Raw genomic sequence first — 60,948 nt, forward strand, 5'->3', positions numbered from 1 at the left:
TCTGTATTGAGGATGTCGATAAAATAATCAGCAGCGTGCACTACTCCGGGGGAAGGGTCTGCTTCATGCAGCCAGGAAAACACTTAACAGCTTCTGAAACCAGATTTACTCCTATCGAGAACTCAAGATTTCCTGTATGAACGGAAAGGGTCAGCCTCTTTCACTACACAAGCTTGTTGAACCAGGTCCAGCCCCGTAACCACCCGGGCCCGGCAACTATCCCTGCCCCGCAGGAATGGCCCGGAACGCCTTGGCACTCCCTCCCAGTCTCTCCGGCTAAGACAGCCCCAGCCCGGGCGACACGCGCCCCCAGGACTGCCTTCGGCCCCCAGCCCCGGCAGCAGCCCCCGAGGTCTGGCCCCGGCTCGGGCGCCCCGACGCCTATAAGGTGCAGGAAAACCAATCTGAGTCATGGTGCGGTCAGTCTGGGCTGCGCGCCGCCGGGGCCCGCGCCTCCTGTCCCCGCGCGCGCCCGACAGCCGCTTTTCAATCGCTTTTGCCACAACTTTCTATTGCCTCTCCCTCCGCCCCCGCCGCCTCCTGGGCGCTGCCACCTGCCGGGTGGCGCCCTCCTCTCCGCCGCCCCGGCCCAGCCCCGCCATGACCCCGGCCGCCTTACCCAGGGGGTCGTGGCGGAGCAGGGCGTGCGTGTAGTCGTTCACCGACCGCGGGAAGGGGTACAGGGGGCCCCCGAAGCCGCCAGGTCCGTAGGCGGCGGCCAGTGCGGCGGCGGAGTGGTGCGAGAAGGCGGGGTGGATCGGCGTGGGCTCGTACACCGGGGTCCGGTAGGAGGACACGAGGCTGGTGAAGGAGGAGTTGGGGGACGGCAGCGTGGGCGTAGGAGTGGGCGCGGCGGGCCCACGGCCCAGGATGTCCTCGATGTAGAACGGCGTCGGGTGCGCGGGCTGCAGCATCGGCGTGGGCGCGTAAAGCGGCACCCCTACGGCGCCCGCCGCCGGCGGCCCGGGATGAGGGTACTGCATGGTTCCGCCGAGCTCCGGCCCCTCGGAGAGCTGCCGGCCCGTTCCGCGGCGCTACATTTATTCGCGCTCCGCGCTCCCGGCGATAGGCTCTGCCGACCGCGGGGTGGGGCCGCGCTCTCTGGCCCCTTCCTGCCGCCTGGTCCTGCGGCCAATCGCGCGGAGCCCAGGGAGCCGCCTCCCGCCCCCGCCCTTGGCCCGCCCCCGCCGGCCGAGCTCCCCGCCCCCGGGACTTGAACGCTCCCAGCCTCCGAGGACCTTGCGCCCCTCTGCCCAGCCGCCGCCGACCCTCGATGCTCCAGGTACCCTGGCCCAGGACGCCCTCGAAGGAAGCCCAGGGCCGCGTCCGTCGGGCGAAGCACAAGGAAAGCAGCGGCTTGGAAGGCGGACTCAAGCGGCCCTAGCCCCAAAGGGGAGGCATCTCCGCCGAAACTCGGGGGCTTTGGTCCGGGCCCGAGTCCGGGCCCGGGGTGGCGGGAGTAGAGGCCACTGGCAGGGTCGCGCCTTCGCAGGCTTGAGAGCCCCCTCCCTGGTTGGTGCGCTCCCTGGAGTAACGGTGGCACTGGCTGTTGGCACCGAGCGTCTCTGGAGCTGGTAGCGGGAGAAAATGCCCTGGGTTCTTGGGGCAGCTCCAAGGAGGGAGATCTACGGCCCTTGCCTGCGTCCCATTGTGGTAAGGACGATTATTCCTAAGGTGCTCCGGACTCTTGGCCTCTCCGGCCCGTTTCATTTGTGAGGCCCAGGACTCAGCCACTTCCTTGGGGACGCTGGCAGAAGTCCCTTCGTGTAGAAATCGAGGGAAGGCAGGGGTTCTACGGCGTCAGGCAGAAGCTGTGCAATCATCTCCAACCCATTGGGGGCTGCTCCATGTCCCCTAGGTTCAGATCCTAGGGGATCGCAGCTGCGTACAGCCCCGCTTTCCCGTTTTGCACGTGTTTTCTATTGAAGCCGTGAAGCTACCCCGTGTGGCCTCGGCTCTGTGCAGCTCCACTCGCCTTCGGGGCAAGGGGGCATTTTCTTGATTGACGCCCTCCTGCGGTCGTCACACCTCGCGGTGAGCGGTTTCTGCCAAGGTCCCCCATTAATCGTGGAAATGAAAAGACTTCGCGGCTTTTTCTATTGTGAGTTTTTATGTATATCTTGGAATTATTTCTCCAATTGCAGCAGGGCCGCAGTAGGAAGAAGAGTGGGCTGGAAGCCGAATGGCCTGAGTTCAAGTTTCAGTTTGCACTTTTTTGTTCAGCAACTACTGTGTGCCAGCAGTGAGTAAGACAGATGTAGTTCTTTGTCTTCGCTGTGGCAGGAAACAAATTTTAATAGGTGACTTATGTATGTGCTAGGAAGGAGAAGTACGTGATGACCTGAAACCTTATAACAAAGGAACAGACATCACCTTGTCGGGGGAGAAGGCTGTGTTAAGGAAGGGAAAGTTCCCCAAGGAAGTGATATTTGAAAAATGAGTAGGTGTCAGTTGAGCCTAGAGAGGGACGAGCATATCAAGTCCATGGAAGAACATGTGAGTGTTGTAAACTTTTCAAGTCACCCTCCCTGAACTTTCCTCATCTAAAACATTTAGGACTTAGCCTAAAAATTTCTGATCTTTTGGGGTTGAGATCATAGGCATCGTTCAGAATCCATTGAGAGACAAAGAGCTACAGGCACAAACCCAGCAAGTGTAATATGCTATCATTCGAGTTAAAACCCTGGGAGAGGGTAAGAACAGTTATCTGTGCCTTTGCTCTATTATATAAACTATCTCTGGAAGGATGCACAAAGAACTAATAACAGATGGAGTTGGAGGGAGAATGTACTGTACACTTTGTGACTGGAGAATTGAACCGTGTGGATGTGTGACCTATTCATAGTATAAGTAGGTCCTTGAAGGAGTGACTGATTCTAGGTCTGGGACAGGAAAAGTACAAGGTGAGCTCAAGGCATCTTGTGCCAGCAACCACAGACAGAAAACAGGAACCAACTTGAAAGGTCTTCCATTGGCCAAATTTGGAGTATATAAGCATCAAAACACATATAGATTATAAGAGGTGATAGTATCATTATCCACAGAGAAACTCAGAGAAAGGGATGATAGATGGAAGAATGCTAGCTAACAAATGTAGAAAGATTGATAAAATCAGAAAATGCAATCATTCATTCAAGAATCATTGGAACTAAAATCATCAAGTGAAATATTGTTGAGGATGAGGATTTTCATAAGGTCTCATAGTATCACCCCAATTGATTGGATTCTGGGATTTTTTTTAAAGCTATAAAAGACATTTGGGGAGATAGTAGAGAAGAATTGAATATGAATTGTATGTTAGATGACATTAAATGAATGTTCATTGTTTTAGGTGTGATATTGGTATTGTGGGTGAGATGTCTCCTTATTCTGGGAGGTACAAGCTAGGGTATTTGGGTGTGAAGGGTCATGAAATCTGCAGCTTACTTTCAAATCGTTATGTATACATACAGACATATATGTATATACACATATGTATATGTAAAGAGCAAGATAAATCAAATTAGAAAATTATTCACTGGTGAATTTAAGTGAAGAGTACATAGATGTTCAGAAGCTGGTTTCAGCTTCTCTGTAGGTTTGAAAAGTTTTAGTATAAAAACTCAAAAATAAGTATGAATTTGTATGTTAAAAAATAAAAATACTGTCTCCGTTTTTTTAAATCGTAAAAAATTATTTGAATTATTTTTTAAGCCTGCCTACAAGTTCAGGTAATGCATTGCTCCTGGAAACCATCTGTGGAGGGCTATTTGCTAATGATTGGTCTCTCTGGAGTCTGGTCTGATGTTGTGCCCCCTCCACTGGTCATAATTCTCCTCAGGTGGCCTGATGGCAGGTGCTGGGAGACTGTGAAAGTGAAATGTGCTCTTCTTTGTGCCGAGGACAGAGAAGGGATTTGGAGACAAAGAAAGGACAGTTGTTATTACCTGAAGCTCAAAGGTGACTTTAGAAGTTATGTTTGGTCTTCAAAGATTGCGATCTCAGTAAACTAAGCAGATAACTGTGGTTATTGTTTTTTCACAAAATTGTTTTTTCTTCCTCATCTTTGCTTTTCTCCTTTTTCCTGCCCCATCCACCTAGAGAGTAATTGAGATGATTACGCCAATTTGTTTAATGCCCTTATAGTAAATCACTAGCCGGCCATCATTCTCACGTCTTCATAAATGGTATGGGTTTATAGCTTATCCTATGCGTGACTCAGCCACCAGCCAAAAAGATCTAAATCTACAAACTTTCCAAAACTAAATATTAAAATGCTAGGAAAATAATCACTAATGTGGGAAAAGGAAGCCTCATTCCTTTCTTTGATTTAGCCCCAGACCCTGTGAGGTGGATGGAGATCTTAAAAGGCATTGGTACAACATTCCAACTCAGCTACATAATCCTCACCAGCAAATTGAAGCACTTAATTCTGTTAAGCTATATAACACCACCTCTTCTAAATTCAATCGTCAGATCCATGTTCATTTTGCTATAGTTAAAAAAAAAATTACAACCACATTTGTGAGTGTCCACATTTATTGAACTACATAATTTTTAATATCACTTGTGTAGGTTTTATAGTTTGTTTTATTGTTTTAAAAGTCACTTGGGGCTCTAAAAGAACTAGATTTTTCCAAAGTTGTCCTTATAATTTTTTTTTTTCACACAGTCAGAACTAATAAAACAAAACTGTTGTAGCTATTTAATTCAAAATCTCTTGGAGTTTCAATATTTCTTCTCTGCTGGATACTAAAACCAATAAAGCTACATGAGATTTTAATTATATTCTGAATTAAACAAGACTCTCTCTAAAAACTTGGCACCATTTATTTTAGTCACTGCTATTGTGCAAGACACCAAACTTTGTAAGAAGAGAAGGTGATTCTTACCTCTAATTATCAGTAGGAATTTAGGTAAAATTTTTCAACTTATTTTCACTAATTAATTGTACATAGAGGTAAAACTTCAAATTACCTATATAGCTTGAGGGCATCAATGGATTTTTACTATATAACAATTGAATTCTGTTTTGCTTACACTAAAAGTTTTATCTTCAGTTGTTAGAATGACTAAATCATTTATTAAAATCACATGTCAAATCATTGTATTATATTTTATTTAAAATTTGACAAAAATCTAATTAATTAGTATGTTAGTGCTTTGCTATCTTAGAAAAATGCTAAGACAATCAAATAGAAATGTCTTATCCATGTCATGAATCTAATCAGAGCTCTGGAATACATGGGCAATAGTCAGCATGACGTTGCTTCAGTAATGCTCCCATATTATGTACTGTAATGTACTTTACATAACACAGTAATGTGGGCAAATTTTACTGACCATGGAGCTTTGCTGTGGAACTTTATGATATTTATTTGCTCAGTTAAAAAGGTGATAAAGTACTCTATAACAAAAAGACAGAGAACCCGATTTTTTAATTGGAGAATAGATCTGAATAGACATTTCTCCAAAGAAGATATATAAATGGTCAGTAAGCACGTGAAAAAAGTTCAAAATCATTAGTCATCAGGGAAGTGCAAATCAAAACCACAATTAAATACCACTTTGTACCTGCTAGGATAGCAATAATAATTTTTTTAAAAACAGAAAATAACAAATGTTGCTAAGGATGTGTAGTGTTAGAACCCTTGTACATTGCTGGTAGCAATGTAAAATAAAGCAGCTGCTTTGGAAAACAATCTAGCAGTTCCTGAAGAGTTTAAACACAGAGTAACCATATGGCCCAGTAATTCCACTCCTAGGTATGTATATATGTGTATATATGAAATGAAAACATTCGTCCATACAAAAACTTGTGTACGAATGTTCATAGTGGAATTATTCATGATAACCAAAAAGTGGAAACAACCCAAATGTCCATCCATTGATGAATGAATAAATAAAATGTACATCCAAGCAATGGATATGTACATCCAAGCATATTATTTGGTAATAAAAAGGAATGAGGTACTGACACATACTACAACATAGATGAACTTAAACATTTTGCTAAGTGAAAGAAGCCAGATACATAAATATAGATAGACAGATATAGATATAGATAGATAGATGAATATATCTCACATCTTCTTTATCCAATCATCTGTCTATGGACATTTAGGCTGTTTTCATGTCTTGGCTATTGTAAATAGTGCTGTTATGAACACACGGGTGCATGTGTCTTTTTGAATTACAGTTTTCTCCAGATGTATGCCCAGGGGTGGGATTGCTGGATCATATGGTAAGTCTTAGTTTTAGTATTTTTAAGGAATCTCTATACTGTCCTCCATAGTGGCTGCACCAAACTACATTCCTACCAACAATGTCACAGAGTTCCTTTTTCTCCATACCCTCTCCAGCATGTATTATTTGTAGACTTTCTAATGATGGCCATTATGACTGGTGTGAGGTGATATCTCATTGTAGTTTTGATTTGCATTTCTTTAACAACTCAGTGATATTGAGCATCTTTTCATGTGCCTGTTGGCCATCTGGATATGTTCTTTGGAGAAATGTCTATCTGCCCATTTTTTTTTCTGCCCATTTTTTGATTGAGATTTTTCTTTATATTAAGCTGTATGAGCTTTTTGTATATTTTGGAAATTAATCTCTTGTTGGCCTCGTCATTTGCAAATATTTTCTCCCATTCCATAGGTTATCTTTTTGTTTTGTTTATGGTTTCCTTGGCTGTGTGAAAAGTTTTAAGTTTAATTAGATCCCATTTGTTTATTTTTGCTTTTATTTCCATTATTCTATGAGACGGATCCAAAAAAATATTGCTGTGATTTATGTCAGAGTGTTCTGCCTGGGTTTTCTTTTAGGAGTATCCAGTCTTACATGTAGGTCTTTAATTCATTTTGAGTTTATTTTTGTATACAGTGTTAGAGAATGTTCTAACTTCAGTCTTTTACAGGTAGCTTCCAGTTTTCCCAGCACCATTTATTGAAGAGACTGTCTTTTCTCCACTGTATATTCTTGCCTCTTTTGTTGTAGATTAATTGGCCATAAGTACATGGGTTTATTTCTAGACTTTCTGTCCTGTTTCATTGATCTACCTGTCTGTTTTTGTGCCAGTACCATACTGTTTTGATTACTGTAGCTTTGTAGTATAGTCTGAATTTAGGGAACATGATTCCTCTAGCTCCATTTTTCTTTCTCAAGATTGTTTTGACTCTTCAGTGGTCCTGATTTTTTTAATTTTTGTGATATCATCTGAGATAGTGTGGACACAAAAGTCCCCTATTCTTAACTCTAAGAAGCACTCTAAAGATTCTATTCTGAGAAAGGGAAAAGGCAACAAATGTTATGGTGCCCAGACCACAAAGAAGTCACAGGTCTTGTTCAGCAGGATGGGCTTGGGTCATAGAGAAAGCTTCAGTTCAGGGAGGTGTAGGGGAAACATTTTGGAAATCCTAAATGTGAGGATCAATGAGAACTGGGGATGATCACCTCCTAGAAAAATGAGGGCTTCATGGTAAAGACACGGTGAGCTAGCCTATAGGATCTCAGTCTCTTCCTTAGCAATGACGTCATCTCAGATAAAGCATAATCTGGCTGCCCAAGGACATATTTTTCCCCCAGCTGTGAAACGGGCCTGAAATACTGAATTATGTAAGATAACTCATCAAAGAAATCTGAGACTATTAGGAGTAGTGGGAAGTACTGATCATGCCAAAGTTTGACCTAAAAGGAATTTCCTACCTGAAGTCATAGGTCCCAAGAAACTAATAAAATTGGTTGCTTAGAAGAGAACTACATGGTGGTGCAGACGTAGGGGTGGGAGTAAGAATGAGATGGGAAGTGGCTTTATGCTGTATACCTTTTGTACTTTTTGAATCTGAACACGGTTCCTGAAACAGTGTCTGGCGTGTAGTAGGTGCTCAATAGACATTTTCAAAAGGGTAAATGAATGGAGTCAAACAAATGTGATTTTGAATTCTAGTTCCACCATTTTCACTGTGAGCTTTGGTTAGTTTCTTACCTTTTTGAGCTCCAGTTTCCTCAAAAGTGGCATGTGGATTGTAATAATGTCTCTCTCTATAATACCGTTATGAGGATTAAATGAGTTATTGCATGTAAATCGCTGGCATACAGTAAGCACTCAATAAATGGTAGTTGTGATGATGATGGCAGTGACAATGTTGGTGACAGTGATGATTATGACAACTACAACAATGATGATAGAAGAGAAGTAGACCAAAGGGCTCTCCTAATTCTTTTATGATGATAGAGCATTGCTCTAGTAAATATTGCTTGAAATGAATGCACATCATCTGGATTTGGGGAATCTTTGATTACAGGGAGGTTTTTCAATTAGAAATGTACTTGAGGATTTAATCTCAGACATGATTCTTTCTTTTTTTTTTTTCTTTTAATTGAGGTATAGTCAGTTTACAATGTCGTGTCATATTCTGGTGAACAGCTTCAGTCATACATGAATATACATATATTCATTTTCATATTCTTTTTCACTGTAAGCTACTACAAGATGTTGAATATATTTCCCTGTGCTATACAGTATAAACTTGTTTATGCAGACATAATTCTTGAACAAGATCTTTCTGTGATTCCAGAAAGCCTTGTTATTGGTTAAGCAATGGTAACATGTGCAAGTGCTATTTTTGAATAAGAAGCCTACACCTACCACTTTACTTCCTGGGTATGCACCCATTCCTGGCTGATCTGGGATATTAAAGTGAAAAACAGGAAGTCTCCACAAAAGAAAAAAAATGGAGAGCAAAGTTATTTTCTTAAATCTAAATGTATAAGAAAGTGTACATTGTCCCTTTTGGTCAGTCACATAAGTACATACAAATATACAGTATATGCAAAATTATTAACCAGTTAGCACCATGTTTAAAATAAATTTGATTTCTACCACCTTTTAGTTTTAAAGTTATAATAATTGCACTTGGTTATTTCAAACTCCATGTATTAAAAGTGTTTCAATTATATTTTAATTATCTAATATTTTATTTTAGATAGGTCATAGATACTTTTTCATACAAAGGATAGGAAATAGGCCCATTATTTGTCTTTATAGAAACTTCAAGAAAAGATTATTAGGTTTATCAATTCTTGGTCTATTCCCCTTGATAAAAAAAAAATCAGAGTGATTCTAAAAGGATAGCTTGATTGTGTTACTGCTATTCTGATTCTGAGTTACCCAGCCAACTAAGTGATCTGTAATTCAGTGAGAAAGTAACAACAGCCATTTAAAGTAAACTTTTTAATAGAATATCTACAAAAGGTTTTGTACCAGTTTCTCTTCCTTTTCTTCCTCTTTGGGAGAAAAAGTATCAAGTGAGATCTGCTACTGATGCTTCTGTTAAAACAAAAACACTTGCTTTAGCAGGTAGTTTGCCAACCAAGGTACAGCAGCAAGGTTTTTCAATTTCCTTCAAAACAAAAGTTTTTGAATATGGAGATTAGGTTAAACCTAACAAGATATCAGATAAAATTCTTATTACTTAGGTCTTTTCAAGTACATATTGAGGAAGTATCTTTGAAGGCATGGGAGGTGTCCATAAAGATGAGAAAGACTTGCCTGGCAAGGGGTTGGAAGAAAATAATAAGTAAACATATAATAATTTTGTTTAAGAAGAGTGAAATAGGAACAAAACAGGCACACATTTGAAAAGGAAATTTCTCTTGAAATCAATTCTGCTATGTGTCTAACAAGTTAGAAAATGTTGATGGGGAACTACACTGATTCTGTTCGTGACCAGGGAGTAGAAAGCCGAAGAGCATCGTTTCCACTCTAACAACAAAAAACTAGACAAACTGTACCATCATAACTTTTCTTGAGCCAAGCAAAGAGCTACCATCTCAGGACAGCCAAGTACTCTGTGGAAATAGAACCCCTTCCACTGAGATTCAAGGATGAGCAGTAGCTGACCTGTGGCTGAGCCCGGGAGGAAGGCACACCAGATACCATGCAAGCAGGTAAGAAGACTTCAGCTAAAATGTTTAACAAATTGCCAAAGGCTTAATGGGAGCTAACATGAAAGTATAGACCCTACAGGAGCTGTAGACACAATGGGACTCCATTCCTACTAGGAGGCTCTTCTCCACAGACTTTACCAGGTGCTCAAGAAAAACTGAAGCCCAGGCAGGAGACCAGAGAAAGCCTCCATTCGTGTTGCATGTTTGGAAAGGGAGAGGCCCCCACTACAAAAAAAGGCATGAAGCTCTGCCTGGACCCTTCTTATTTACAGACCAAAGCCACAGGGAGAAGGGCAGCAATACTTATGGCTTCCAGGGAACAGGTGAAGACAACTGTGGTTGAGATGAAGATTAAAAAAATTAACAAAAACCCTCTACTCCTAGGGGAGGGGCAGGAAACGCTCTCCTGCAAAGAACCTGCCAAAGTTACAGGCGGGCTTTGGCTACCCCAGGGAGGGACAGGATCACTGAGAAAGCCCAACTACCCCAAGACCCAAGACACAGGGCCTCCTTAGGACTAAAGCTGGATCTGGACAGCAGAAAACCATCTCCAATCCCCACCTCCAGGCCAGATATCCCCAAGAATCAGGGAACAGCAGCCTTCTCATGGCGAAAGAGCCAAAGTGTGCTCTGAGACCCTTCTGCGGGCTCAGGCACACAGGGAAGGCCGAAATCTGAGACTGCGTAGGGGCACTGAGAAAAGCCCTCTAGCAACTCCCCCCACTCTAACCCAAGTACTGAAAACTAAAGTTAAAGAGAAAAACTTTAAGGCAGCCAGAGACACATTAAATGCAGAGGAACAGAAATAAGAATTACATTCCAGGCTTCTTACTAGAAACTGTGTAAACCAGGAGACAATGGGGTGACATTTTTTAAAGTACTGAAAGAAAAAGTGTCAACCCAGAATTCTACCCCCAATGAAATATCTTTCAGAAATGAAGACTAAAGATTTTTTTAGAAAACAAAAGTGACAGAATTCATTACCAGCCATCCTGTATTATAAGAAATATTAAAGGAAGTTCTTCAAGCAAGAGGAATATATCAGAGAATGTGGTATCGTACACAAAGAAATAGATCCACAAAAATAGATGAAGATCTGCAGAAATGGTTGAAATGAAAATAAATAGAAAAATATGTTTTCTCTAATTTTTAATCTCTCCAAAAGATCATTGTCTTTCAAAATGAAATATAGTAGCAATGTATTGTGGTTTTATTGCTTATATAAAGTAAAATGAAAAACCACAGAAAAGATGAGAGAGAGTAATTAGAGTATGCTGTTCTTAGGTTCTTAGATTATGTATGAATCAGTATAATTTTTTTGAAGGAAGACTAAAATTAATTCAGTACATATATTGTAAGCCTTTAGGCAGAAACTAAACAAAAATTTTAATGGAAATAAAATGGATTCATGAAAACCTTCAATTAATTCTAAAGTAGGCAGGAAAAGAAAAAAGAAACAAAGAGCAGAGGGAACAAATAGAAAACAGCTAGCAAGATTATGTTTAAGACAAATAATCACATTAAATATAAATTAAATAAGCAAATTAAAAGACAGATTGTCAGATTAGATAAAGCGAGATTATAATCTTAAAAAAAAACTCGGTTCAAATAGAAAAGAGAGTTAAAAGGAAAAGAACGGAAAAAGATATATAGGCATACCTCTTTTTATTTCACTTCACAGATACTGCATTTTTTTACAGATTGAAGGTTTGTGCTAAGTCTTGCATCAGACAAATCTACTGGCACCATTTTTCCAACTGTATGTCCTCACTTTGTGTCCCTGTGTCACATTTTGGTAATTCTCTCAAACAGCAACCACCACCCTGATCAGTCAGCAGCCATCAACATGGAGGTCCACCAGCAAGAAGACTAGGACTTTCTGAAGGCTCAGGTAATGGTTAGTGATTTTAGCAATAAAGTATTTTTAAATTAAGGTAGGACTTTTTTTTTTTATGCTATTACATACTTAATTGACTACAGTCTGTAGTGTAAGCTTAACTTTTGTATGCACTGGGAAACCAAAAATTCTGTGTGATTTGCTTTACTATGATCCTCACTTTGTTGTGGTGTCTGGAACTGAATCCACATTTTCTTCAGGGTATGCCTATGCCATGCAAACGCTAATAAAGAAAAAGCTGCAGTTGAAAATCAACTATACCTCAATTTTAAAATCAGTTAATTAATTAAATTTTAAAAAGGAAATTAAGAAAAAAGAGAAAGCTGGAGTATCTACATTAATACAAAAGTTGACATTAGAATAAGGAATATCCCCAAGTATAAAGAGGAACAACAGTGATAAAGGGTTCAATTCATCAAGAAGTGTAACAATTCTAAATAGGTATGTACTTCATGGCCCAGGTGCTAGAAATGAAAAGAACTGAAAGGAGAAATAAACAAATTCACAGTTGTAGTTAGAGACTTCAACATTTTAATTAATAGAAAAACTAGACAGAAAAATCAGTAAGGTTATAGAACACCTGAAAACCCTATCAACCAACTTGGCCTAATTGACATTTATAGGAAAATGCATCCAATGATAGAACGTATTCTTTTCAAGTTTAATATTTTACTTAGACTTTACTTATCAAAGTCTAATATTAATTAGATCCTTACTACCTCCCAGATAATCAAAGAATCTTTGAACCCTTTAACTCCTCTTACCCTTCTTCCATCTTATATGCTATCCTTAAGAGTTTTCATTTCATACATATTTTAGACCATACAAAACATTGTTATTGTTTTATAGCGCTTATTTACCTTTATATATTTGCATTTATATTTCCTGTTGCTCTCTATCTTTCCTACATCCCTGAGATGCTATTTGGTATCATTTTCTTTCCAAATTTTTTAAAATAAAAGTATAGTTGATATGTAATGTTCTGTTAATTTCTGGTATACAGCATAGTGATTCAGTTATACATATATATACTCTTTTTCATTATAGATTATTACAAGATATTGAACATAGTTCCCTGTGCTATACAGTAGGACCTTGTTATTCATCTATTTTGTATGTAGTAGTTTGTATGTGCTAATCCCAAATTCCTAGTTTATCCCTCACCCCCGCCCCCACTTTCCCCTTTGGTACCATAAGTTTATTTTCTGTATCTGTGAGTCTGTTTCTGTTTTGTAAATAAATTCTTTTGTATCATATTTTATATTCCACACATAAGTGATATCATAAATATTGTCTTTCTGTCTGACTTATTTCACTTAGTTGCTACAAATGGCATTGTTTCATTATTTTTTATGGCTTAGTAGTATTCCAGTGGATATGTGTAAACCACATCTTCCTTATCCTGTCATCCATCAATGGACATTTAGTTTGCTTCTGTATCTTGACTATTGTATATAGTGCTCCGATGAAGACTAGGGTACATGTATTGTATCATTTTCTTTTTGTTTAAAGAATAGCCTTTAGTATTTCCTTCAGTGCCAGTTTGGTGATGACAAAATCAATTTTCATTTCTTAGACGCATAACATGCCTTTAACGCACCATCATTTCCAAAAAATATTTTCATTAGGTCTAGAGTTCTGTAATGGCAATCAGTTAATTTGTTTCTGCTATTTAATTATCTCTATTGTTTTTTCACTTCTCTAATTTATTTATTCCCACTCTGTTATGTCCTTCCTTCTATTTGCTTTGTGTTTAGTTTGTACTTCTCTTTTAACTGCCTTAAGGTGGAAGAGCAAGTTAAGATCTTTTTTCCTTTTTCATGTAGGTATGTACCCATATAAATTTCCTTCTAAGCATCACTTCTCTGCATCCCATATGCTTTCTTGGGGAGGCGGTAATTAGGTTTATTTATTTATTTATCTATTTATTTATAATTTATTATTATTATTATTATTATTATTATTATTATTATTATTATTATTATTATTATTATTATTATTATTATTATTATTAGGAGGTACTGGGGATTGAACCCAGGACTTCATGTATACTAAGCACACACTCTACCACTGAGCTATACCTACCCACCCTGCATCCCATATGTTTTGGTACATTCTGTATTTGTTTTCATTCACCTCAAAAGTATTTTCTAACTTCTCTTGTGATTTTTCCATTGACCCACTGGTTATTTAGGAGTGTATTGTCTCATTTCTTCACATTTGTGAATTTCTCAAATGTCCTTCTATTATTGATTTTTAATTTTATTCCATTGTGTTTGGAGGTCATACTTTGTATGACTTCAAATTTATTGAATTTAACCCTATGTCCTATGACTGTAGGTTTCAAGGGAACAGCCGGACAGGTCAAATAATGACAGTTCTCTGAGAACAGTGTTTTCAGGGAGCTCCATACCTGTTCTACCCCAGCGAGTGACTACTAGCCTACTGGTTTTCACTATGTGGGACTGTTGGTTTTCAAGGCTAATGTGGAGATGGGGAGAGTGATGAGAACAGGTCAAGTTAAAACACCACAAAGCTCACCATTCTTACCAAAACACATCCTTTTTCTTTGGTAAGTTTTCCTTGGGTTGTTACAAGCGTTTGGTTCATTACCAGAATTCTGAAAAAATTGATCTTGACACATTTTCTTAGGATTCTCATTGCTTTTATGGAGGAATAGGTTTTTGGAAGACCTTACTCCACTGTTCCCGTCGACTTTATCTCATTCAGTGCTTTGAAGCTATCATTCCATTGTCTGTTTCCATTCTTTCTATTGCAAAGTCAGCTGTCAGCATAATCATTGTTCCTATGAAAGTAATGTCTTTTTCCTTTGGTTACTTATAAGGTTTTTTTTCTTTATTGTTTGCTCTTAGCAGTTTGACTATGGTGTACCTAGGTGTGACTTTGTATTTATCCCGCTCAGGATTTATGGGGCTTCAGTCCCATTCTCTCTTCTTCCTTGTTAGGTGCTAATTACATGCATGTTAGATCTCTTCACAATATTCTTCAGAATTTTCTATTTCTTTCATGTTTCTCATCCTTTTGTCTTGCCTTGCTTCAGTGTAACTATTTTCTTCTAACTTATCATCCACTTTTTAAAACTTTTTAACTACATCTGTTAAGAACCTAAACACATTTTCTAGAACTGAAAAATATAATAAATTATGAATTATTATATTTCTTATTCTATAATTTCCAATTTTCACCCAAAATATTCCATTTTGTCTTTAAATTCTTTAAATGTTTAATTTTAAAAGATCATGTTTGGCAACTCCACTAGCTGTAATTTCTGTAATTATTTTTGTTCTCTTTTCTCTTAGTTTTTGGTCTGTCTCCTTGTATACTAGGTTTTTTTTTTTTTAAAGGAGTGTAAACAGCTGTGTTTTATGGGCATACTATATGCATGATACATTTTTAAATTGTCATGTTCATTTAAGAACATTTTTCTATCTGCTGATCAATTCTACTTACAATATTGATGCCTTTGTGATTCAATTAGTTTTTCTTTAATATATGATAGGACTCCCTTTATATTTGAATGGCTTATATTTTAAGTCAAAATCACATAACATAAAATGAATCATTTTAAAACTTATTATGGTGATCATTTCACTATATATGTGAATGCCAAATCATTATGTTGTACACTTAAATGAATGTTATATGCCATTTATACCTGAAAATTTTTAATTTAAAATAAATCATTTTAAAGTGCATGAATATACAAAGCACTTAGTATATTCACAATGTTGTACAACCACCATATCTGTCCAGTTCTAACACATTTCTAACATCCCAAAAGAAAACCCCACATTCATTAAGCAATCACTCCCTTTCCCACCGACTAAAAACAGTTTTGGCAACCATCAATCTGTTTGTATGAATTTATTTATTCTGAATATTTCATATAAATGGAAACATACAATATATGAACTTGGGCATCTGACTTCTTTCACTTAGCGTTGTATTTTCAAGGCTTACCCACATAGTGGCATATATCAGTATTTCATTCTTTTTTATGGCTAATAATCCATTGTATGCATATAACACATTTTGTTTATTCATTCATATGTTGCTGGGTACTTCGGTTGTTAATATTGTTTGGCTCTTTTGATAGTGCTAACATGAACATTTGTGTATCAATTTTTCTGTGGATAAATGTTTTCTTTTCTCTTGTGTAGATGCCTAGGAGTGGAATTGCTGAATCATATGTTAATTGTACATTTAACTTCTTTAAGAACCACCAAACTTTCTTTTCCTGTGTTCTTGAGAATTTATCTTTCCTTTTTTTATTAATTTTATTTTTTATTGAAACACAGTTGATTTACAGTGTTAGTTTCAGGTGTACAGCAAAGTGATTCAGTTATACATATATAGACATACACATATATATTATAGATTCTTTTCCATTATAGCTTATTACAAGAAGTTGAATATAATTTCATGTGCTATACAGTAGGTCCTTGTTGTTTATCTGTCTTATATATAGTAGTGTGTTTCTGTTAACCCCAAACTCCTAATTTATCCCTCCCCACCTTTCCTCTTTGGTAAGGATAGTTTGCTTTCTATGTCAGAATCTATTTCTGGTTTGTAAATAAAATGTGTATCTTTTTTAAATATCATATAGAAGTGATATCATATGACATTTGTCTCTCTATCTGATTTATTTCACTTAATATGTTCATCTCTAGGTCCATCCATGTTGCTGCAAATGGCATTATTTCACTCTTTTTTATGGCTAAGTAGTATTCCATTGTATACCACATCTTCTTTTTTCATCTATTGATGGACATTTAAGTCATTTCCATGTCTTGGCTACTGTGGATAGTGCTATGAACATTGGGATGCATGTCTCTTTTTGAATTATCGTTTCATCTGGATATATGCCAAGGAGTGGGATTTCTGGATCATATGGTAAGTCTATTTTTAGTTTTTTAAGGAACCTCCATATTGTCCTCCATAGTGGCTGCACCAATTTACATTCCCACCAACAGTGTAGGAGAGGAACCACCACTCTTTTTAAACAGTGGCTGAACCATTTTACTTTCCCAGCAGCATTACATGAGATTTCCCATTGAACATCTTTACCAACACTTGTTATTTTCTGTTTCTATCACAGCTGTGCTGTGAATGTGAAGTGATATCTCACTGTGGTTTTGATTTGCATTTTCCTGAAGACTACTCTCTTGCTTTCAAGATTCTGTCTTCAGCTTTGACAATTTGACTGTAATGTGTCTTGTTGTGGATCTCTGAATTTGTCCTGATTTGTTGAGCATCTTGGATGTGTAGGTTTAAGTGTTTTAACAAATTTGATTAGTTTTCAGCCATTATTTTTTAAGTATTCTTTCTGTCCCTTTCTTTCTCTCCTGAACCTCTGATGCTCCTTTTTTGCAAATGTTGGTATGCTTCATTGTGCTCCACAGGTTTCTTAAGCTCTATTTTTCCTTCGTTCTTTTTCTTTTTGCTTCTCCAGTTGGACAATTTGAATTGACCTAGCTTCAAGTTCACTGGCTTTCTACTGCCTACTCATATCTACTATTGAATGCCTCTAATGAATTTTTTTCCAATTTCAGTTGTTTTACTTTTCAGTTCCAGATTTGTATGGTTCCTTTTTAGTTTTTTCATGGATAATTTACTATTTGTTAAGACATTTTTCTACTAATTTTCATTTAGCTCTGTGAGCATGTATGAGGCACCTGATTTAAAATCCAAAGTTTGTGCTTCCTCAGGGATGGTTTGTTACTTTCTTCTGTGAATGAGTCCTACTTTATTTGCATAATTCCTAGCTTTTTTGAAAACTGAACATTTTGAATATTATAATATGGTAACTCTGGAAACCAGATTCTTCATACCTCAAGGTTTTTGTTCCTTGCTGTGGGTTGTAGCAGTTTGTTTAGTGACTTTTCTAAACTATTTTTGGTAAAGTCTCAATCCTTTGACTTACAGTCTCTGTAGACTTTTTCTTTTCCTTGTGTTCAGCGACAGTGTTGACAGATTTCCTTGAATGGCAGTGACCAAAAAATAAATATATATAAAACAAGAATTAAGAGAAAAAAAAATCTTCCCAATCTTTGTAGACTGGCTGTGTTGTGACACCCCTTCAGTGCTTAACTAGGCCATTTTAAACCTGCTTAGCCTTAACTTCCTGCTCGTGCTGAGCCTAGAGTTCAGCCAGCAGTGAAAGTTTAGGTCTTCTCAGGTCTTTGACAACTTGGCTTAAACATGAGTGGCTTTTTCAGTTCCCCAGTATACACTGTAGTTGTTTTGTTTATTTAATGGAGGTACTGGGGATAGAACTCAGAACCTCATGCACGCTAAGCATGCGCTCTACCACTGAGCTATTCCCACCCTTCAGTGTTGTTTTTGAATAGCCTAATTTCCCTAGGAAATTCTTTTGTTCCTCTCACGCTGTAGGCACTCCTTTATTTACCTCAGCTGTAATCTTTCGCCAGTGTTGGTAGCAGGATGTTCATTTACAATATTTTAAAGAAATGCCTATCATTTTTTCACCCTGGGATCTGGGTTAGATGAATAAAGGAAAGGACTGCCATGCTTCAGTCCTTCAGGTCGGCCCAGACAGGTTACAACAAATGACTTTTTGAGATTAAGATCTTCTCTGCTCCCAGGGAACAAAGCTCCACTCTGAGAACCATGGGCTGCTGCCCATCTTCAATACCACCACAGAGCTGGCAAGGAGAATGGAGCCCAGAAAGCTTTCCTAGTTTTTACATTGCCTTGTTCTTGATTCAACATTTGCTTGAATCTGTAAACCTCTGTTTTCCTAAGTTCTGACAAAATTGTTTTGTCAGAGGAGGAGGAATGAGTCCTTGAAGCTACCTACTCTATTTTTGCTGAAGGTTATTTTTTGAGTGCATGACATTGTGTATGAAAATTTGTAGAAGTAATTTATGGCTCTGGATGTTAAAATTCGCCAGAGATTTATTTTTGCTTCTGTCAGGCAGTTCGACTAGATGCATTAGCATTCCTAGGTAACTTTAAGACAGGGAATGAGATGCCTTAAAGCTGGACTTCAGGCCCTGTGAGGGACAATCTGTTCCTCGTTTATCTCACTCTAAGCTCTAGCCCCTTGGAGTGCACCCAAAAGCCTGGAATTGCTTACCAAGGCCCTCTTCCTTGGTGGTACCTGTGTAAAAGTTTATTTTAGGAATTTTAATACAACTCGCTTAACTCTGTAAACATATCCACTGCCAAATAAGAAATAATGGGACAAGCAAGTTAATATAAGAAACCAAATTTATTAATCATGGATTTACTGACGGTGGTTTATTTTATTAGATATTATCCATAGCTTATGTTGATATCAGATTTTGCAGAGAAATTATATGATTATTCTTATTAAGATAATGAATACTTCTGCAAGGCAAATTTAGTTCCTCAAAGTAGCACATTTGCTAATTCTCCAACAGGGTTTGATTTTACTTAGATATCAAACTCTGAATTTGTATACTCAACTTGATGTGGGCACAAAACTTATTCTTTGCATATATTCCTTTTAAGTGCTTTGGTTCTTCATGCTGAAACATCCCAATTTCCAGAAATCTGGCTGCCAGATCAAAATTGTCAGGGCACTTCTAAGGGTTAAGATGTCAATAGAGAAAAATATATACACACATATTTTATTATATACAAAGAACAACAAAAAGTTTCATCAGGTAAACAAAAGAATAAAAATTATAGTCATAATTAACAGCTTCAGAAAGCTCTTAAATCACTGTGACCTTCTGTACAAGATACAGGCCTCAAAATGGGGCCACATAGCCATTAATCACAGCTCTAGGTGGTTCTCCCATAATAGCAATCTATATTCTGGAGAAGATGGCTTTTTGTGAACTCTCTGGGCACTAATGTGTGAGGCCTCATAAAGGAATGAAATGCTTTTACATCTAGGGGGAAACAAATTAAAAATATTGAGGGAAGGGATACTTCTACATTTATGTTTATTGTTGACAGTGATTTTAGAGATAACCACAGAAAAGTGTTAAAGATTTCTAGGTAAAATTCTGGCTATCTCATAATAATAATGGATCCCATTTTGTAGCTCTACAAATGGTTTGGTGACAAATAAAAAGGGAGAAAGTGAGAGAAGGCAGAATGAAAAAGTCTAGGGAAGGAGGCAAGCGAATATAAACATAATTCAATCATAGCAAGAAAAGAAAGAATATGGTCCTTCCCAAGACCAAGCATTGGTGACATTTACCTTTGTAAGTTCAAGTGTAAAAAGAACAGTGCAGATTCTATGTATCTGCTATTTAGTAATACACAAGAAAAGTACTTTCCATTTGTTATAAAAGCGCTATTTTATATCAAAAGCTAGAAATATATATTTACTCAATGCAAATTCTAAATGAAACTCAATATACAGTGAACTACAGGAATGACAGAAAAATGGGTAGACATTAAATGCAACTAAATTTACAGTACTGCCTTGATATTTTCTACTCGTTTTTAATCTATACACAAGGCTCAAGTTCTGGAGTTACAGGTTTTATTTTTCATTTTTCTTAAAAAATAAAATTACCAATCCTCGAGTGAACTAAAAATTGTTCTGGGCTCGTAGAGGTAATCTGCTCTTCGTAACAGATTGCTCTGTAGTATCTTCCACTTTAGACCTCTCCAATGGATTAATGCCTCTGTTTTCTTTGTCTTTTCCATGTGATTTTTTATGCTGTGGATTTAAGGGGAGAAATTAAGTCAATATAAAGTAACATTTGATACATATTAACCATATTCTATTTTCAAAGTTCTCTGAGTTATAGGCAAGAAACTAGGTGTGGAAAACTTCAGAAAATGCTCAGCACAAATTTGAGCCAATGATTTGTTTGGCAAGGAGAAATCAATGCCTTCTTCATTTTATTCATTTACCAAGTGAGGTAAAAGAAATATTAATTTTCTGTATGATTTTTCAAGGAATAATTACAGATTTTATTGTGGAGCGATGGTTTGCAACAGGGAGCAATTCTGCCGCACAGGGGACATTTGGTAATGTCTGGGGACATTTTTGGTTGTTAAAACTAGGCGGTGCTACTGGCTTCTAGTAGGTAGAAGCCAGGGATGTTGCTAAACATCATATAATACACAGGACAGTCCAGGATAACAAAGGATTATCCAGTTCAAAATGTCAGTAGTGCTGCTGTTGAGAAATCTTGCTCTAGGGAAAAAAATGTTTACCATCATACAAAAAAATGGCAACTCCATTTTAAGCAGAGAATCTGATAAAAATAGGGTACCTCAAGATACTTTTTGTTTAAACTATATTTTATCTTTTAAAAAAAATCTTATTTCATATTTCTAATTTGGGAATATTTCATTGGAATCCTAGTACTTGCCCTTAGAGAGCTTTAAGTGACTGATGACATTCATTGTAGACCCATTTATCAATTCTGAAACAAATTACAAACCAACTTCAGAGTTTTTAACCCAGTTTCCCCATATCAGACTGCTATCAGAGAAAAAAATTTCTGGACTTCAGCTAAAGGTCTGAACTCCATCCCAAGTCTTTCCTGGTACGCTAGGGACTTCCTTGCTGGAGCTGAACCACTAAGCCTGGCCTTCAAAATGCTATATGCTGTAATAATGAAAGGACTTCCAGCAGGGATTAAGTAGTCAGTAAGGTTCTCCTCTCCTAACTTTCTCCCTTTTCTTAACTTTCTCCCTTTTCTTAACTTTACAAGACAGAAAAGAGGGTCAAAAAATAGAAGGAAATACACTTAGAGTTTTCTAATAGTAAAGAATAAAGCATAAGGTAGGAAGACTTTGGGGATAAAATTGCCCTGATGCAGATAGAGAGGAATTTAATAGAATCTGACTTAGAAATTTTAACAACTTAAATCAGGGATGGAGAATATTTAGATCTTGGTGGAAAGACCTGCTGGTCTATTAAAGACAGGTACAGTTGTGCATGTGCATATCAGAAGCAGCACTTCAACTATAAAATACAGATATCAATTGTCCTATGTAAGGAAATCCTTACTTCACAGACTGTCTAGGCTCATGTCTTCAAATTCGAGGGAAAAGTGTTAGGCAGTTTATAGTGCCATTCTCCAAGAAGCAGTAGGAAAGGTCACAGGATTTAAACACACAAGATCAAGGCAGGTGAGGAGTTCAGGCAATATGGGGAAATAGTTAACAGGAGAAAAGCCTCAGGCAGGAGAAAGCAGTCATTTAACCTGAGAGGCCTTTGGTCTCTCAATCTTTCAAACTTCTTGGCCTTCAAAGTCTGATTATGGGCAGAGATAGGCTCTAGGACTTCCATGTCAAAGGTGGAGGGAAGAGAGAAATGACTGCATTCAGTATCATCTGAGTATGTTGGAGGCAGAAAAGGGATAACTGTAACAGTTGAAGATTACCAGCTGAGGGTGGGATTAAGTCAAATTTTGCCTTTATTTATCCTACAGAAAACCCTTAATCAATTACCATATTTGTGTAAATAATTAAAGTCAGAAAAGTTAACAAGCCATCCCAGAGGAATGACTAAAATATTTTTTCTGTCCCAGCCACTAAGAGTAATGCCTTTATACTGAATATTAAATAGCCGACTGACATCAGATGTGGAAGGGTTATCTGATAAGATGTAATCAGGTACCTGGAAAAATGGAACCCCACCACTTGATGAACAATCCATACTAGTATCTACAGATGGCTCTTGACTTAGAGGTTCTTCAATAGTGTCCGCCAGAACCGCCTTTTCTTCATCTAAGTCCTAAAATAAGAAGTTGGATGAGTCATTAAGTCCTGGGGCTTAAAAATCTTCACAAAAGTAAAGGCAGTTTTCTTCTTTGAAAATAACACAGTGTCTATTACACAAAAGTTAAACTTCAACAAAATTAGTACAAAGTGTACAAAATAATAAAAATAATTCCTATTATGTTTTCATACAGAGAAGTACCTATAATAAAATGTTAAATGTGGTACTCTCAGAATAAAGAGATTACAGTTTCTTTCTTATTTTCTTCTTTGTTACTTTCCAATTTCCCAACTTTTCTATAATTACCATAGTTAAGGGCACAGCTTGTGGTGCTTGTCTGGGTTCTAATTCCAGCTCCATTCCTGTGACTTGGGACAAAGTAATTCTTAGTTTCCTCACCTGTAAAATGGGGACAGTACTAGGATCCACCATTGAGGGTTACTGAGAGAATTAACTGAGTAACTATTTTTGTAAAGTGCACATAATAAGCACAACATAAACACTGTCTATTATAATTATGTATTAGTCTAAAAATAAAAAATGGCCCAATTAAAAGAAACAGGCTTAATGGTTAGACAGGTATCCTTAATGAAAGACAGGGTAGGACTGAAGGGCAAAGAATAAAATCCTTCATATGAAGTCAATGACATCAAGAGTTGATGAGAGGGTTCTATAAGTATGATGCTTAAAATGAATTTTACCTGACTGGTCTCTTCTTTGTTGTTTTCTGAACAGTTTAGCATCATTAACAGCTCAGGCTGTTTCCTTTTCAACTGATCAAAGAGCTGTTCACGTGGCTGGGTTCTCACCAGTGTTGATGGGTACAAATAATTTTTCCTCTGTGGTGTCGTACCTTTAGTGGGCATAACATAAGTAGGAAAAATTGAAGTGTGGGATATGAATAAGATATTTTTTTAATGGTAGAATGTATAGTTCAAAATGAGTCTGTTGTACAGAACCATTGCCATATATGAGAATCAGTCTTATTATCTGTCAGGCATATATTGTATTTCCTACCTTGACAACTGATCTTAAATAGATCCAATTATTTTCAAAATTTGACCTATGCCAAAACATGAAATTTTCCATTCCTTTTTTTTTTTTAACATTTTTTATTGAAAAATTTTCCATTCCTGAGCATGTATATAAGATGTATTATAGGCTCTAAAAGGATTCAGAGTGCTATGAGAAATGACAGCATTATTGGAGTCAGAGCATGACCAGTTTGATAGGGATAATCATTTCCCAGCACTACCAGTTTGATAGGGATAATCATTTCACTAAAAATTTGGTGGCAGCTAAATATTAACCAGCTACATTTCTTTATAATAACTCATGCTCTCATAAATTACACAGGCACTTGCCTTTCCACTTAACGGTTATGTTCCTAATTTCATTGAAAAGTGGACAATAAATATCAGGCCTCTTAGGGAAAAAATAAACTAACATCCTTCCTTTAGGATCATCTCCTTTTATAATTACTTTAAAAAAGAAAGTTTTAAGGTATAATCGACATACCACAAAATTCACTCAGTGATTTTTAGTAAATTTACAGGGCATGCAACCACTACCACAGTCCAATGAATAACTCAGTTACTCATCCTGTATTAAGTAGTCTGTTATACCTTCTTTCAGGAAGGCTTTCCTGAATCATCATAGCCTACACTGATCTTTGCTATCTCTGACCTCCCAAAATGGTGATTCCTAAATGCCAATCTAACAGCCCATGACAAAACAAGAGATACACACAAGAAAATGCATAATGTGGTGAGCTTTGCTAGATTTATTTAATCACTTTTCTCCACTATTTTTGGTATTAAAATGTCCTTTTATAAATAGTGCTAGATAGATGTTTGGTTGGTTTTCTTTTATTTGTTTTTAAAATGTTCTCTCTTAACAAAACCAATTCCCTGAATGTTTGTAAGATTTTACTGAATTATGATGCTTAAGTTTCTAGGAGTATATGTCATCTATATCATGATATCTAATGCTTGATTGAAGCTATTTACCATTCCAATTTTTCCATATTTGAGCTGATTACAGTAAGAATGGTAAATTCCTATTGGGCAATGGCAGGGCCTAGTTTTTCTGAACATTGGGCGCTGTATATGGTTGAATTCAACTTCAAAAATTTTAACAATTCCATTTCCCTTTTAAAGTACCTGTTGGGATATCCAGTTTCAGATCCTCTTGTAGAAAGCAATTAAGCTTAGTCAAACCAATTCTTACGGTTTTATTAAGTTCTTGACTTTGTGTCATTAATTCTTCTTCATCAGTAGCTATCTGACCAAGAAAAATATTATGCTGGTTCTCATTAGCTGCTTTATGTCCACTTAATTTTTCAGTAATCTCCGAACATGAAGTCTCACAACCTTGGTTTACAACCTGTAAATGATACAAATGAGCTTTCATTATTAAAATCAAAGTTGCTGGTGTTTTATTCAATATATTAACTTCTCCTTACCTTGAAATTTTCCATAATAAAAGCTTAAAAAAACACATGCAAAAGTAGAGATAATAGTATAATTAACCCCTTTATATTCACTACCCAGCCTCAACATTTATTAATACACAGGGTATAGATCAAACAGATTGGCCACTTACTCCTGTTCTCCACCAGGTTTATTTTAAAGCAAATCCTATATCATTTCATCGATTTACTTCAGCATACATCTCTAAGAGTTAAGAACTTTATAAGACCACTCTCACATCTAAAAAAATTTAACACTGATTTCTTTATACCAAATGTCTTAGTCAATGTTCAGATTTCAACAACTGCCTCAAATATTTTTTATACTTGTTTTATTTGAAACAGAATTTATCATTAGATTTGGTTGATATGTCTTAAGTGACTATATAATTTATCATCCAAATGTAGATACTTCTCAGAGTAAAAAAGGACCATTCTTAACAATAATTATCCCAGTGCAATAGAAATAAACAAGGCCTATCCCAGGCAACCCAGGATTTAAGGCCCTCTAGTCTTACCTCTCTTTTGATAGAGGTTATCCTTCCTCATACTTTTCTCCTTGAAAAAAAATTTCATTGAAGAAACTAGGTCTTTGCTCTAGTGACTATCTCTAATTCCTGGACTTGGTCGAGTGCATCTCTAAGCTGTAGTTTCACATGTTCATCTGTCCTCTGTATTTTCCACAAATTAGATCTACAGGTTTCTACAAGTTAGATCTAAAGGTTTGCTCTAAATCAGTTTTTAGCTTCTTGGCACTGACTTCAGGTGGTACTGAAACACATAATGCCTGGTTGGTCTCTCACGTTAAGATTAATCGGTATGTTTGAGTGAGGTCACCCTATTAGTTATAAAAATCTGCCAGCTTTTGATCAAATGGTGTAAGCAGTCTTAAGTGTCCACAGGGGTTATTATTTCACTAAGGGTTGCAAAATGTTGATATTCTAATTCTATCATTTCTTCTGCATTTTATTAGCTGGGATTCCTTTTGAAATACCTTTCTTCATCTATTACCTGCTAAACCAAGATAGAATTCTTTCAGGAAAGGAGATGGATGCTCAATTGTTTTCCCCTTATTTACCACTTCTTAGAATAATTCATTTCTTCCCTAGCATGATCGAAAGGAGACCTATGAAATTTTAATGAATTCATTGGTTTTAATATATTTGATATATTTTAATCTGTTGTAGCAATTATTCTTTTTGATGCTCAAATTGTACCATCTGTAAACAGTGGAGTGTCATCAGGTTGGCTCCTAAGTCTTTTTGACACAACTCACTAATTTTTAACAGCTTCCTTACTTTCTGGTATGACAAGACCTCTAGGCTCATTTGATACATTTTTTCTGCTTCAAACTTGAAATCAGCTGTTTCTCCATTAGAATTAGTTCCTTCTAATGAAAAAAGCTTATATAGCTTAAAGTACTTAAGTTCTTTTACCTAATTCCTGAGAATACAAGTAAAATCTTTTCACTGCACAGAAGAAAAACCAAGCCACAAAGGGTTCATGCAAGTGTCAAGTTCAAGCAAACCCACAAACCTATTAAGTATCTTCTAAGCAACCAGAGTAATATCCTAAATACTTAAAGTAGCAACAGGTTTGAATTGAATCAGCAATTACAGGAGAAAAGCAAAAAGCATATATAAATGAAAGATATTATATAGCAAAAGTCACGGTGCCCCTAACTGAAGGAACTAACAAGTCAAAAATCAAAGATGGCTATAGGAAAGACAAATGTTAAATAATTTCGACATCTAGGCAACAGAGACATGAAACAAGATCGTGTATAAGCATACCAACCATTATACTTAAAAACTTAAGTCATTCATTATATTTTAAAATATGTGTTTTGAAACCAATTCTTAGCCAAGAATATTTAATTTTCTGATTATCACTATTTTCCCTAAAGTAGGTTCCATAACAAAGTTATTACCTTCAATAAATTCTGAAGTTCCTCTTCCCTTTTATTTATGCAAGATATCCACTGTTCAGAAAAACAAAGTGTGCTTGTGTTCAGAGCCTCACACCTCTGTTCAGTCTCTTGAGATACTGTATCAAAGCGGCTACTAAGTTTATCACAGTGTTTCTCAGACTCTTCAACCAATTTTGTACCTTCCTGGTTAAAACATCTAAGTTTCTCTGACAAGTCATCAAAATCAGCACAAAATTTTTCACTGTGAGAAGTTGTTTTGCTGATTATATCTTTAGATTTCCTATAGGAGAAGAGAATAACACTGTTAAAATGGAAAACTAGAGTTCAAAGGATATATAACCTGCCCGAGATCACACAGCTCAAAAAACAGCATATTCAAACCTAAGCAGTCTAGCTCCAGAGCCCATGTTCTTAACTGTCTTTTCACAGCAGACTGATAGCACATCTGCCACTAAATGACCTTTGAAAATATTTCTTTTCTTATAAAACTTTTTCCAGCCCTTCTCCAGATATGACACTTTGTACCTCATAGAATATTAACTATACACTTAATAAAATGAGCTCTCTACATGTTTTACTCCTCCCACTAGATTATGTTACTTAAGGACATCTCCCACAGCTTCTACTCAAGTCCCTAAACTGTCCATAGGCATTCTATTCTTAAGCAGTTTTGCCTTGTCTATGATATAAAATAAATCATAAAATTATATTGAGGTATGACAAACTATACATACGGCAATGTAGTACAATGTAACACAACCCCGATAAAAAATCAGTGTCAGAACATACATTTAAAATTAATTGACGGCTTCATTCTCTCAGTAAGGTTCCCTAGAACAGCATTCAAAGTCATCTCACAAGACCACAGAGTTAAACTTTGGGGAATGCAGGTTACCCTCTATTACCACTAGATGGTACACCTTGTGAGTAAATCAAGTGAGGAGGCAAATGTGTTGAATACCAAAGTTCAACTACAGATTAAGCGGAAATAATTGAAAAAGGAAAAGAATTTTAAATGGTAAGCTTGGAGGCTATCAACACAAATCTATCCTCTCAAGGAATCACAACCTAGCAGGAAGATGAAATTTATTCATAAGAGACTACAATCTACAGCAAATGCCAAAGGCAGTGGGACTCAAACTGCAGTATACATAAACCTCACCTAGATTACTGGGGCTTGCTCCTGGCTGATTCTTTTACAGGGACCCTAGACCACACTTTGAGAAACATTGGTGTACATAATAAATGTCAGGAGGATAAGAAAAATGACTTGCATAATGACTTCCATAGGTCTTAAAGAAAGTATATCATAGTTCCCTTCCCATTTCAGTCCTACTCTAGTATTCCTTTTCAAAGACACGGAAGAAGTCAGAAATCCTTATGTCTAGACACTAGGGATAAAAAGTAGGGAAATGCTTTCTAGATTCAGAATCTAGAAAGAAGAGTTCAGAATGGAACATGATATAATAAAAAGGACCAACAACAGTACTGAAAAACAGATGACAAGTAGGTACTAGGATAGGTAATAGCCGGAATTCTAGAGCGGCATCATTTAATAGAAGTATGTGAGCCACAGATGTAATTTTAACATTTCTAGCAGCTGTATTAAAAAAAAAAAAATATATATATATATATATGTATTTATATATATATATATAAAACCGAGTAACAGTGTGCTGGGTCAATATAGCATATGCAGATGTAAAATACATGAAAACAATGCATAAGAGATAGGAAGGAAGAATTGAGAATATACTTTTATAAAGTCCTTTCATTATACATGAAACAGCAAATTATTTGAAGGTAGATTAAAATTATTTAAAAATATATATTATTAACCCTAGAAAAACCACTTTAAATAGTAATTTTAAAGTATAAGTCAATGAGATAGATAAAATGAAAACAAAAATGCTCAACTTAAATTAGGAAAGGAAAAAGGAAACAAAGCACAAATAATGCAACAAACAGAAAACAACAAAATGGTAGATTTTAATCTAACTATATCAATACTTTAAATGAGAATGGTCTAAACACACCAAATAAAAGCCATACATTGTTAAATTTGATTGAAAAGCAAGATCCAATTATATGTTGTCTACAAGAAATCTACTTTAAATATAAAAAGCCAAATTTGAAAGGATGGAGAAAGATATATATGCAAATAGTCATCAAAGGAAAACTGAAGTATTTGTGTTAACTTCAGACAAAGTAGACTTCAGAACAAGGAAGATTATCAAGGATAAAAAGGGATATTACATAATGGTAAAAGGGTCAGTTCTCTAAGATATATCAACCCTAAATGTGTATGCATCTAACAACAGAGCATCACATGTATAAGGCAAAAACTGGCAGAACTGAGAAGAGAAATAGACAAATCTAGAATACAGTTGGGAGATTTCAACACCGCTCTATTGGTAATTGATAGAACAGGTAGGCAGAAACTCAGTGAGGATATAGGTGACCCAAATAGCAGTATCAATCAACTTGACCTAGCTGACATGCTTAGAACACTTCATTTGTCAAAAGCAGAACACAGATTCTTCTCATATGGGTAGCATATGAATGATGCATGCCAGAATAAAACTGCTAGGGCTCTGAAAATTAAACTGTTACTGGAACCACAGCCCCCAAAATGGTTCAGAACCTGCCCACTTAAAAAAAGACTTAAATAGGATGCTTAATCTCCTAACATAATAAACAAATTGTTCAAGATACAATTGAAAAGCACTCTGGAAAATCACAACTTGATTGAGGAAAGATAACAAGTGCCAACACTGAGATAATTCAAATGTTGGAATAATTTGGCAAGGATTTTAAAGCAGCTAGCCATCATAAAATTGTTCCAATGAGCAATTAAAACACATCTAGAGAAAAAAAGATCTTAACAAAGAAATAGAAGAGATTTTAAAAAGAAGCAAATAAAAAATTACAAAGCTGAAAAAAGCAGTAACTGAAATAAAACACCTCACTGAATGGGTTCAAGAGTAGGTTAGAGATCACAAAGGAAGGGTCAGTGAACATGAAGACATTATAGAATTCACTCAATCTTAACAACAACAAAGAGAAAACAGACTATACATCTGTAGCCTCAGAGACCTATGGTACCATAATAAAAGATCGAACATTTGTGTCATCAAACTCCTAGAAATAGAGAATTTTTTTCTGAGAAACATTCAAAGAAATAATGGATGAAACTCTCCAAGCTTGGTTAAAGGCATAAGTCTATAGATTCAAGAAGCTGAGCAAACCCAAATAGAATTAACTCAAAGAAATACAGAGAAGACACAATATAATCAAACTTATAAAAACTAAGGAGGCTATAAAGTGATATTAAACACCAATGCAGGGATCAGCAAACTTTTTCTTAAAAACCCAAAGAGCAATTATTTTAGGCTTAGAGGCTATACAGACTTCGATGTAATCTCTGCAGTGCAAAGGGATTCAAAGATAGCCAAAGGCAACATTTAAACAAACAGGCAGACTGAGTAAACAAATATGGCTCTGTCCAATAAAATTATTTGCAACAGCAGGCATCTAGCCTGCTAGTCATAGTTTGCCAAACCCTGCTCTACGTAGTAAGGATATGTCTCATCATGATTATGGGTTAGAAATTGTGAAATTATTTAATGCATATTCTAAGATTGAACAAGTAAATATATTGTGGACGAGAGCCAGGTTTCTCACTGTCTGAAAAGGGAGCACAAATATGAAATAGAAATTTATGTGCATGTATATATACACATTCACACATCTATCTCTAGCTGTGTCCATCTAGGGAGCCTTAGAAAAAAATGACACCCCAATAACAATGAGAACATCTAGTGTCCAGATCTTGGTTTCTGTCAATATGAGTTCAGAGCTGGGGCTGAGAAAGTACAAGATACCTGGAATATCTTGCTATATCAGAAAATTAAAAAATGCTCAAAAAGGACAGGTCATATCAAAAGGACACAGGAGACAACTTGAAGAGGCTCTCACTAGTTAAAACTGGGATAATTTGAGTATCAAAATAAGTAATAGTGGATTATAACCCAGAGGATAAAAGAATCCATGAGTACATGCTAACATAAATAAATGAACAAGAATAAGTGGCAGGACTTCCTCTCAGTAGAATGCCAAATAACAAATATAGAAGGAATCATGGAGTTAGAAAAAAGATTATCTGACAACCAGTATCATAATTGTTTCAGACATGCATATCAATAGATTCTAAGAGGAACAGGATACTTACATAGTTTCAAAGTATCTCCCCATAAGTTCTTCATTAATTTGCAAAGGAAAAGATTAACTTTACAGTGGAGAAATCTGGATGACAATACTATATATAACCAAATTACCAAAGTTAAACCTCTTGATATCTAAGATGCACTGAGGACACACCATTTTTGTGGTATTCTTGACAACTGCAACTAGTCCTGAAAGCCAACCCCAATTGAAGTACTATATAAATATTCTACTCTTGGAAAAAGAAAAGGCCAGGAATGAAAATGACTAAGGAAACTACTCCAGATTAAAGGAGACTCAAGAAACATGACAATTAAGTGCAATGTGTGATCCTGAATTAAATCCTGGACCAGGAAGAAAATCTTTTTCTTTTCCTATAAGGAACATTAGTGAGACAACTGGTAAAATTTGAATTAGGTCTGTATATTAGATAATAATAATTACCAATATTAAGTTTTTTGATTTAAAATAATTGTCCTATGGTTATAAAAGAGTATCCTACATTTTTAAGAAATATATAAAATGAAGTATTTGGGGGTAAATGGGCATTATAAAGACTATTCAAAAAAGATTATATATATATATATATATATAAAATATTAGCGATAAAAGAGGAGAGAGGAATGAGAATGATAAAGCAAATATAATAAAATCTTAAATGAGAAAAGGTGTTGACAGTATTTGTACTATTTAAAGCTTTTTATTCAGAAATAATTTCAGGCAGAGAAAAGTTAAAGAGAATTTAAAACAGCTTACTGCTCTGTATTTTCTTGAACACCACTAAGTGGTTTCTGGATGTTCTCACACTTTTCCTCCAAAGCACAAAATCTCTCCTCCCAAAGATTGATTAACTGGCAAAGTTCCTGTAAGAAAGGTGTGGGGAGTGGAAGAGACTGAAATTATGACACAAACTTTTTATTCTATACTTACATGAAGTATTTCCCCATAGGTGAGAATTATACAAATTCCTGACAATAGATCTTTATCTCTCTCTCACAGAGGAAAATAGTGGAAGTGATATTAAAAGAATAGTATTCTAAGCATTTTTTTAAAAAAGTAAATAATTAGCAAACTCTGCTGTTTTACCTATGAATAACAAATTACTTTCAGTATACCTCAAAACTAACCAGATACACCAAGATGTCACATTGTGTTTGAGAACCACTTTGAGAGATATACATAGCTCCTTCTGAACTGATAACACCAGAAGGGAAAAAGTAATGCTCATAATCTTAATGGGTCAAACAGTCCAAAAACATTATCAGTCACTAGAGCTGAAACATTTTACAGAACACAGTTGGATCATATTAATAAAATGTAAATAGTTTTGCCTTTTCTCAAACTTGTCATCTTCAAAAATAGTATCTCAGAGGCACACAACATGCTAGGGCCTTACAAAAGGAAGCAGCTTCACTAAAGACCAAGGAAGAGCTGAAAATGCACTCAGCAGTCATATTAACTATTCAGTCCATTAGTTGGCCAAGATCTCTGAATAACACATCAGCTGACAACACACATGTAACACTCAGATTATGAATCAAGTGTGTCAGTATTTTTACTAGTCTCGAAGTAGAGGGAAATGTAGGTATTCTCAGATTTATCTACATGTAAACAGGTGTTCAGAGTTTTACATAATTGGTTTGTCAGTGCTAGCCTCAAGTTCTAGAAAAATCTAAGAAGTAGCTCAGTTAGCTTGCTTCCTTAAGCCTGGGAAGTCAAACCACTCATGCTAAAATACTTTTCATATCATAAGTGTTTTATTTTCAAACAGCTACTTACCAATTTTAAACATTTCAAAACAGCTGATTTATAAAAAGGTGATCTACCTTAGAATATATACCTAAAAACATCTAGACAGGTTTAAGGTAGACACTCTAGGAAGAGGTATGAGAAACTGCTGCAATTTCAAATTGCAAAAATATGTTCTAGAAACACGGAAAAGCCCTCAAAAATGCACGTCTTTCAGGCAATATAATCATCACCACTGCTATAAGATGACCTAAATAGTAAAATGTTCGTGAGGCCTCAGTTTTCTCATTAGAAAACTGAGCTAGTAATAGAACCTGTATCTATATCGGTGGGAGGAATAAACATATGGTGAGTTGCTCAATAAATGTTAACTATTATTTGTATTAATTCCTGATATTAACCTTTTGTCTGAAAAGTTTCATGCTTATCAATTAGAGAAACAATCTTATTTTCAAGTTGCTTTAATTCTTACCTAAAAATCTTGGATGTGTTTCTCTTCTCATTTCAGGTGACATGGATATGAATTCCCTTTTCCTCATTTCCAAAATAATCCCTTACTGGTCACTATATCACGTTAACAGTTTTACTGACCAAAGAGTTCTATCATATAGTAATAGTCTCATTTAATAGAACTTTTAGACATTCATTACCAAGGCTTATAGATAATGACTTCCCTGGTTAAGAGGTTTGATTTTGGTTTAAAGCCTCATATACTGAGGAAGAGTTTATATAGAGAAGTCATGAATTATATTTATCAATAAAAATTAAGAATTATATTAATATATTACAATTTAAATGCCTGATATCAATGAGACATACAGTAAAAGAAAGCAGGACATAGTTTATGAAAGAGAATAACTATCCATGCTACCCCAAAAAAAAAAATCAATTTGTCAGGTTATAATGTAGATACATGTTCATTTTAAAGGCTATGACCATTTTCTTCTAACCGTACTCCCAACAGTATGTTTTTGCAGCTTTATGTTTCATCTTCAAGTGAGGAAAGGACTCTTGTCTAATTGTGCTTTAGCATAGGGTTCTACATGTAGTAAATCATCAACTATTAACTGATCAAGAAAAGTACTTTCAATTATTTTACATTAATTATTGTTATAAGCAAAAGTGGCTATGGTATTTTCAGGTTTCTAAATTAGTTAGACAGCATTCCGTTTAGGTAACAAGGATTATCAAGTTAAAGATCTTAAAACTTTTTACACTCCCCAAATCACCTAAATAAGATACCTGTGAGTGGATTTTCTTTATCGTCTTCAGGTCTTCAGTTAAGTTCTCACATTGCTTCTGTGATTCGGTCAAGGAAGAAACTGTATTTTCTTGTAGTTCATGTAGATCGTTACACAGTGTACTGAGAAAGTCATCCATTTCCTTTTTCTGATCTTCTATCTTTAAAGAAAAAACTTAATTTCTAAGTTTATTTATTTATTTGTTATTTTTATTTTTTGAATACATACAAAATAGAAAAGAGAGAAAATAGTATGCAGAGAAAAGTCCCTTTCTCCAGCCCCTAGAACTCCAGTCCCACTTCTGCCTCCAAGACACGATGGCTACCATTTTTAAACACTTCCAGAGATATTTTATTATCCATATTTAGGCACGCATATATGGGTATGCATTTATATGTATATCTTCCTCACCGACCATACGATAGCCTATGTATGCTACTGTATAAACTTAAGTATCTATCTTGAAGGTCATTCTCTCTCATTTCTCTCAGCCATGATTCTGCTGACCACATCAGTGTAGAGAGCATCTTCTCTCTTCCCTCCTCCAGATTCCTTCTTACAACCCATGCATTCTGCACATAAACATATCTCCAGGTATGGCCACAGAGAGAGTTTCTTTCTTAAATGACAATTTGAGAGAATAAGATTATTTGTTACCTTATTAGCCACTATCAATGAAGTCTTGAAAATACGCTTTAGTTGATTATTGATTTCCAGGATAGATACCACAGTGGGGGATAAAACTGTTTCCAGTGAACTGAGAAGGTCAGTCTTAAGTACATTCTGGTTTTAAAAATAAACAAAGAAGAATTTAAAAAGAATATTTTCACCTCCATAAATCTGACTGGTTAAATGATAATATCTTAAATACTCTGTTATCTAAGCACATGTATATTAACATCCTAAGTGTCCATTCTCTGTTCCTTATAACCTACAGACCCTAGTACTAGAGTTTATATTCATCATAAATCACTTAATCCTGCATATAGTAATTAAGAGAATGTTCACTTCATGTACAGTAGATGCTTAACAGTCTAATGCAGCAGAAGTCAGAAGAATTCAGAAGAGGGGGAAATGACAGTCATTTGATAAGATTTCAGCATTGCAAACAAAGGAGGGGAAAAAAAAAACACAAGTACATTCTAACAAAATAAATTTCAAACAAGTTTAGGTTATAAAGTCAAAAAGGCTAAGACCAAATAGGCTTCAAAAGTAGGCTTTGGGCTGGAGATATTTAAATTTGTCAAGGTTCTTATTCTTGTCAAGGTATATAGAAAAGTTGAGAATGTACTGTTGTTTGGGAATTTTTATAAAAAGGAAAAAAAAAATTCTGATCTAAACTCCTTTTACTAGGGCAAGGATGAGGAACTTTAACAGAAATAATTAGTAAACACATAAAAGGCTACCAGTATTCTTTTGAAAGAAGAGCTATCATACTAATTTCAACTCATTCTGTGGGAGCAGCAATCATCACTTTGGACTTAAGCAATGCTTACAGCTTGGTAGGAAAACATCAATGAATACAGACTATCATTTAGTGAATAAATCCATTTCCAAAAAGTTAGTACCAACAGAGTATCTTTTAACTTTATCAAATATGTGTGATTGAAGAAATATACAAAATAATGTCATACAAGCACTAAAATTAGGCAAAGTATCAGCTAACATTTATAGTATTTACTTGGAAAATATTTGGTAAATATTATTAAAGTTAAAAAAGAGCCTGCATAAAGAAGGAAACAAAGTGATATGGCCAAGAACTTCCTAGACAAATCATACAAATTATTACAAAATAAAGAGTATATACAAATCAAGTGTGGAGAAGGTAATTAATATGTAATTATGTAATTATGTAATTACATGACTGGCTTTTATAGAACTGTGAAAAAGATCCTTACAGTTAAAGGCCAGATGGGCTCGATCACAGATATCTGACCCCAAAAGTTTCTATTATTGTTTCCAAAATTTTCTAAGTTATTTTTCTTGCACATTTTTCTGTATTGCTGTAGTTTTAAAATTGACCATCTAACATCCCATTCTGGTTGGGTCAGTGTGACAATTCTAGGATCCTTGAGGAAAGGATGACAGACAAATTTCTGAGCCAACTAACAAGTCATAGGTCCCTTAAATTCATCTGAAGCTAAACCCACCCTTTCTAGTTATTAAAAGGCTTACTAACTCCTACACTTAATGTTACAATGTGTAAGTGAAAAAAGTTTCAAAGGTTGGTTATATGCATTTGGAAATCAATCATTCTGGGCGAAAAAAACAGTGAAGAGATTTGTCTTTATAAACCTCCTCTTAAAGTGGCATGTTTATCATTGTGACTAGTAAAGCTTAAGATGAAAGAACACCAGTTAACATTGTTTTGAAGACTTATCAAATGTAACCCTTCAAAAATACTTTAAGAGATTTACTAACAATCAATGTCTGAAGTGCAGTTTTACTTTCTGTTGCTAATGATTGTTCTTTTAATATCATATTAGAAATCTGAGAAACAAGTGTAGACACATTTTCTGGAATGGATGTGAGAGATCCGAGTGCTGTTGTAGTAATAGTGTCTAATGCAGAGACACTGGAAGACAGCAGGTTACCTATACCAAAAAAAAAGAAAAAGAAAAAAAAAAAGAAAAAAGATGTAAACTTGGACATAAATATATTTAAATACAGTTAGAACCACTTCAAAGAAGTTGGCAAAATTATATCCTTGTTGTGTAAATTTGTAATAACAAATAAATTTAAAATAATTGGCTCACTACATAAGCAAGGAATAACTTTAAATATAAATTATATATGTTCCATAATGTTCAGTAAACATTTGGTATATCTGTAGGTGTATCAGACCCAAAGCTGTAACTCACAGTAAACAAGAATTAGAATACTCTAAAAATTAATCTCTAACTAAAAGTAATACACAGTATAACTGTCGATAAAAGAGGTTATGGAAGAAAAGAAAAACTAGAAATCATTAAACAAAATTTGTAGTGGTTAGCTTAGACTGACTAGACTCTAGGTGATTTTCAAAAATTCTTACATTTCTGCATCTTCCAAATTTTCTATAGTGAGGACAATACTTTTATAGTAAACAAATTGATACTTAAGTATTTTCCAAAATGAAGGTAACAATAATGGTTATAGTTAAAAATAATACCCATATATTCTGACAATACAGCAAACATTCAAAAGATCCATACTCAAAAGAAAAAAAAAAATGGAGAATGTTTATACACAAAACATTTCAATAAGGAAACCCAAGAAATGTTAACTGTAATATCTATGGAAAAGGATATACCGTCAGGGATAAAAGGGGCTTTTTCTTCTAAAGTTTATACATTTAGTTATTGTTTAATAAACATAACATTTTACAGAAAAAAAAGACTGAGATTTGTTTTAATTCAAAGGCAGCAGAAGCATTTAATCCCTAGTTTGATCAGCTGGTGCATGCATTAGAGGGGACTAGTGACTACCACCTGAGTTTTTAATGATAAAATTTAATTATCAGTTTTAAAATTAGTCTCACACTAAACACACAAAGACTAGAATTAGAAATTATTGTACTTACCAAACAAAGTCTCGTGAACTTCGAGCATGGCCTTTTGTTTTGAGCTGCCATCCTTAATTAATTCTTCCATATTATTAAACAGACTATTCAGGTTTTTGCCAAAAATATCCTGAGCTTCTGCATTATGCTGATCAACTGCCTTCTTACGATCCAGTTTAGAATGGAGACCAGATACATCTCTTGTAGTTTCTTCAACTGTGGTAAGCAACTATATTTGATTTTTGAAAATAAATTTTTATAAGACAGGTATGACAAAAGCAATCTAATGAAAATATCTGTGCTTTGTTAGGATTTCTCCTGATAAGAACTAGTAAATTTTGTATCAGAAGAAATTTTAACGTTGATGCTAATTTATACAGGAATGTTTATTTCCCCTCCCCATGTCATCTAGACAAGGAAAATTGATTTTGCCAATCTATTATAGTAATTGTGCTTCCTCATAAATTTTTTCTATATTATGTGCTACTAATTCCTCAAAAGTACACCTAATAGAAAATTAAATACTTTCATACACCAGAAACTAATACATTGTAAATCAACTATATTTCAATATTTTTAAACGGTAAAAAAAAAATTAAATACGTTTAACATCTTACATCATTAGAAGTTACTAAATTCTTGATTACTGATTAGTTTCAACTATGACCACAGGTAAAGCATTACACCACCATTATTTTGAACACTCACAAAGTGTATTAAAATCATGTTCTACTTTCAAAACTCAAAGGAATAGTTTTTTCTTAAGTTAGCATCTCCAGTGAGGAAAATTCAGACATAATAGTAAAATAATGTTTCTTAAATGGACAGAAAATATCATTTCGGGTGAATAAATAGAATTTCACAATTAATGCTTAAGGTAAGAAAGTTACTTTTACCCATTCTTTAATTTCTTTAATGTGAGTACAAATTAAAACAAAAGACAAACCCTGCTGGCAGCATCATGAAGTTTCTCCTCAGTACTTTCCAAAGCTGATGTGATATATTCTTCTTTAACAAGCTGTAATTTAGTTTCTTGTAAATGTTTTTGAGTGGTTGCAAGTTCCTCTGTCTTATTTTGCAGGTCAGATTTGCACTGGTCAAGTTCATTTTTATTATCCATAAATAATTCTGTTACCTAAATATAATACATTAAACATTTTTAAAATAATTATAAAATGCTGAACCGGCTATTGAGACAACTAGCTATTTCATAATATAATATTAGAAGAACTAACAAATTTTTTTCATATAAAAGTTGTAACAAGTTACCAGGTAGGTTAGAACATTTCATATGGCATCTGGTTTCTTCCTGTAAATTCATTAAAAAACAAATAACACATCTAGTGGAGTGGTGTTAATTCTTCAGATTCCTTCCAACACTGCCAGGGTGAGGGTGGCATGGAAGGGTCCGATCTACAAACCTTAGTTATTTAACATCTGGTTTCTCCCAAGATCTGCATTTCCTCATCTGATAAACATGGTAGTGAACATGTCTCAGCATTCACTATTAGCTTTAACATTAAATTGTACAATTCAGTTAATTTCTTAAAATGTTGCATTAATATAAATGTCAAAATAAATAGCATCTTCATTATCATTGATGACAGTAAAAAAATCATGATACAACTTATTTTTAGTTTCAAAGTCAGCAAGAAAAGTCAGGTCCTCCACATTCTGAAGCTGTCTTTTAATATTTGCTTTTTACATGACATTCAATATTGTTTTGAATGCTTACCCTACTTAGCTCCTCCTCAACGGCAGCAATTTTTTCCATCAATTCTACAATTTGTTCTTCTTGAACAGTTAGTTTTCCACTCATGGCTCTAAAATAAAGTATAATAGGAGTTTAGCAGTTGGTATTTTTTCCTAATTCCTATAAAATTTATTCTAACACAACTGAGGCATTACATATCATCTCTACCATTTATCACTATCATGATAATGATGGCTAAGTGTCAATAACAATAGATAAAATGCAAAAAATCAAATGTATTCTTTGTCCTTGGTTTATAAATGGGCTGTTTTTCTTGTTTTCCCCATTTTGAAACTGAGAACCCCTATCTATGAGGTGAAAAAAATGTGTGTTTATAAAATTTGAGAAGCTACAACGCTGACAGACTATAACCCACATAAAGCAGAAGTGAGGGATACAACTAGGTGTCTGTAATCAGGAATATGAAGTATAAACAAGACACTCAGCATCCAGGAGAGCTTGTAATGTGAAGTCATCTGGTGTCAAAAGAAGAGGGGGTGAGATAAGGGGCTAAAATCTGGAAAACTGAATTGAAGTATGTACACAGAGCAATTACACCTCCTGCCCCCTGCACACATACCTCAAGACAGACAGCAGCATACATACATCAAACCACCATAAAAGTTCCTTAGCCTTAGCACTACTGACATTCTGGACCAGAGAATTCTTGTCTACTTTAATGAGTGTCTCTGATTTCTTGAGCATTAACAAGTTTTGGAAGTAAGTGCTGTCCTTTGCATTCTTCTAGTTCCTTCATACTAACCATTTTCTATTCCACACTGTGCTTAAATGACAAAGATCCTTTTAAGAAGGCAGATTTCCTCAAATTATTAGCTAGAGATTTTACTGATTAAAAGAAAAGATAAAAGAACTGAGGTATAAGGGGAAAGTTAATTCTGTCTTTTGATTAACAATATTAGCTCTTTATTGGGAGTAGCTCTTTAAAGTAGAATAGGATGTTTAAATGCTTTTCCTATATTGACTGTACAAGAGAAATGTAATATTGTTATTCAATAAATGATACAGTTTTGATAAATATTTTAATTGCAGTATAACTGACTTACAATATTATATTAGTTTTAGGTATACAACATAGTGAGTTAATATTTTCACTAAAAAATGATCACCACAATAAGTCTAGTTACCATCTGTCACCATACAAAGTTATACAATATTGGCTGTATTCCCTATGCTGTACATTACATCCCCAAACTTATCTTATAACTGGAAGTTTCTACCTCTTAATCTCTTTCACCTGTCGCCCATTCCCCTCACCACTCTCCTCACTGGGAAGCACCAATCTGTTCTCTGTATCTATGAGTGTGTTTCTGTTTTGTTATGTTTGTTCACTTACGTTGTTTAGATTCCACATATGAGTGAAATCTACAGTATTTGTTTTTCTGTAATTTCGCTTAGCATAATACCCTCTAGATCCATCCATGTTGTCACAAATGGCAAGATTTCATTCTTTTTCATGGCTGTGTAGTAATTCATTATTTATATCACATCTTCCTTATCCATTCATCTGTCGATGGACAGTTAGGTTGATTCCATATCTTGGCTATCATAAGTAGTGAGACAATGAACATACACGAACATATAGCTTTTCAAATTTATGTTTTATTGTGCTTTGCAGATATTTCTTTTACAGATTGAAGGTTTGTGGCAACCCTGCATTGAGCAAGTCTACTGATGTCATTTTTGCAACAGCATTATTTTTTAATTAAGGTGTGTACATTTGTTTTAGACATAATGCTATTGCTCACTTAACAGACTACAGTATAGAATGTACATAACTTTTATATGCACTGGGAAATAAAAAATTCATGTGATTCACTTTATTGTGAGATTTGCTTTATTGAGGTGGTCTGGAACAAAATACATAACCTCTCCAAGGTATGCCTTTGTCCTCTTGGACTGACCCCTTTATCATTATATAATGCCCTTGTTTGCCCCTTGTTACAGACTTTGTTTTAAAGTCTGTTGTCTGATATGAGTACTGCTACCCCAGCTCTTTTTTCATTTCCACTTGCAGGGAATATCTTTTCCATTCCTGCACTTTTAGTCTCTGTGTGTCTTTAGATCAAGTGAATCTCTGTAGGAAGCATATAGACAGGCATTGTTTTTCAATCCATTCAGCCACCCTATGTCTTTTGACTGGAGCATTCAGTCCATTTACACTTAAAGTGATTATTGATAGATACGTACTTCCTGCCATTTTGGTAACTTTTCTGGTTGTTTCTGTAGTTCTTCTCTGCTCCTTTCTTCTCCTCTTTGGTCTCTTCCCTTATAGTTTGATGACTTTCTTTAGTGTTATGTTTGGGTTCCTTTTTCTTTTTTGGTATATCTATTAAGTTTTTGGTTTGTGGTTACCATAAGGCTCATATATATCAACCTGGATATAGAACAGTCTATTTTAAGCTTATAGTGACCTAAGTTTGAATGCATTCAAATAAAGCACTACATTTTTACTCCTCTCCCCCCACATTTTATGTTTTTGAGGTCATATTTTACATCTTTAATTTTGTGTATCCCTTAACGACCTACTGTGGTAATAGTTGACTTTACTACTTTGTCTTTTAACCTTCACACTAGCTCTTTAAATGGCTGCTCCACTGCCTTTGGTATATATTTGCTTTTACCAATGAGATTTTTTTTCTTTCATGTATTTTCTTATCACTAGTTATGGCCTTTTCTTTTCAATTTAAAGACCCTTTAACATTTCTTGTAAGGTCAGTTTCGTGGTAATGAACCCCTTTAGATTTTGCTTGTCTCAGAAGCTCTTTCCTTCAATTTTGAATGATAACTATGCTGGTTAGGGTATTCTTGATTATACATTTTTCTCTTTCATCACTTTAAATATATCAGGGCACTCCCTTCTGATCTGCAAATTTTCTGCTGAAAAAATCAGGTGATAGTCTTATAAGGGTTCCCCTGTATGTGACTAGTTGCTTTTCTCTTGCTGCTTTTATAATTCTCTCTTTAATTTTTGCCATCTTAATTATAATGTGTCTTGGTGTGGACCTCTCTGGGTTTATCTTGAGACTCTGTGGTTCCTGGATCTGGATACATTTCCTTCTCCAGGTTAGAAAAGTTTTCAGCCATAATTTTTTCAAATAAGGATTCTGCCCCTTTCTTTCCCTTCTTCTTTTGAGACCCCTATAATGTGAATATTTGGATTAACCTCATTTTTAAAAGTTTCTTCTTTTAGCTGTTCTGATTGGGTGATTTCCATTATCTTATCTTCCAGATCATTGATCCATTTCCCTGTGTCATCTCATTTGTCACTGACTCCCTCTAGTTTATTTTTCATTTCAGCGATTACATTCTTCAGCTCTGATTGGTTCTTTATATTTTCTAACTCTATGTTGAAGTTCTCACTGTGTTCCTCCATTCTTTTCCTAAGTTTGGTAAGCATCTTTACTGGGCATTACTTTGAACTTTGTCAGGTAAACTAGTTATATCCATTTCATTAGAGATTTTTCCTGGGGTTTTATATTCTTTCATTTGGAACATATTCCTCTGTCTCCTCATTTTGTTTCACTTCTGTGTGAAAAAGCTACCTCTCCCAGTCTTCAAGGCTTGGATGGCGTTGTATAGGCACATTCCCTGTGTTGATGGCATGTACTGGGTAGCTTTGGCAGGCCAGCTGGAGCTGGAATGGGTACAGGCCAGAGGGAATGATGCAGTTTTGATAAAGTTTTAAAAGTTCTGTTAAACTTGGGGTAAATAAAGCATTATTCTGTTTAAATGTTGGCTCCAGCTTTTGTGATCCTGCTCTGACCTACAGTGTAATTTCAAGCTTTTTCAGGAAGAACTTTGTTTCAGATCATGCCTCATATCCAGTCTTTAAAATGATGGGATAGACAAATTAAAGTTACTTCTTAATCTAAACTATAAAGAGATGACCAGAAGATAAGAAAATTAGACAATCATTCCAGTGTCCAATGTTTGACTATTAACAGCAGAAGATACTATATTAGCAAATCAAGGGACAAAACCACTTGTAGATATTTATTGGTTGCCTACTAAGCACCCATCTCCAGCATCCAGATTTCCTTTGGGGAATGAATATGCCCTGACTGTACAGCATGGCTGTATGGTGGGGTTTGGGGGAGGTGGGAGAGGGCCTAAATCCATCCCCAGATCCAGAGACTAAATCTGACTGGCTTAAGACAGTTAGGGAAATTAAATTCCTTTACCAGTTATTGGTTCATACATGGACAAAACTGAGGCCTAAAGTAATCAATAAGTGATGTTCCCCTGGCCAGTTTTGATGGTTGATGGACAAGAAGCCTCTCATCCACATGAGATATGAACGAGAGCAGGTAGCTGTTCTGTTGCTGACCATCTTCCTAGATGAACAGCAAGCCCTAGACAAAAGCCACCATTCAGAACAGGAGTTGGAAGAGACAGAAACAGGATCCTTGAGTTATTGGATTAAATATCCTTAAAGCTCATTCTATCCCCTTGCTGTTTTAAGACAGTTTAAGTTGGGCTTTCTAGCATTCTGATACCAAACTTAAAATATAAAAAAGTGTTTACTGAATAAGAATTAAAGTATAAAAATACAAATATGATAGAATTAGGGACACTGTAAAGTGAACAGTGGAACGCCAGTGTGTATGGTAAAGTATATCTGAAAACTAGAGAAACAGAAAAAAGAAAAACATTAAAAAATAAAAAGTTTAAGAATTGAGTGCAAATTTACGAAAGATTTTTGTAGAAGTGTTTTTGCCAACTAGGTATGGGCTGTGAAAGAACCAAACAAAACTAAAGTCACAGAGAGGGAGGATATAGCTAAGTGGTAGAGGACATGCTTAGCATGCACGAGGTCCTGAGTTCAATCCCCAGCACCTCCTCTAAAAATAAATAAATAAATAAACCTAATTATCTCCCCCTCCCCATAACAAAACCCAAAAAACAAAAACCTAACATCACATAAGAAGAATAAATGGAGAATTATTGTTTAATACCCTGTGATACACAATATAAATTTGAGCATTTGTTAATATATGAACAACAATCAGGATATAGCACATTATGATAATTGAAAATAAATGGGAAAAATGAGTTTATTAAATGATTTATGTAAAATTAGAATGATCATATAAGTGTAATATCTAAGATTATACTAAAATGATCTTGGCTATTATCAGTTAGCTGTAAATAACTTTTATCATTATTAATTTAAAAAATGCCCTGTGAAAGTCACCCTCCTTAATACCTTGAAGGATAAATGCAATCAGGAATTGTCAAATTATAATCCTTAGCATCCCACTTCCCTTCTGCGTCTGTTATTATTGTTGTTGATTCTACATAAAGCCTTACTAGAAGCTTTCCTTGGAGCAAACTATTCCAGGATTAAAAAGTGAACAGATTAGTGGCTGTCAGGGGTTAGGGATCATTGGGGAAGAAGAGTGAATATGACTAGAGAGGGTAGCAAGAGGAAGATCTTTGTAATGACAGGATGGTTCTGTATCTTAACTGCAGAACTACAAAGAATCTATAAAAGAGATAAAATGCCTTAGAATTATACACATACATTGTACCAATGTCAATTTGATACTGTACAAAAAGTTACTTAAAAGGTAAACAATGTGGGAAACTGGGCGAAAAATACATAGGACCTTGGTACTCCTCTTGCAACTCACATGATTGTATCATTATTTAAAAATAAAAAATTATATTAAAAAATTTAACTGTTTGAATAACTACTTAACGTCAAAACAAAAAGAAGCATCTATAGAAGGCATTTCAAATAGCCTATTATCAGAAAGTGCTTATTCTTGGAAATTAATTTCCACAGCCAAGGGCTTACCGAAAATTTTCTTCAGAAATGTACACTCCATTTTTCTCACGGGCTGCAGCAAGATCTCGTTTCAGACGCTCTATCTCTTCTGTATATTCCTATACAAGAATGTTGTAGGTGTCAATTTAGCACTTAACTTTTTTTTTTTCCATTCAGTTTGGGGAGGATGTATAATAAATAAGACAAAGTTGGCCCTTATGTTTTTTAAAGCATAAAAAATTGTGATAAAAAGTCATAACCACACTTTTCATTCGCTATTTATCTGTTTAGAACAAAGTCTCTCAACAACTTTCAAAGCCCCTTTAAATATACTCATTATAAAACTATGGGTTTCTGAAGAAAAAACACAACCTCCAATCAACATATTAGCATTAGAAAAAACATTTTAACACATAGGATATTTAGTCTAAATCATCAGATGAAAAGCCTTACCATAGGCAATTTAATAAACCATTTTGACAACTCTTTATTTCAGTTCCTTATTTTCACATTTGTCAAAAAAGATTACATTACTGCACAAAAATTCACAGTTACCTTAATCAGAGCTTTTTTGGTGAGTTTCTGGTTAACTTCAGGCTTATTGAGTATGTTCTTTGCTCTATGAGCGTATTCCAAGGTACTCAGAGTCTCCTGTGATTAAAAGAAAAGGCCAATTACTAAGGACATTACAGGAATAATGTAATTCTGTAACCTAAAATGTACTCTACAATAACTTATAAGTAAAAATTTATGGTTATGTCTAATCTAAAAACCTACCCACTAATACTACTATATCCAATCTTTAAAAAGGAAGATTGTTCAAAACATTCTTCTTTTCTTACTCTTCAATACTCAGGGTCTTTAACTTTATGATAATTTGGTCTAATAAATTTTTACTTTAGTCTTAAAACTCAACGAATTTCATCAACTGATGAATAAACAAACTGTCCTATACCCATACAATGGAATATCATTTATTCACAAAGAGGAATGAAGTTTTTTGATAACTGCCATAACATGAACACTGAAAACATTATGCTAAGTGAAAGAAGCCAGTCACAAAAGAACACTTAATGTATGATTCCATTTATATGAAATGTCCAGAATAGGCAAATCTATAGATTAAAAAAAAAGTAGATTAGTAGTGACCTAGGGCTGGGAGTAGGGGCAGATGGGGGTGATTGCTAACAGGGTTTCCTCTTGGAGTGATAAAAATGTTTAGATTTTGATGACAGTTGTACAGCTATAGTAAAATCACTGAATTATACACTTAAATGGGTGAACTTTATGGTATGTGAATTATATCTCAATAAAGATATTTTTAAAAATGAAAGGAGAGTTACAGACCTTATAAAAGCTTTCCTAATTCCATTTAAAGCAGATAATCCAATAAAATAAGAGTAGACTTTACCATCTTTGTTGCTTCTCTGGGTTTTCCTACCTATATCCACACCTCTGACCCCATCTTCAGGGCTCTCTAAGCAGCCTCTGTAACACTAGCATTCACTTAACCCATTTCTAAGTTTTCAATTAAACCATCCACTGCTAATGACCACAGCGATTTTCTTTGAAGACTATGTGGAAAAAGCTATTAAGTAACTAGCTCTTTAAGATCAAAAACTGCCAGAAAGGAGAAAAATAGTGGTGTCCTTCTCTGTGTGTCAATACGCAATGTCCAGATCCTTTTTACTGTAGAAGAGAATGAATGAAGCCAACTGATGAACTTTTAAAACATGATAGTTATATAAGAATTATAGCTACTATATTTGAGATGCCTTTCAAAGAGCTTACCTCAAGATTGAGAGATGCAGGAGAAATTGTTGCAATTATAGATGTTCTTGTACGTCCCCCAAGAGAGTCCTGCAGGATTCTAGTTAGTTTAGATTCTCGATAAGGAACATGAGGTGTTCTTTCTACAAGAGCGGTAATAACCCTTCCCAAGGTCAACAGGGATTGATTGATATTTCCAGCTTCCCGAGCCCTCTTGTCAACTGCTCCAGAACGGCCAATGTTTTCGCTTCCTGCAAGATCAACCTTGAATTTTAAAAATAAAAATAAGTTCTCAGTCTATCGGATATGGACTAGAAGACTTCCATTCCCATATTATACATAATATATTAAATAGCTAGTAAGGTAATTTTTCTATAATTAACAACCCCTACAGAGCTAATAACCCTGTGACTACAAAAATACTGTCCAGAAGTGCAAACTTTCAAGCTGCTCTATGAGGTGATAAAGAATTAAACTGCGGAACAGAACTGCCATGTGACTTAGCAATCCTATTTCTGTGTATGTATTCAAAGGAAATGAAAGCACGATCTCAAAAAGCTATCTACACTCCCATGTTCACTGCATTCATTATTCACAATAGCCAAGATATGAAAACAGCCTAAGTGCATGTTGATGAATGAATAGATAAAGAAGATACACACACACATTGAAATATTATTTGGCCATGAGACAGGATATCCTGACATCTGCCACATCATGGATGGACCTAGAGGACATTATGCTAAGTGAAATAAGCCAGACAGAGAAAAACAAACAGTATGATCTCACTTATATGTGGAATGGTGGGGAAGGGTGGGAGGAATTGTAAAGGAGAAAGAAAGTCCAACTCAGAGAAACAAAGTAGAATGATGGTTACCAGGAGCAGGGAGGCTGGGGAGATAAGACACTGGTCAAAGGTTATAAGCCTTCAGTTTTAAGATAAGTAAATTCTGGGATCTGATATATACTATGGTGACTATAGTTATTAATATTATACTGAAATTTGCTGAAAAAGTAGATCTTAAGTATTCTCACCAAAAAAAGTACATATGTGGAGTGATGGATATGCTAATTTACCTGATTGTGATAATCATTTCATAAAGTGTACACATATCAAATCATCACATTGTATATTTTAAATATATAAGTTTATTTGTGAATTATACCTCAATAAAGCTGGAGGAAAAAAAAGAAAGAGTGAAACAGTGGTATTAAGGTAGGTGCTCACCAAGTTCAACTTTCCAATTTTAACAAGCTCCTCTCCATCAATTGTAGTTTCTTTCATATGTATCGTAACAGAGAAAACCGAGTGGGAACGACTAGAAAACAAGATCAAGTTGCTCAGTCATTAAAATGCAAAACATTATTTGCATTCTATAAAATACTGAAAACAGCAAAGAAAGATCTAAATCCACCAGGGTAGAGAAAGATAGTTATCAGAGGATAGCCGTAAGATTTTGGAAGACAACATATAGATAGAAAAATGCTAGGTTTTTGCTTTCTTGTAACTGCTGCCTGCAAAGGAGACCCCAATAAGAAGCTACCTGAAAACAGACTAAAAGCCTTAGGAATTAGAATCCTCAGGCATCTCTGAAAGCTGGATGTGGGATGGGGTTTGGACAGCTGCCCTACTAGTGTGTCAGAGGGGAAAGCTTGCAATTGATCTTCCTATTTATACAAGAACCACTTGAAATATGTCTTTACCATAAATTCAGACAGCATCAGGCAAGCCATCAGATTACTCTCCCTCAATGTTAGCTGTTCTAAAAGCACACTGCTCTGCTTTCAGAACACCATCAGAAATAAGTAGTCCCTTCCTCTGAACAGCGGAAATTGTAAACAGCGGTATTTTTAGAAACACTACAAGATAATCACTACTATACTATAAACTTTTAGAAAATCTATCTTTTGCTGTATACTGACATTCAGCTTGCATCTAAGAGATACAAAAAGTATACAGACAACAAAAGACATCATTCCAATCAAAAAAAAGGCATTATTCCTTTCTGTATCAATGACATTTGGTGAACATCATTATGTTTGTTAATGTCATTGATGGTTGGTAGGGAATACAGTAATTTTTAATTTCCTCATTTGTACTTTCCACATTACTTAGAAATTTTCACATTAAGTATTGTTTTTACAAAATTATTCAAATTATTTTATATTACAGAAAAGAGGAAGGACACAAGGAAGAATATAAACTATAGATCTGAATTATAATATGCATATTATGTATTCCTACCACTATTTGCCCATGCCTTATTCAAGATTATGGAATTAATGCAATTAAGCATAAAAGTCAACTCTGATTTTGGAAAACTGAATTACATTCTCCTTTTCTTTATCACATACATTCATAAGAAGAGATATTTACTCCAGTCTACCTACAAAAAAAAGGAATCCTAAGTTATACAAATTTACAGAATAGGAATTTTATATAGTTCAGAAAAAAATATTTAAAGAAATTTTATCTAGTCTTAAGTTCATTCTTCTGAATTCTAAGTAAAGGTACAAACCAATCATTTAATAAAATGGAAATTTCATTCTATGATTTGTTTATAACTTAATTTTTAATAAAGTGGAAAGCTATTACAGGAAAATTTAATTATAAAATCACCCATAATTCCATGATCTTAATGACATGCATATTTCTATAGAGTTGCAATTATAATTGTTATAGCATATTGTAGAAGTGTCCAATTATAAGAGCAAAGAAATGAGATCTAGCCCTAAAAATCATTTTGTAGCTCAGAGAAAATGATATTCAGATAAGTTCAACTATTTACCTGAAGTAACATATTTAGTTAACTGCAGAACTGGAACTAAACACAAATATCTAACTCCTAATCCATAGCTCTTTCAATTACACTCTGATGTTTCCTTCAAAGACCAACAGAAAAAAAAAAAAAAAATCACCTCTGACTTGGCAAACTGCATTTGGAGAGTTTGGGATTCATCCTATAGGGGATGCTATCAATTATACCCCTTTCTCCTCGTGAAAACCAGTGTCACTGACCATTTGTTTTCCTACATTAAAAAATAAAGTCATTCGATTTTCTTCTAATCCTTATTCAAATTAGGGGTTTTCAAACTGTGTGCTAAGTAGGTGCTCCAGAAAAGTGCTCAGGGAAAACCTTCCTACAGCTGAGGAGGTAAGCCTCTGAGCATCCCACTGCCAAATCAACTATGGCAGCCACATTTTAATTGGAGCTCCCATGTATAATTTCACTTGGGAATAGAAATCTTCTGCTTAAAAAGACTTAATATTTCTGTTCTAGTTCAGCTTTGTTCTCCTTTCAACATTCTCTCAGTACTGGTGCTCTCCCTATAAATCTCAAGCCAATTACTAAGGCAGGTAATCCAGCATACAGTCTAGATGTGTGACTCACACACCTTGACTCACCCCAATTTGATTCCCCAAGTTCGTAATTCTTCTTAAAAAGGAAATGCAACAGCAGGGAAGACCATGGCTTTCTCACCTAGAGTAGGCATTCATCAAAGTTGCTGCAGTTGTCCTCTTTGCTGCCCCTTTCTCCAAAATTTGATAGACTTCATCCTTGTTGTGTACTGTAATTTCTTCTAAACCTTTGATTATCACTCCCCTCTGACCAAATATCAAAAGAGCACCCATTAGATTGGTTTTAAATGTGTATATATATATATATATATATATATATATATATATATATATATATATATATATATATTATAGACTTCTATAAATTTATAGACACACATAGATGAAGATTTCTCAAAGCATCATATATTAAGATTTGGAGACATTTTATTCTCCAAGACTGAAGTTACCTTGTTACGGGGATCATCAAACATCTGTAGTCTCTCAGAAACATCAGAAGATGGATTAAGGAGATCGAAAAGCTCTTCATTATAGATTTCCAACAGAGACACTTTGACTGAAAATTCAGTACCATTATCAGTAAGTTTCTCAAAAATTTGATGAAGAGTACGTGGAATTATACCAGCCAAAGGATCCTGAAATTATAATATTACTAAGGACTTAAATAAAGGAAGAATGCCAGTTACTGCAGTAGTTAAAACACATATAACAAGGGCTTCCTTTACAGTATATTTAAACATAAGTATATAAAAACAAGTTAAAAAGAAGAAGAAGGAAAAAAACCCAGAACCTGTTAGAGAAGCCAAGTCAGTTACAAGCCATTTACAACCTTCTGCTCAATAGTAATTATTCTTCTTCACACCTTCCACAAATCTGTCATTGCTGTCAGCCACTTCATGCCTGAGCACTACACAGAAACCAATTGAACCAAGCTACTTATAAAGCCAAGTTCGATAATCCTTTCCATCTTTTCTCTTAAGAACATAATACCATCATTTTAATCAGAAAAGTGGCCCCCATCTAACAGTATATTCTCTAATTCTGACATAAGACAAAGTTGTTTCTCAAATTTCTAAGTATCCTTAACAAAACTGTTACGACTCTCTAAATTTTGATACTGTGCTTTAAGCCTATTCCATATCCCCTATGATTATAATTCCATAACTTTATTATTCACACATAAAGTTAACGCCCCAAGTATGTAACCACTAAAAATAAATCTACCTAAATGTTAATAATTTTTAAAATTAACTTAGTCATTAAACTAATTTAAATTTAAACACATTTGACAGAAATCTTTGTGAAATGTACTATGTGCTTTCTATAATATTCAACAATAAGGTGATCTTAATTTCTTGAACACTCAAAGTCATCATTAATAAAGTAACATATAGCCTCCTGGCTGTGCTAACTTTATGAGACTCGTTCCCTCATTGCAAAGTCTTCCCCTTCAAGCCCTACTCACATTCCACTTCCCCACAATATGCTGCTCCAACTATTCTGTCCCAAACAGACCCTTCTCTTATCACTTAACTGTGCCATATGTATTGGTCCTGTCTCTCCCAGTAAGACTGTGTGTTTCTTAAACAGGAGCCATACCATATACTTTAATAGTTTATCCTAAATTTACGTTTGACATATGTACTCTGATCTTCCCCATTTCAAGACAGAGGCCTTTTACCAAGGTTTAGTCAGTTATATTTCAGCCACTTTAGAGACAGTAGTCTGTTAAAAACAATAAGTACCTGCTCCCAAGTATACTCTTCATTAGGGGACCTTTCACCTTCCATTGTGAAGGTTTTTCCAGTGCCAGTTTGGCCATATCTGTCAAAATTCACAGAAGCGTTAAACAAAAAAAGAATACAAGCATCCAAACCTTTTCATCAATTTGAAAAATAGTGTTTCACTCACGCAAAAATAGTGCAATTATAGCCCATAATAACTTCATCCAGAATTGGACAAACAACACTTCGGTAAACATCAATTTGTTTAGTAGATGCTCCAAAAACCTATACCGGGGGGGAAAAAAAGGCATTTCTTCAAAAAAAAAATCTTAAGAATTACTTTAATAACTTTGTTTCTAATGTCTGAACTTATTCAGCCCACTAGAAACCATTTGACAACTTAAAGAATCAACTGAAGTTTGTAATTGTACACTAGAACCTAGAGAAAATAGGTACAGTAGGGTAACTTTACATTAGTGAATAACGAAGTAGCAAAATTTTAAGAAGTACCATATCGAAAGTATATGTCTTCCTTGAGCTCTTGTCAGCCAGTCCTCCAGTTCGTACGCTAACTTCTTTCCGTACATGATCACATTCTACTACAGAATGGGCGTTAGCTTTCCGCTCTGCCAAATTAAATGGTCTATAAAAAGAAACAGACAAGGTTATTCAAGAACTCTTGGTTATCAGGTTACTGATGACATTTTTGTAAATACCTCAGACTAGAACAATCTGAAGTTTTAACTACACTGTTGGGATGGGGACTAAATGGGGACTAAATGATACTGCTAGCAGACAGAACTGTAAGGGTTTCAAATCCCAGAAATAAAATTAGTTTTTTTTTTCAAAGTTTTAAAAGATATGTAAAATTCTGACCATTTCTTGGAGTGGATGCTAACAGAACTAACTTGTAAAAAATGCCAAACTTATTTTCCAGAATTCAATTTCCACTGTTCTTAGAATCTGGTCAAGTTAGGTTATGATGTAGCAGAAAGAACATGCCAAATTTGCATTCAAAATACTAACCTGCCAATGGATAACTGGCACAAAATAAAAAATAGGTAAAAATAATGACTAATACATTGAGTACTAACTATGTGCCAAGTACTCACTGTTCCCAGTGCTTCACGTGTGTTAACTCAGTGTGTCCTCACAACACTGTGAGGTCTGGTGGAGAACAGACAAAAAACAAGTGATTGTAAGAAAGATGATGTTTAGAACAGGTAAATAAAAGGTGCTGTAAGAACATACAGCAAAAATTTAATGTAGTCTTGATTGGGACAGGGCAGGATAGGGGAGGCATGGGTGATGGGACAGGCTCCCTGAGGAAGTAATCTAAGCTAAAAGCCTCCTTTGGGATCTCAGTAGAATTAAGACTCTTGATCCAGTCTGCTTGGCAACATAGCCCTTTGTGCCTGTCTCCTCATTTGAAAATTAAGGTTGGTAAGTACCAACCTCACAGTGTAGGGAAAGAAATCCTGTTTAATTTACTGTTTCCTGTGTGTATTACTATGCTTAGCACACAGCAGGCACACACATATCTGTTAAACTACACTGTCTAATAAATGTCATCCTAAGAGGAATTATGGGAGAGCTAAAAAGAACCACAGTCCACAGAGTAGCATCCATAAGATACTGATGTATGACACATCTGGGCCAAAGGGAGAGGAGTACTCTTGACTTGAGTTCTTTTTTCCCACTTGTTATCACATATTGTTACAGGAAATTCTTTCCTCTCATCACTAGAGGGACCAAGTTGCTATTTATTTTAAGAAGGATACCTCAGTGTCCTCTGGTATGCTCCATCCCTAGCATGTTTGGTCAGAAGCTGTCATTTGTCAAATGTACTGAAACCTACCAAGTGCACATAACTCACAGGATGCAGTATTATTAAAAGTTCAACAAAATTAAGTCAAAACCAGCTTACACTGAGGTAGGCCAAAAGTATCAAGTGGAATGAATTGCTCTCATGTGGTTAAAGCTTTTCTAATTGGTCTAATCTCTTGCCTGGATGTGTGATTAAATAACCAAATGAATACTATTCAAGCTGTCAGGACAGAGGAGTAGAAATTCACACAAATCACCCATTCCTACAAGTTATCAAAGCTCCCAGAGAGGAACTCTAGGGACTGTTTGTACTGCAATAAAGAGTACTGCCAAGGCACTATTTTCCTATCCTGACTTTTCTAACCAGAAATTACAAGATTTCTGCTGATACTAATAAATCCATCAATTTATTGGCCCTACCACAGTTACATTAAAAATCAAACAACCAGAATGGTGAAGGAAGGAAGATTGAGAATTTAAAAATAAAACCTGTCCAATGAAGTGTTAAATTCATTCATTCATTCCATAAATATTCATATAGTTATTGTACAAGGAAAGAACATCTTAAAGATTGTTTTTATTGTAATCAAGTAATGAAGTCACCACTCCAGAAATCTTGCTGATCTCTTAGGCTACAACAGACTGTGCCAATTTAAAGTTTAAAACTGGAAGAAAAAAAAATCATAGAAGAGTATGTGACAAAGACCACATGTGACCTACAAAGCCTAAAATATTTATATCTGGGCCCTTTACAGAAAAGGTTTGACAACCCCCAAGGGCCTCATAAGTTTTTTATTTACTAAAGCTTAAGGACATATTTGCACTAGAAAGGCTATTAGAAAAAGAAAAGGCTAAACTGAAAAGAAAAACATCTCTTTAAACTGAAATTATTGTAAATACCAGACACAACCCAAGCACTTTTCATTAGTGATAAAATAAAAGAAATCTCTCTTAAGTTAAGGCTTTAAATGTATGAGAATAATAAACATGAAGTTTAGGATAATGTTTACTCTTGTGGGAGAGGAAAGGGATTGGGAGGGATACTCTGGAACTCCAGCAAAAATGACTGTTCTGTTTCTAACCTGGGTGATGGATACACAGATGTCTGTTACACTGTTCTTTATAACTTTTTATAGATCTGACATATTTGTAACTAACAATAAAAATGAAATTAAAAAAAATAAAGCCACACATAAAAGGTAACACTGCCTGACTTTACTAAACAGTCAAGATCATCTAAGAATTTGCATTTGTAATATGGGCTGGTTTTTTGGTTTTGGGTTTGTTTTTTTTTTTAAGTCTTCAAGTAACTATTAGTAGAAGCCCCAGAATGCAGCTAGTAATTGGCTAGACTTGAGGTTACCACCAGATTTCCTCCCTGGCACCTAGTTTAGAAAGCTAGCTATTATCTTTGATACCTACAATTCAAGTCACCAAAGATGTGTAGGCAATAACCGAAGAAAGTTTGTCGATATACTTTTAAAATAACCTTTTAACTTTTCAATACGTTTGGCTTTACAGAAAAATTGCTGCTAGTTGGTAGAGTTTTTGAAACGACAGCAACAAAAAAGACACAAAACATACATCTGTAAACTGTGCAGGGCCTCTAAAAAGCAGAATAAATCAATCTCTGATTAAGCAATAGATTATATAAGGATGTTCTTTCTCTCCTAGCTCATTTTAAAATTTGTAAGTGATATGGAAAGCAATCGGGGAAAATTGTCTCCTCTGATTAAGGGGAAAAGTTCCCTTTTTCACCCACCCACTGGGAAAAAGTTGTCTCCTTTGGTCAAGGGAAGACCTAGTGCGGCACAACTTAAGTTGTCTCCTTGATCTTTTAAAAACATAAACTCACTCTACAACTTAATTTTTTAATTTTAAATACAATGCTGTTTACTTGTTTAGCAAGAATTCAAAAACTATTGCATCTGGAATAAAGAGAACTGGTTTTCTCTGATCACGTTTTTAGAGATGGAAAGGATGGTAATCCCAACATAAGTGCCAAAACATCTGCAAAGCAGGTGTTCAGTCTTATTTCTAAACTGACCAACTGCAAGAAGTGGCATATAAAAGTGACACCTAAATCTTTGTCGACAGTAGTTTTTTAAAATACAACGCACTTTTCACTGAAGAACGGCGATCAGATTTTCCGCAACAGCAGTTTAAACTACAAACTCAGATACAGCTTTCCTTTCTTCTGCAACAACAGCAGCAGCAACACTAATTTACTCGTCACAGCAACCTGGTGTCATTTTATCGAACAGAACGCAGGGAACTACTGAACAGGAAGATCTGGTCCCTTCAGAAACTGCAAACAAAACCCCTCTTCTCCGACCGCTCAGTAGGAAGCCCAGTAGCAAAGCCCGGGGCTCGGAATCCTGCCAGGCTCGCAATCCTGCCAGGCTCGCCCTACCTGCATCTCACCACCACCTGGATGTTCTTCCCCTTCTCATCTTTCTTCTTCGCAGACGAATTCGGCTGAGACGCCATGACGGTCCCCGCCGAAAAGTTAAGGCCGGGTCGCGGACTCGGGCGCCGTGGGGCGGCTCGGCTGCCGGCTCGGACCTGGGTGCCCACCTCCCCTGCCGGGTGCTGGCGTGGCCACGGAAATCGCCCTCCACCAGGGACTCTGACTGGCCGCGGCGTCTGTCCCGCACCAGCCGGAGCCTCCGAATCGCCAATCTAGTCTCCGCCCGAAGCCCAGGAAGCCAAGCAACGACTCGGCGCCTCAATTTGAAAAGGGAGCCCAGTCGCCCGGCCAATTGCAGCGCAGGCGCGCAAGGCACCATGGGACGCGGGGCCGTCACCAGATCCCCGCCCCCGGGGCGTAGCCCGCGGGAAAGTAGAAAGCTGGTCCTCGAACGCGTAGTACTGTGGGAGGGATGCAGGATTAAAAGGTATCACATTTCTCCGTGGCCTCGCTCAAATTACATATCGTCTCTAAACTATAATCTCCTCATCTGTGAAATGGAAATTAAATAGCAACCGTCTCAGAGACTTGTGTGAGAATTTATGAGCTAGTGCGGGTAAATAGCTTGGACTAGAACAGTAAGCGCTCAGGAAGGCCAGCCGTGATTGTAGTTATTACTAGAGAAATTGTAAGAGTCCCAGGGAAGCACGGAAGGGGGAGGTCCACAGCAAGCCCCTTTTCACGGAGGCAGCGTTCAGAATGGTCTTAAAGGATAATTAGGAAGCGTTAAGGCTCCCACAAGAACCAACAGAACTATGACTTTATCCTTTAACTGATGAGGAATCGCCATCGCCATCGCCAAAGCAAGCAAGCAAGATCGGATCTGCGTTTTCGGACAACATCCCGTAATGGCTGATGCAGGCTTAGGGCGCGCTTCCCTTCCCCATCTACGTGGCGCAGCATCCAGCAGGCTGCGCCAACGAGGAGGTTGCGCAAACGCCTGCAGCCTTCAGCCTACAAATCCCAGCAGGCAGCGCTCCTTGGGCCTCGCTCGTGCTCAGTGACCTCCGGCTTTCCGTAGGGGTACGATGGGCGTTTTGGACATTCTTGGAGTGACTCGATCTCTTAGGTGTGGGTCGTGGGTAAAGAAAATACGGGATCTTGAGCCTGTGCTGTAGTCGGCTCTGGGAGCTGTGTTTCTGGACCCCACTTAGCCTGTGGGAACCTGGATGTCGTTTTAGTTTCCTAAGTGATGGCCAGTTGGAGTGGAAAGCTCTCAAGCCTCTTTAGCGTTCCCCCGCTTACTACTCTCCTACGTTCCTCCAAGGAAACGTCTACAACTACAGCTTAGATGGATAGTCACTTACATTCTGCATATCCAGGGGCCTACTGATATCTCCTCTTAGATGGCTCACCAGCATCTTACAATGGACCTATGCAAAACGAAACTGTACCCCGCTTAGCTCCACTCTGATCTTTAGCATTTAGGCACGTGGTGCTAACCAGACCTTTGATTCCTTTGCCCTCCGTGTCCAATGCAGTCCTTTTACTTTTATCACCCCTGCCCAGCACTCTTTTAAGTCCAAGTCTCTTTTATCTCTTCCCTGGATAACTACCATTAACAACCTCCTTAACAGGTCTCCTTACTTCTGCTCTTTTCCCTTCTCTACACTGCATTCACTCAGCAAAGGGAAGGTTCATTTAAAAGATGAAACAGATCATGCCCTTCCCCTAATTTTTAAACCTTACATTAGCTTCTCATTGTACTTAGAATAAAATCCATACTCTTTACAGAGTCCTGTAAGGCCCTTGTCAGGAAGGGGAGATTTTTCTCTCTTTACCCAAGTTGAGTTCTTGTTGCTGGACAATAATAAAACTGACACAAGATAGATTATTAAGGGGGGGAGGGGGGCTAATTTTAATTCAAGTACAAGGAGGTCTCGTAGAAATGGTACTTAGGAAGTGACTAAAGAAGGCAGCTTTTATAATTTTTAGGCAAACAATAAACTTGTGAAAAGTTGATGGGACAAAGAAACTTAGTTTGGAGGTACTCAATTAGTAAAGAATCTAAACAGAGTTTAGTCTTAGGGAAGCAAATTAAAGAAGAAACGAGGATTGTTTATATAGGCTTCTTCCCTGAATTCCATATCTCTGACCATAAGGGTGTCCTTTTACCTCCAGATGCAGAGCATGCACCTTTCACATGAGTGATTTATTTCCTGCTCTCAGGGAGTCAGGAGGGTCAAAGTGTCCCTCTGGCATTGGGCATTTCTTAATGTAACTTTAACTCATAATAATTAATATGCCATTGAGGCACATTTGGGGGTTAGCCTATTTTAGGCCCCAACACTGTAAATGCCTTGACCTACAGAAACAACTCCAGCCACTATCCACACAGCTGACTACCTTGCCCCAGAGCTTCTAAGCTCTTTCCTGCAGCCAGCCCTTTGTGTTTGCTGTACAATCTCCCTACAACTCTCTAGCTTGGCTCTTTGCATGGCTTACTCATTCTCATCCTTCAGATCTCAGCTCAACTTTCTCTTTAAAAAGGACTTTCTTGGCCATCCTATCTAAAACATATTCCTCCTGTAATTTTCTGTCTCAAGACCCTATTTATTTCCTTCATTACACTTACTACAACCTATAATTGCATTGTCAGTGTGTTATCTATCTACCTTGCTAGAATGTAAGTTCATCAGGGACTGTGATTGTTTTGTTCAATGTTGTTTTCCCAGTATCTTGAACAGAGTCTTACACAAAGTAGTCACTAAATAAATATTTGAGTACCTGAATGAAATTACTTAACCTCTTTCAACCTTGGTTTTCTTATCTGTAAAATGGAGATAATAATGATTACTATTATTATGAAGATTAAAATAATAACATGTATAAAGTACCTGACACATAATAGGCAAAAAAAATGTTAATTTATTTTCCTTTTCTTTCTCATGAGTAAATATCTCAACAATATTTACATTAGCAGTCATTTGGGTTGATGCCAGAAAATCAAGAGTCTCCATTTGGTAATAGTTATAGTTACCATTTATCTAGGGATATCATGTAACTCTGTAAAAGGCCAGATTCTTTAAAAGTCTTCATGTGCACCATCTCATTTAATCTTCAGAACAACTCTTTGAAGTATAAACTAGTATTTCTCACTGTTTTATGAATAAACAGGCAAAGTAAATATATTTTCTGTAGTCATACAGCTAATAACAGAGAAGGAACTCAATTCTTTCTGATTCCAAATCCCAAGTTGGTAACTGCTATTTCCCTCACCCAATTTTTTCTTGTTCTCAGTGCACCTGCACCCCATTTTCATCATACTTTTATTGAGTTACTTATTATGGGTCAAGGAGTATAGAAATAGGCTGAATTGTAGTTTCTGTCTTCAAGACTGAATCTGATAGAGATGGCCAGGCTCTTGTGGACATTGGTAAGAGTTTTGTCATAGTAGGCAAGTGGCTGTCACTGACACGTTCTTTAACACTGCCTCTATAGAGCTCAGATGACTCAAGCTAATCAACACTTCTCTCTTGAAAGTCTACCCTGTTTAGAAATTATTTTCAATACTTTAAAAATAGTTAACCTAAATTCTACCAATGCAATATCATTGGCCATGTGTTTGACCTGGCATTTTCTCTCTTAAGAGTGTGTATATTTCTTCTATAAATTAAAAAAAAAATTTTTTTGGCAGAGGTACTGGGGATTGAGCCCAGGACCTCATGCATAATAAGCATGTGCTCTATCACTGAGCTACACCCACCCCCACCCCCAGTTATTTTTAATTGAATTTTATTTTTCGTAAGGTAAAACATGGACATCACTTAAATAGTTAAATAGTTCCAAAGGGCTTATAACAACAACCAAAAAAAGGTATTTCCTTGCCTTATTTCACCCCAATCCTTCCAGACCTTCACTCCAGAAACAACTACTTGTATTTCAACTTACTTTGGCTATTTTTTCTAGCATTTACACATTTACATTTTTGTAAAGAACTGGTATATACTGTTAACTTTTGATTAACCAATTTTAGACTTTATTTATTGATTTCCTCTGATGGAAAATGAGGATTTCGTTCTCCAACTTAACCCTCCCCTCTGCTTTCCCTTCCCCATACACCCAGTATTACAATTTTTGCTAAATCAAAGACCTGTATTTAGACTATATGCCTATTCATAGCTAAGTATTTCAATCTAGCGAGATTATGTTCCCTTTACTTTTTGTCTATCCTAAAGTTAATAACTGCCCAATTTTGTTTCACTAGTTTTCCTTATTTCCCTAATTTTTCCTATAACCTCTCAGTCAAATTTTCTACCAATTCAATGACATCAGAAATCTATCAGTCTCAAGTTGTTTCTTTTTTATTATTATTATTGAAGTAGAGTCAATGATAATGTGTCAGTTTCTGGTGTACAGCACAATGTTCCAGTCATGCATATACATATGTATATTTGTGATAGAGAACAAATCTGACTCTATATTGGATCTGTTCCTTTAGTTTTAACCACTATGCCCTGTTTTCTAGGCTTAGTTTTGCTAGCTCTGCACCTTTTGTAAAACCATATTGCCTTTAGCCTGAAATATACAGGAGAGCCTATTCTCAAGGCTCTGAACTTTAAGGATGT

The 60,948-nt window shown here is 35.9% G+C and overlaps 2 protein-coding genes across 2 annotated transcripts in view; both read right to left on the reverse strand.

Annotated features, from left to right (window-relative positions):
* The window catches only part of HHEX (hematopoietically expressed homeobox), a 5,989-nt gene extending 4,886 nt beyond the window's left edge, over positions 1 to 1,103 (reverse strand). The window contains exon 1 of the mRNA XM_074373951.1: positions 620 to 1,103. Coding sequence (XP_074230052.1) covers positions 620 to 983 — 364 coding nt within the window. The 5' untranslated portion in view covers positions 984 to 1,103. The remainder of the gene's footprint in view (positions 1 to 619) is intronic.
* A 17,957-nt stretch (positions 1,104 to 19,060) lies between these two features.
* KIF11 (kinesin family member 11) lies at positions 19,061 to 56,653 on the reverse strand. Its single transcript, XM_010971219.3, has 22 exons — positions 56,324 to 56,653; positions 52,594 to 52,726; positions 52,271 to 52,368; positions 52,105 to 52,183; positions 50,809 to 50,994; positions 50,481 to 50,605; positions 48,227 to 48,317; positions 47,020 to 47,262; positions 45,784 to 45,879; positions 45,259 to 45,347; positions 39,420 to 39,507; positions 38,631 to 38,819; positions 37,706 to 37,913; positions 36,565 to 36,737; positions 34,801 to 34,926; positions 34,145 to 34,303; positions 31,910 to 32,016; positions 26,930 to 27,209; positions 24,692 to 24,914; positions 23,231 to 23,382; positions 22,428 to 22,544; positions 19,061 to 20,510 (listed from the first exon to the last, which is right to left on the reverse strand). The coding sequence occupies exons 1-22, from the start codon at positions 56,398 to 56,400 to the stop codon at positions 20,379 to 20,381; spliced, it is 3,171 nt and encodes a 1,056-aa protein (XP_010969521.1). The 5' UTR covers positions 56,401 to 56,653; the 3' UTR covers positions 19,061 to 20,378.
* Positions 56,654 to 60,948: the final 4,295 nt, after the last annotated feature.

The sequence above is a fragment of the Camelus bactrianus genome, chromosome 11 (genome assembly GCF_048773025.1).
Source record: "Camelus bactrianus isolate YW-2024 breed Bactrian camel chromosome 11, ASM4877302v1, whole genome shotgun sequence".
NCBI lineage: Eukaryota > Metazoa > Chordata > Mammalia > Artiodactyla > Camelidae > Camelus > Camelus bactrianus.

Excerpts from the sequence above, each read along its gene's own strand:
- KIF11 (XM_010971219.3), bottom strand. The coding sequence starts at position 56,400 with ATGGCGTCTCAGCCGAATTCGTCTGCGAAGAAGAAAGATGAGAAGGGG. Across the intron at positions 48,318-50,480 it reads TTGATGAATGCCTACTCTAG|TCGTTCCCACTCGGTTTTCT; the intron begins GTGAGAAAGCCA and ends CTTGTTTTCTAG. Across the intron at positions 39,508-45,258 it reads ATTTCTGAAGAAAATTTTCG|AGCCATGAGTGGAAAACTAA; the intron begins GTAAGCCCTTGG and ends ACTTTATTTTAG.